The sequence below is a fragment of the Tiliqua scincoides genome, chromosome 5, assembly GCF_035046505.1.
Source record: "Tiliqua scincoides isolate rTilSci1 chromosome 5, rTilSci1.hap2, whole genome shotgun sequence".
Classification (NCBI taxonomy): domain Eukaryota; kingdom Metazoa; phylum Chordata; class Lepidosauria; order Squamata; family Scincidae; genus Tiliqua; species Tiliqua scincoides.
The window spans coordinates 94,461,445-94,531,874 of NC_089825.1; the positions used below are offsets into that span (position 1 = coordinate 94,461,445).

Sequence of the window (70,430 nt, forward strand, 5' to 3'; positions counted from 1 at the left end):
TGCCCTCCAAGTTCATCCTTTCTGCCCCCAAGCACTATGAAAGTTCTTTAGGTGGGACGCTAACAAGAACAGAACTCCTCCTCAATGCACTATTCTTAGCCCTTTCTTATGTTTTTGAAGTGATGTGGATGAGGCCGGGAGGAACAAATGCAGGACACTCTAAAACAGGTTGGTGATTAGATCATGATAACAGTTTTGCCTGAGGTTTAAATCCGGTCCTTATCCATGCTTCCTGCATCACCAGATAGGTTCTACACCCAGGAAAAAGAACTGCAACTCAGAGACCACAATGTGCTCAGAGACATTTTATATTATTTATTTTAGATATGAAAGCTCTGCAAAGTTTGCTAATTTATTTTGGGGACTTCCAACCTGCCTTCAAGGTTCCTTTCACCAATCAGAATAATACAAAAGGAATAAAAGGTTGTATATAGCATGTAGGGGTCCTCCTTATGCTTCGACAATCTTGGTAACAGGACTGCCTGTTCTTTACTGGACAGTTGGATTGTGGTCATTTGGGTTTCATTAACTGGTGGTTTGTTCTCTTGCAGTTTTCCCACCATAGATAGTTAAGTCTGTGTCATCTCTACCACTTCCTCCCAGGGTGGTAGATTTACACCTAATATGCTTGATTAGGTAATTGGGCTGGACTTGAGGTATACAGGCATGCCCCGATACTTGCAGGGGTTCCGTTCTGGAACCCCACATGTTTTGTTTTGTTTTTTTTTTTTCATGGGCGAACATGTGTGACCTGTGCTGGGCTCAGATCCTCTGGAGGGAGATCCTCTGGCAGGGGCGCACTGGGGGTGTGTGGACCCAATCCACAGATAAGGGGGACCCTCCTGTATGGTAGAGCGGAAAAGTTAAGGATTACAAACAAAAAGGGTTTCAAAACAGGCCTCCCCATTCTGGGTTACAGCCAGGGCCGGTGCTATCATTAGGCCAACTAGGCAGATGCCTACGGTATAGACCTCAAGGGGCACAGCTATCTACAGATTAGTTTTTTTCCAACCAATGCAAAAAAAAAAAAAATGCACCTAACTATTTTTTATTTATTTTAAGATAAATACCACAATAGTGCTATGAAATATAATTATAAAGTCTTATGGGAAAAAAATTGGATAGCAGGGTGTAAGTAGTTAACCTTGCCTAGGGCACAAAATAGCCTGGTTACTGCACACTGTTACCTGTATAGTTCCCACTTGGTCCTCTTCCTTCTCTGTGTTCTTTCTTCCTTTTTTTTTTTCAAATGGAGACCCTCTCCTCTCTTTTGGCTGGAAGATAAGGCAACTTAGTAACAAGGTTGTGACCAAGTCTGAGTAGGTCCTCCGGATCTAATGGCCCAGGGACCTCTCTCCTTGCCTATGGTCTTGCTTTCCTCCGCAAGCCTTTCACAGCCTTTTTTTTGATTGGGGAGGCTGTTGCCCAAACTTGCCTTCTGTCACTCTTTTCCTCTTCTCCTGTTCCCTGGCCACCTTCTCACTCATCCTCTCTTCAGTCCTGTTTTTTTATGCCACTAGATGAAACCCAAGCAGAAACTGGAGTGGAAAAATGAAACCATCATCACAGAATTCCTCCTCCTTGGATTTGGAGACCTTAGAGAGTTACAGATTCTTCTCTTCATGGTATTTCTCATGATCTACATCACGACCATGGCTGGGAACCTCCTCATTGTTTTCCTTGTTGTAACAGATCAGCATCTACACACCCCCATGTATTTCTTCCTGGGCAATCTGTCCTGCTTGGAGACCTGCTACAGTTCCACTATCCTCCCCAGAATGCTGGCCAGTTTCCTAACTGGAAGCCAACGTGTTTCAGTCAATGGCTGCATTGTGCAGTTATGGCCTTTTGTTTTCTTAGCAGTAACCGAATGCTACCTCCTTGCAGCAATGTCTTACGACCGTTACATTGCAATATGTAGGCCTTTACATTACTTGGTCCTTATGAACTTCAAGGTTTGCCTCCAACTGGTGGCTGGATCTTGGATTGGCAGTTTTTTGATAGACACAATCTTGCTACTATTTATATTGCAAGTCTCCTACTGTGGCCACAATGTGATCGATCATTTCTTTTGTGATTTTCTTCCAATGATGGACTTGGCCTGCGGTGACGTAGATCAGGTAAAGCTTGTATCATCTGTTCTGACCTCCATCTCCACCCTACCTCCATTCCTATTAACTATAGCATCGTATGTGTATATCATTGCAGCTATTCTTGGAATCCCATCCACCACAGGGAGGCAGAAGGCCTTCTCCACCTGCTCTTCTCACCTCATTGTGGTGACCATTTTCTATGGCACCCTCATCATTGTGTACCTTTTGCCAGACACCAAAGAATTGCAAGACCTGAACAAAATTTTCTCTCTCTTTTACACCATTTTGACACCTCTGGTCAACCCCCTCATCTACAGCCTGAGGAACAAAGAGGTGAAGGAGGCTCTGAGGAGAGCAGTCACCAAATGTGCCAACTGCATAAGAATTCCTTGAAATAATGTTTTCAAAGCGAACAAAGGAACTGGTTTACCTTCTATAGCTGAAAAGGCATTGAAGTGGATGTGGTAAGGTAGATGGGAACATAGCAAATAAATTGATTAGCAAACTTCACCTTAATTGGAAATGGTTTCTGTGCAGCTACAATATTTGCATACATTGCTTACTTTAATTCTCTGCCATTATCCCTTCCTGCTCCATTATATGACAGCACAGGGGGAGCACCAAGGGTTGGCCAGCTTGGGCATTGGCTAAGGGTTTGTTGTCATCAGAGGGTTCACATGACCAAGCTAATAGTAACAGTGACAGCAATAGAACCCATTGCATCTTCAGGGGGGGCACCAAGGGAGGCTTTCCCCCCTGGATCTGGTGCAGCCTGGTGCTTACACAGATTCAATTAATATTTCATAAAAGTGTGCTTATACAAGTTTTGATTGTTAGTCCAAGTAGTCCAGAGCTGTATGAGAGTGACATTCATGAGCCTCTCTCTCTCTCTCTCCAGTTACATAACAGTCATCCATTCACTGGCAATCACTGCCCCCTTCTTTCTTGCCACACCTGTTCAATGGGCCCATCTATCCTTCAGTTTCTACGGTATCATCACAAACTGTATGTCACATCAAAGAAGAAAGCATCCAAAGGTAACTGAGAGTCTGGGCTATTACTACTGACTGAAACCTCTATTATAAATAGTCAGCAAGAGCTTTGTCACACAGGGGCAACACTAATGGGAAAATGGTCTCGGTGACCAGGTTCAAGTAGCCACTTGCCCATCTAATAGTATCATTATCAAAGGTGCACACCTCAGAAGACACCAGGCAGCCTTTTACAATCACATCAGAAACTTTCAGTTCTTCATTTGTCACAGTTAGGCACACTGGCAAAATTATCCCAAGCTAACTGGACATGAATTGCCTAGGAGAGGCATCCTTAGAAAGGCAAACTTCAAAAGCCCCCACCCACCCCCAATCCCGGACTCTTTGCAATAAGCATCAAAAGCCAAGCACAAAAAGAACTGGTGATTCTTTGTTCTTTATTTACAGCACAATCCCATACATGTCTATTCAGAAGTAAGTCCTATTATGTCCAATGGGGCTTACTTGCAGGAAAGAGTGAATAGGACGACAGCCTTAATGCAATGAAGCTCCTAATAATTGGCCTGTCCTATTTCAACATCAGAGTGGCCAGAGTTTGCAGGGATGCTTGTTAGCCTTAGGCAAATGTCCGCCTGCACTTCTTTTTGTTCTAAGGCAACCATCGGGAATGCCTTGTACTTTGCAGATTTTGTGCCTGGAACAGGGAGTTAAGATAAGAAGAAGGCCACCATGCACTTGTACCACCCTGTCTCAATCATTCCCAGAACATACCAAAATCTTTTTTTTCTTTGGGTTTCTGCTTGGTTAGAGCTGTAGCTAGGGAGGACTGCTCATTCAATATAACCAAGGAGTATAAATACTAGAGGAATTGCATGAGATTGCAGGAAGAAGCTACGGGAGTCAGGAATAGAATCCAAGAAGTGTCAACACTCCGGTCAGGGTGATTTGTCTTCTGGGAGACTTGACAATTGGTATTGTATGGTGTAACTATTATTTGCATTTGAATTCGATTCAGTAAATAAGTTCAGGAAGTCCATCAGTGTGTATAGTTTCCATGCTTGCTCAATGATACAACTCATCTCCAAACTCCTGGTACCAGAAAACAGGAGGGACGAATGCCTTTTGGGATATAGTTTGTAAAATGTCAAAACATTTGAGCTTAGAAAATGCAATCCCCTTTCTTCATCCTTCAGGGGAGAATGATACAGAACCAACATTATATCTTTCAAAACTCTGTAGCAAAACTATTTTAGAGCGCAGTTCTAACCAACTTTCCAGCACTGCGGTAAAGGCAATGCAGCTCTGAGGTAAGGGAACAAACATTCCCATACCTTGGTTATTGATAGTATTAATACGGCTGGAGAGAATTTGGAACTGGGCGGTCCATCTTTTACTGCTAAGGGGGCCACAGTATGTGGCAGTATGCGGAGAAGGCAGTGGGTATGGCAGGGCTTTTCAATCTCTCCAGCACATGGTTCTGGTTTCTCCTTCTCCAAAGGAGAAGCCAGAAAGGTGTGGCGGGGAGATTGAAAAGCTGCTGAAGCAGGAGGAAAGGGTGGGTGTGGCAGGGTTCTCAAGGGCTGCCAAAAGAGGCCTCACAGGACCATCCTGATCAAGAACCACCTGCCAAAGCAGGACCTCCATTGTTCTCAGCACTGGTAGTCAAAATGCCCTTTCTCCCCAAAACATCCAGACTAACGTAATTGTCACCTTTTTTATTTATCTTAAAGGAAGCGTTTGATTTCCTTGTCTTTGTCTTGACCCTGTTGTCAAACAGTTTCAGTGGATGACTCAAGCTTGAAAGCTTTGGAATGTTCCATGCCAGTAATCATCTTATGTTTGCTATCAAGGAACGAAAGGCTTTTCCTTCATAACTATCCTTGCAGCTGTAGAGCTGAAGTTTGAGGGAAACTGGTTAAAATTCATGTGCAGCTGTTTTAAGATAAAGAAGAGGCCAATAATCTGGATGAAATGGTGATTTGGCGTCCCTTTCCAGGTCAAAATTGGGAACTGTCCATAGAAAGCAATGGATAAATCTGGACTATCTGGTATACCAGCAACCAAACAAAAGGAGTTCATGCTTCTTTCAAAGATTTAATAATTGTTGTGCCAATGGTAACATCACTATGATCCCTTATACCATATTGCTGGTGGTGGTGGTGGGAGAGGTGTGACTGACAAAGAATTGCTTACACTGCTCTGCAATGTAATTCATTTTTAACACCAAAGCTTTGAGATGGGAATGGTGGGGAGGGTGCTTAGATTCCCAGGCAAGCCTCCTTCTCCATACCAAACAGCTCTCAAGTTAAAGCAAAGGTCAGTCTCTTTCAATTGCCCCTCCCAACTCCCTCTCAGCCCATGTGTAGCCCTTAGTTGCACGCAGATGTCTTGTCAGCGATTGACTAACATTAACTCACTTCCCTGCCAATGTGTTGGTCAGATTTCCACCTTACGGCAGGACCAGGAACACCATTAACTCAAGAGTAAGGAAAGGTGTCCAGGTAAGGAACCCTTACAGTACAATCCTCTGAATCCTTACTCAAAAAGTAATTCCCATCATTCAATGGTGCTTACTCCCAATTAAGTACGCATAGGATTGTAACTTTAGAATTGAGAAGTGATCCATATAAAGCATGGAGCTCTAAACTCCAGCTCGTGGGCCAGATCCAGTGTAATGGTGAAGTGTTCTTGGGCACAGAGTGGTGGTGACGAACACTTACCATTTTGCCCTGCTGGCTCCCATTTTCATTCCTGATCTATAAAGAAACTCATACCAGGCAGCCACTTCTCCCACGAAATCAGGGCACAGCGCCTTCTGGGGTAATCGGTGGCAGATGCGGCTGCCTGGTGCAAGTTCCTGCACAGATTGGGCATGAAAATGGGAGGTGGAAGGGCAGAATAGTAAGCCTTTGCCACTGCCGTGCCACAGGTTATTTTTGCAGTGCATAGCAGGTTGTAGTTTTGAGGCCCCTGATATAAAGCATTGCATTAGCCAGTTATTCAACTCAACCAATCTTGCTATTCCACCCTTCCAAAAACATCAGCAAGGTCTTGATCTGGAGTACACATTACTGTGAACGTTTTCTCCTGGCTGGGGTTCAGGGATGGAAAGCTTCATGGTGTTAGATGGATTCTTCACCACTGTCTCTGCTCCTGGTGTGCCAGGAGGTGTCTTTGGAGTTAAGAGCCCAGGGCCAGTCTGGGTGGTATGCTGTCAGCAGGTAGAGCACATCTTCTCAGCTGAGCTTGGTTTTGTCCCCACTGCCTCAACTTCCTCAGCTGAGTTCAGAGGTGCCTGGAATTGGCAGCTGTGATCAATTCGACTCTAACTGATCCCAACCTCCAATTCCAGGCCCTCCAAACTGTTAGAGTATGCAAGACCCCCACATCTTCAACGTGCCTATGTGGGGCACGTTCTTGGGTGGTGGACTCGAAGGGGTTCTCAATATCTCCCTCTGACTCCCCTTGACTGCATTCATGATGGGAACAGTGATGGTGTCCTCCTCCAAGGAAGAGGTCTCATCCACTTCTGGTCTTGCCCTTGCTTTTTTTGTCAGGGCACCTGATCCAGCCTCAACTCACCCCCTATCCACCCTGAAATGTGAGTTCTGGTGGGACAGTGGGCCTATAGGATTGGGCTGTGAATTTACTAAAAATATAAATACACAAGGAATAGGTATCAGATCTTGTGTGGTAATGCAAGAAGTGACAGTCATTTGCTAGAGTGGCAGATTAAAATACTTATATTTATTATTTGATACTTAATAACAAAAGGGTAGGAAAGTCCTGCTGTTTTGTTTCTATTTAATGTGGTTAAAATATGAGCTGATGTGAAACTCTTAGGCCCTTCCTTGTCTTTCAAGGGTAAAGAGAAGAAAAAAGAGCTATGTGGTCAGGAATGTTGCTGCTGCTTTTCATTCTGCCACACTTCACTCGAGCTAATTTCCCCGAAGACCCTCAGCCAATCAATATTGTGCCAGATGATGGTGAGTATACATGAAAGACAAGGAAATGCCCTCTCCCCATGTGCAAATCAGGGGTGGCTCTACAGGTGAGATCTTGTAGGACATGTGCTGGAGACACCTATTCTTGCAAGGGCCCACATTCAAACCTAGCTGACACCTGAGGCATTGAGGGTTTGCAGCTGTGGTCGCTGGTCCCCACCAAGTTCCAATGAGTTCTTTGGAACTTCTGAGTGGACATGCCTGGGATTGGGCTGTTAGAGCCCCTACCATGTACCCACACATGTTCGCCTACCCATGGAACGTCCCCTGAACCCATAAGCCAGTCCAGGAAGGAAATAAAGAGTAGTTCTTTGGTTAGAACCAATGTTCAATTAATGCCTGGTGTGATAGAGAATTGTAGTGTGACCTTAGTAACTACAGCAACTTTCAGAGGTGCCTGTTTTATATTCTTGTTTAACCCTAGACAATATGGCCACTGCCTTCCATATTGACCATCTCATACAACATCCGTGTTCTGACTGACTGATCAGCAGAATCTGTCTATTTAAAACCTCAAAGCTAAATGCAAAATGAGTGCCTAAGGGCACAATCCTATCCAACATTCCTGTGCCAGTGCAGCCGCAAAGTAGCCTTGAGGTAAGGGAACAAATGTTCCCATACCTTGAGAAGGCTTCTGTAACAGCCTTGTCACCACAGGATACAGTGCATGCCTCACTAGCACAGCTGCACCGGCACTGGAAAATTGGATAGGGTTGGACTCTAAAGCAGTGATTATCAATCAGTGTGCTGCAAAAGGTCTGCAGGTGTGTGGCAGATTGGTGTACCACAGGAGTTTGGAGCATTGAAAATTGCTGAAAACTCTTCCAGGTTCTGCAGCACTGTTTCTCGGGCAACCATATGTAGGAAGAAGGTCAGACAATTTGTTATTACAGACAGTTGCCCTAGAAACAGAGCCACAGAACTCAGAAGAGTTTTCAGGAAGCCGGAAGCGACACCATGTTCTGCCTGATTCCTACTCCACTGGGCCTCGTGCCCGCTTAAGGCTGATTAGTTTCCCTTGTGAAACTCACCAGTGCAGCAAACAAAAGTCAGAGTCTGGTTCCACAGATTCCAAGTAAACCAATCCAATCAATGAGAGCTGCCAAATCAGAGTCCAGAGCCAATAAGCCAAGTTACAGTCCGAGGTCAGATTTCAAAGTCAATAAGCCAAGTCAGTCTCCTCTCCAACCTGTACTCCTTCTACAACCCACACACCCTTCCTGCCTCAGGTGCTCCTTATATCCCTGAGGGCCCTATTGCCTTCAAGTGGCTGCAGCTGTGCAGCACACTCTGCTGGATGCCCAGGCCTTACCCTTAAAGGGGCCACTGCTGACACCACATCTACCTCCTTGCCAGGTCTTCCACAATTCCAATACATATCACAAGAGGTGAAGACTATGGAGAAGACCATAGAGGTCGGTGTATTGTGAGAAGTGTTGAAAATTGCTGGACTAGAGCTTCCAGAGGCTTCACATTCTTGAAGAAAAATCACTTTTTATACTGTAAAGAAAATAGTAACCTCAGGGCAAAAAGAAACTTGAGAGAAAAATCTTAATGAGCTCTATAAGCCATTGTCTGAGAGCCTGAGCCTCTGGCCCCTTAAGGGGCAAGGGAACAGGGAAGGCAGTGACATGATCTCCAGGATCGCACCACTTCCAGGGACCAAGGGTTTTTGTGTGTGTATGTGTGTGTGTTTGTTTGTTTTTTACTTACAGGGGGACACAGTGGGCTCCAGGAGGTGTGGGGAGCCCTGCAGAGCCCTCTGCAGGGCTACCCAAGTCTTTGAATACTAACAATAAACGATCAGAAACCACTTCCGATTTTGCAATTGCAAACTGGAAATGGTTGCTTATTTTTAGTATTCTAAGACTTGGGGATCCCTGCAAAGGGCTCTGCAGGGCTCCCCACACCTCCAGGAGTGTCCTCCTGTAAGTAAAAAAATTCCCTTGGCCTCTGGCAGCAGCGCAATCCTGGGGATTGCAGTGCTACCTTCACCCCTTCCCTGCCAAGACTTACATTGGGAGCTTTACTCCCAAGAACCCCTGCTGTAGTCTACAGAGCCGGGGAGAGAAAGCCAAAGAAGAAGCTACCAATCCCAACAATGTCTATGCGATATTAATACGATCTCTTTTTTTTTAGTGTTTCTAGTTCGTGTTTTTTTTCCTCCAACTCTTCTCCTATTTCCACAGTTACACAAATGTATTCAGCGTTTGTGGGTCAGGAGTCAGCAGACAGCAGTGCAGAAAGGCAGGATGTGTCCATCAAGCTGCTCACGGTCATGGATAAAACCCTTTATGTTGGGGCAAGGTCTGTTGCCAATTCTTGACTCCCATTTTCCTCCACTTAACAACATGTGGTTATGTTAACCTAGTTTTTTGTTTGTTTTAGTTTTTTGTTTGTTTTTTTTTTTAACTTAAAAAACCTGTTCTTTTGTTTAAAGGGACAACATTTATGCTATTGACCTGGATAGCCCCCATACAGAAGGCGTTTATTTTAGCAAGGTGAGTATAGTTCTAAAATTCTTAAGCTAAAGGCAATAGAAAAAGTGGGCAAAGAAAGGGGGAAAAATCTTCCTTCCATGCAGCTTTCCAAGATTCCTCTTTCCGTGAAGAAAGTACATATTAATCATACTGGAGAAAGCTGGAAGAATTTTCAAATTGGCTTTGAATTTCTGTGCAGTGACTTTGATAATGACAAATCTACTTTAAAATGTGACAAATAGTCCATCGTGATGTGATTCATTTGTATTCTGTAGCTTTTTACCATGGCTCTTATAACAAAGGCCTACACACATTTTGTTGTTGTAGAAGTTAGGCCAATTCTTGGGTGTATTTGGGAGTGCTAAATCCAAAGTTGGCATCTGTTTTGCCTGATTGGCTCTAGTTTTGGAGGGTCAAACTAGTGGGTCACAAACCACGATGGGAACCAGAAAAGGGCATGCTGTTGCCCGGGAGTGGAGGGTTTTTTAAACTTATCTGGGTGCCACTATGGCTCTTTGAGGGTCTGGGGAGCCTGCCACCCCCTCTGCAGCCCTCCTGGCAGCTCCAAACTACTGGGGAAAAAACTTCCTGTTTTGCAGCGAAAAAGGAAGTAGTTTTTTTCCCCTTATTACAAGAATTTGAAGCTGCTGTGAAGGCTGCAGTGTGGGTCGCAGGCTCCCCAGACCCTCCAGAGAGCCATAGCGACCCCTAGGTAAGTTTTGAAAAATGCTTCCCTCCCAGGCAGCAGCACAATCGTCCCTATTGTGTTGCTGCCCCTTTCGCTCCCTGCAAATACTTACAGGTTTCCCATTGTATGGGGACATATATGGGGATATATGAATCCTCACATGGTGATGGATGATGCAGAGGTGATGTCATTATGGCAATGTCATCATATTACTGCCAAAATTTTGGGGTTGCTGAGCTCCTTGCTGAAGGTGGGTTGTGGGAAAGTCTGAGAGTAGGACTTTGGGAACCACTGGTGGATAGAATTGCAGCCAAAGTGAGATAAGTTTCTAGTTTAGCAAATGGCAGTGAAAGAATTATACTGGATGCCCCACAGTCCCTATATGATAAAAGATATGGTCAGTAATATACTTCTCAGTGTATCCAATCGTATACCCAGTTGCATCCATACCACTCCTATATGTGTTCACCTAACTGTATTTTAAAAGCAGATTCAGGATCATATGTATTAGAGTAGTTCAGATGAACCCCATCCCAAAGAGATTAAGAAAACCGACCCAGACTGTGTAGGAAGTGAGAGGAGGCACTATAATTTGTGAGTACACATCTTTAAACACATGGGGCCAGTCTGATGATGCAAGTATTGTCCCGATCGACCCAGGTTATTATAAATTAATCATGATCAAATATGGAAAGCTTTCAACAAGTTTAGATTCAGCAGCCAGTTTTAACCTGTGCATTCTTACTATTGAAAATAAATACAAACTGCCTTGAGCCTCTAATAGAGTTATTTTTTGTTCCCTGCAGAAATTGTTGTGGGAAAGCTCAGAATCCTCTGTAGAGCATTGCAAGTTAATGGAACAACAGGAGGTAGGCAGTTTTTATTTCTCCTACCACTCTGGTTTAGTTTACAAGTGGGTCAAAAATTCCCTCCGATTCAAAACTGGGGGAAGCGAACAAGATGTAGAGAAGAAACCAGCAGACAAATCCTGACCACTTATATGTGCTGTGATGCAGTGGGGTCGGGACTACCTCTGCTGCATCCTGTGGACTTTGTCCCTTGCCCCTAGCAAGCCACCATGGGGCTACTTGAATCTGAACCAGGAAAATCGCTGATGCAAGTCTGAGCAGCCCTGTGTTGGTGGACCAGGCCCAGGAAGGGGGATAGGATCTGGCAAGAGCCTCTGCCACAGTTCCTGACCTTCCCAGGCCCAGTCCACCCTCCTCTTGCCCTATTACACTTCCTAACTGACCTCCCCCTGCCCTGGTCTGCCTTTGCGCTTCTCGGCATGGAACCCACCTGTCTTGGCACCCAGTGTCTCTTCGGTGGGCATGAGAGGCTCAAGTGCACCCATGGAGATTTTCACTCCAGTGCCTGTTTCCACTCAGCCATCGCGAAATGCTTTCCAGCGCTTTTTCAGTGGTTGTCACCAGAGCAGCACGCACTAGACCAGCTCAGCAGCTGGGGAGGATTGCACCATAAGGGAAACTGAAGACAACATTTGACGAAATGGCCATCACCACCAGTCTGCCTCTAAAATAATGCTTCGTTGCTGCCACTGCTGCTAACGAATTGGTGGTAGTAAGTTAAAGAATAAAGGGGAAAAGGCAGCTACTAACTGACAGCTCTCTGGACAGATCCACCACTGCCAGTAATCTTCCCTGAATCTTTTGCCAAACTTACCCACCAAAATCACAGAACACCCCCCCCCCATTTTTGCTACCTTGAAAGTGTAGCAAAAATGGGGAGCCATTTTGACTCAGTTCTAATAGAGGGTCCTGTTGATTATCTCAGAAGGTCCTCATGAAGTGAAATGGATTGTTCAATTTTCTTATTCAATATTTTCATTCTATTTTGTTTCATTTTCACAATGCTATTGCAGCGCTTCCCAAAATGTGGGCCACTGGTGGGTCACGAGCCCAAGTACAGTGGGTCGCAATCTGGGCTCACTCACCCTTCCCCCAAGTAGAAGCCATTCCAGAAGCCCATTACTTGCAGGAGTTTCTCCTGGCCTGGTGACCCACTCTACAGAAGTTACTTGGAGAGCTGTTAGGAGGTCTTCAGAGAGCTGTAGAGGAGCAGCCCAATCCTGAGCTGTCCAGGCTTGGTGGCTACTGCAGGAGGTGCCTCGGGAGAAGGGGAAGTTTGTTCCCTTCTCCCAAGTAAGGTAAGCAGTCCCGTAATGGGGCTACTCACTTTACCACCAACCAAAAGGTCGATGGTAAGGAAAAGGCACTCGTGTACGGTGCGCACCCCTACACAAGCATCCTGGATCCTGCAGAGCAGAGCTCCACGGATCCTCCTCCCTCCCTTCTCCCGGCACGCCTCCCTCCGCCCTCTCTCTCTGCCCCCCACTGGTCTCCCCCTTTGCTGGAACGCCTCCTGCCCGCCCCATCCCTGCCCCCACCTACCATGCCGCTGGTCGGCAGTCTGGGAGACCGCCAAGCCACAGGAACTGGATGACCGGCCGGTGCTAGCCCAGCACTGGCTGGCACTGGGCTAGCACGGGCGGGAGCCCAGCGGTGAACCCCGTGAACATGCTTTACGGCACTTTTGCGACTGGAGTCGTGCCGCTGAGCACAGGATTGGGCTCTGAGTAGCTAGGTTGGAGAGGCCTCCAGCACCACTGAAAGTGTTGTGACCCACCGCAGGGGATGAAGTGTGTCATGGTGCTGCAAGGCTTGGGAACCCCTGTCCTAGTGTTGCTTGTCCGTGTAATGAAGAGGAGTACCAAGATTGCAATCTGAGCAAGTTCTGTCTCCTTGCAAAAGTTTAAAACAAAAATATAGGTAGTATATTTGCCGAAATGACATTTTCTTTTTTTAATTTTTCCCCTCCAGGAAAAATGCCATAACTATATTAAGATTCTCCTTAAAAGGAATGACGACACGTTATTTGTTTGTGGGACACATGCCTATAACCCCACCTGCAGGAATTATAAGGTATTTATTAATTTATTTAGATGTATCGTACCTCACCCTTGTGCCCCAATAATGAGGCACCCAAGTGGCTTACAATATAGAATACAAAAGTAAAAAGGAAAGACATTGCACTTTAAAACAAAAAAAAAGCATACCTACTCTGAAAATGTTTCCCATAAATGTTGATAGAAGCTCTGTTTGCTTTATTGGTTAACCAAAAAGATCTTCACACTTTACAAACACTTTAAAATAGCAGGCACAAAGTCAACAAAAAGTTGTCAATAAATCTTAATATAGGTGATGCTAGTCCCTTGCAATCACACCAGGATCTAGGGTTGCCCAGCCTCCTCGTGCCTGCAAGACCCCTCCCTGCGTGAATGATTGGAAGCTGTGTGTATGTGGGGGGGGGATATGGTAGCATTTAATTGGTCCCCCACCTTGTACGGCATCCTCTCATAGGCAGAACATGATTATTCTCCAGATCTTATATACTACTAAACCTGAATACAGTTCAACAGGATAATTTTTTTTAACATGCATATCTAAAATATTAGTTGAGGGTTTACTGGAGAAATGCTTGTGTTGCAACCATCTTAAGAAAAGCCCAGTTGCATCAGGCCAAAGGCCCATCTAGTGTACCATTCTGTTCCCAAAGTAACCCATCAGCAGCTTCTGGGAATGCAGCAGAATGCAACTGGAACCCTGCAACTGGTATTCAGAGGCATACTACCGTTGGGTCTGGAGGTAGAGGCAGTGCCATCATGACTAGTAGCCATTGATAGACCTGCCCTCCATGAATTTATCTAATTCCCATTTAAACCCCTCTAAGCCGGTGCCCATTACCATATCTTGTAGCAATGAGTTCCGTAGCCAGGAACAAAAGAAGGGGCTTTTTTTTCTTTTTTCCTATCCAGTGTAAGTTTTCAATTTTGCAATTCTTTTAATTGAGAACTGTTAAAAGGGACTTTGGTAGTTGCTTTGAAGAGAATGGCATCAGGGTTTTATTTGGGGTAGTCATGAGAAGAGAAGTCACCCTCAGAAGAACTCCACTGGATAATACAAGAGTCAATTTCTTTCAACATCCTCTTTCCACAGTTATCAATCACTTGTTGGTCTCCAGTTTTCTAAAGAGATTCTACTTTGTTGCTTCCAGATAGGTACTTTGGAGCAAGAGGGTGATGATATCAAAGGACAAGGCAGGTGCCCTTATCATCCAGATGCAGACAATTTTGCATTGTTCTCAGGTAATAAGGAAAAGGGGGGGGGGAAATGCACTCTTTTGTAATGGTGTACTTACCACAGGCAGTTTAGAAATGACCTGGTGAAATCTGAAGCTGGTGAAGAGTTTGGGATGAAATTGGGTGATTTGCCATGGAGCAGGGAGGAATCAAGTTTGGAAGGAGACAACCAGGGCCACCCCATCTAGGAAGCCAACTGAAGCAGTCACTTTAGGCTGCCGATTGGTCACAATGGTGATGGAGGGGGTATCTGTCTCTATCCATGTACTTGCCTCCACTGCTCATCTTTCTCTTTCCACTCCCTGGATTTGAAAAAGAAGAGGGGGACAGAGAAGAGGAGGGCATGTGAAGGGGCAAAGAATTCTGAGCTAGAACACTGGAGAGCAGGGAGGAGCAGAAGCTGTTGCATCATCTGATAAGTGAGGCAGCACTTGGCATTTCTGTTGCTGGTAGACTACGAGCAGGGCCTATGAGACAAATTTTATCAGGGGGTACAAAGTTTCTTCTGGGCCCCTTCCCAAAGTGGGAGGGGTGCAATGGGGGCAGCAGAATGGGGGACGAAATAGGATAGGGGGAGGGTGATGACAGCCACAACAGTCTTTGAAGTCCAGGTCTACTAGCCTTCTTGATGAAGAGCAAGTTCAGGTGAGATAGGAAAATGTCAGATCCCTGGAACTTTCTGGGCCTCCTCCTTTGGCTCCTGGGCCCCCTTTCTGACCCTGGGCCCGGGTACAAATTACCCCCTTTACCCCCCTCTCCTAGCCCCTGACTACAAGTCCCAAAGGACTTTGTAAATGTCCCTTGAGTTCCGGCATGCTAAGAGTAACATGCTGGGATGAAGTGGGGGAAGAGGAAGAAAAAACCTTCCAAACTTGTGTCACTCCTGCACATTTTTCTGGTGCAAAACATTTGCAGCATATAGGGAAAATAAAGTAGGGAAAGAAGGAGAAACATCCCCCCCATCTGTTGCTGCCACTGACATCCATTCCACGGCTGCCATGGATTGATAAGCAAAAGGAAGAGGAAAAGTCCAGCTCTGACTCCTGACTTCTTTCTTACTCTTTGTCTGTCCATCCTGCTTCCTGGTTTGCTTCCCAACTCTGACTCCTGGCTTTTTTCTGAATCAGTTTGCTTCCTGATCCCTTCCATGTTTGTTGCCCACGGCCCAGCCCTGACACCTACACACATCCCAACACATCATGTCTAGGGGTGCAGGCAGCACTCTGCATGATTGGGAACCCATGAGAAAACACAGTTGTACCATGCATGCACATTCCACTATATACATGTGTGTTTCTGTTGTATGCATGGAGGACTAGCCTTGTGGTCTGATGGTGCAATCTCTTTGACATCCTGACAAAATTTTCCTTCCAAGAATTGTCTTGAATGATTTTTGATGCGCTGTCTCAGTTATCAATGAGGGAATGAAATTGGACTTTTCCCTTTCTCCTTGTCTCTCTTTCAACTCCCAACCCAAAGGTGGGAATCTGTATACAGGCACGATATCAGATTTCACAGGAATAGATGCAGTCATTTACCGGAGCCTTGGAGACAGCCCATTTTTGAGGACAGCCAAACAAAATTCAAAATGGCTGAAAGGTGAGTGAGCAAAATGGGGAAGGTACAGTGGCATCGCTAGGAGTGTGTGGGGGGTATGGGCTGCACCGGGTGACATGTGCAGGGGGGTGACATTGGCCAAAAAATTTTAAATCTTGGTATTTATGAATAATACCATCATGTTACATATCATTCAATGTGTAATTTTATGTAGAATGCAATGAAAAAAAGATAACTATCATCTCGTATCAAATGTTATAGCAAAAAATAAAAAAAATGAGCGGGGCAGGGTGATGGTATGTCACTGCACCCACTGCCTGGGTGTTGCCCCATGCACTGCATAAGAGTAGGTCTATCATAGGGGTGACCCACTGGCCTCCCACACTGGGTGACACAAACCCTAGTGTCGCCACTGGGAGGGAAAGAATGATGCTCTTGATTAGATGTGTGGATTCAATACTCATCTAAAACCTTTTCCAGTCATCTTTTATTTATCTCTACTGGTCTCTTTATAGTTCAGTGCACCCCTATTGACTTTTTAGAGATCTTTACAAAGAAAAGATGTTTGAAACACATGACAGGCACACTTAGTTTCAGCCTTGCCTTCTGTCAAGCAGAGGGAAATAAATTACCTTCTTGGGAAAAAAGAATATATATATTTGTATCTTACCCTTCTCCAAAGGAGGCACTCAAGGCCACTCACAACATTTTTAGTGACATCCACTAAAATTGACTGGCGGGAGAGTCCGAACAAACAAAGGGAATTTCTTTTTTACCCAGTGTACCATTCAACTGTGGCTCTACTTGCGCAGCACATTGTGATGGTATCTGGCCTGGGTGCCTTAGAAAGAGGATTGGACAGCTTTGTGGAAGAAAAGACCATCACAGGTTATAAGTCATGATGACTGTATGCAACCTTCGAGTTTCAGAGGCAGCCTATCTGTGAGTGGCAACAGGATACAGGACATCATAACATCATTGGCAAACTTTCACATTACTGAACTCCACACTGCCTCTCTACCTGAGAGGCAACAGTCCTAGCAAGTGAGGTATGAGATTCAGATAGTCTTAGGGATAAGATGAAGAGCCGTGGACATCAGTCACTTGAACCCATTATTTTTACCATCCTTATTCCTGCAGTTAACTCCTCAGTTGCATAGGTGTTTGAGGCCTTTGCATCCTACAGATATTTCTCACTCTGTTGATGCTCAATTTATCCCAAATTTGTGTTGTGCTGTGGTCAGATTTGTTGCCCTCAGTGGTTTCCTTGTTTCTGTATATGTGATAGGTATATTTTGTCTTGTTTGCAGAACCTCATTTTGTCCATGCGTTTGAGCACAGCGATTATGTCTATTTCTTCTTTAGAGAAATATCAGTGGAGTACCACGGCGTGGAAACGGTAAGGGGCAGAGCTGGTTCACCCGTGATGCTAATTTTGTCATGAGCCATTTTACCCACCTTGCTTCTCCCCCATGTAGTCCTTAAAGTTCCCTTTAAACTTAAAGGGGCTGCACAAAGCAAGAGATTACAATTGTGAAGTAGTTGGGAAACAAGCAGCTACTTCCCTTGTTTGTTACTTTTATGGTCCCATTAAATAAAACAGAATGTGTGGAACACTCTGGAATTCCAACTTGACCCTCACTTCCTGTTGAATAGGATGGGAAGTAGTAAGTGGCTGCAGTGTTTTTGCTTGTTTCTTGTGTTTTCTTGGGAGGGGGCCATGTGTGTGGCAAGGGTGGCATCGGGCAACAGATTCAGTTGAGCTATCCCTGATAAAGGGTCATACTAAAAACTCCTTGTAGAGTAGAGCAATTTAGGAGGGAGTGTTTTTGGAAGCCATAAATCATAATGAGATCATTATTTTGAGAGAATCCAACTGTTTGTGTCAGAGCCAGCTGTTTGTGTCAAAGACTGGTTGGAATGTGGCAACACTCAGTTGTCACATCAAACATTCCACCTTGTGATAAGTGATCAGGTGTGAACATTCTTCTTTTTCACCCCCCCCCCCGTCTCCCCTGTAAGTTGAAATGCATGTGGCAAGTTGATTTTCAGAACACTGAATGCTCCTTACAAGTTCTGACCTTAAAGCAAAGAAACAGTTGTGTTTGGAAGACTTTCTCCCAAGCTGCAAAAGGAATTAGAGGACCCTTCACTTGGAACATCTCATAAAGAACGCCTTCTGAAAAATAGGTTGGGAAATAGAATAAAAATATTTTAAAAGCTTACATGGTTAAGGAGTCAGATAGCAATAAAAGCTTCATTTAAAAAAAAATGCTGATGATAAAAAAAATACTGAAGCAGGCAGTGTAGGCTACATGAATCACGACTTCAAACTACAAAGTACAGATTCCAGGCAGACACCTGACTCCAAACCTGAAGAGCCATTGCTGGGCAACATTGACCCATTGAGCTAAATGAACCAATTACTTGCTTCAGTATAAAGCAGTTTCAAATATTCCAGTATAGCACCATTCATGTGCATGGTTACACATATGGTGCATGCATGTGCATGGTCTTTACAAAGAGTGAGAAACAGGGCTCTGCCCCAAGGGGCTCCCAATGTTGAGGAGGAAGTGGAAGGAAGTGGATGTAAGGAAATGTTTGGGAAGAATAAGCAACAATTTATCATATGCCCTCCCTTAGGCTTTGTTACAGCATTTTTTATTTAGATGTGTATCCCACTGCATCTCATGGGCTCTGGGGGGCCTGCAGCAGTATGGAGCTACATATGACATGACCCAGGCTTGTCTTTCCTATCACACAGTCCCAAAGCTGAACTTTCTTCTGGCTGTTGTTTGTCAAAATGAAGAAAAAGAAGATAAATCAGATCTTCATTGAAGCCTTTTTTGTTTTTAATAAACAGCCATTTCTCTCTTTTTATCCCCCCCCCCCACCTGTTTTACTCACTGTAGGTAATTTTACCCAGAGTTGGTCGAGTGTGCAAGAATGATAAGGGTGGAACTATGGCCGTACTTGATAAACAGTGGACTTCCTTCGTGAAGGCACGATTAGACTGTTCAATTCGTGGGGACAGCCACTTCTACTTCAACCTACTCCAGTCAGTTACAGATATTATTGTAATTGATGGTATGGATATTGTTTTAGCAGTCTTCACCACACCTAAAAACAGGTAACTCCTGCAGGATCCCCTCATAATTTGCCTGTTGAAGAGATGTTTTTGCTGCCAGTATCACAAGATGACTGAAAGAAAAGATATAATGGTTGAGTCTCTAAAAAGGTGTCCAAGTACAACGCAGAACTTTCCATTCCCCTGTAGCCCCCTGTTTTTCTGCTGTCTCAGAACCTCACGCTGGGCAGCCGTTTCCACTGCCAATTGCCCTAGCAGGCTCTGCACCCCGATTTCTGGGCAGAAGCATCTGCCTGGCACGAGATTCTGAGACTCAGAACGTCTAAAAATACCAATTGCGGCCCACTCTGGTTGTGTGATCTGGGTTGCTATTTTTAGACATTCTGAGGTGTGGGGAGCCCTGCAGAGGTCTCTGAGAGGCTCCTTGCACCCCCTGGAGGTCAGTGCTGGTGGATATGAGTTTAAAAAAAAAAATTAATCCCCCTTTGTCCCCAGTGGCAGCATTATCCTGGAGGTCGCATCGCCAACTTCTCGCTGCCCTGGCCCTTAAAGGGGCAGAGAAAAGGGCTTCCCAGGATGGAGGGTCATGACCCACCAGTTTGAGAACCCTTGATTTAAGGTTTTGTATATTTTCCTTCAAGAGACAAGGCTCCCAGAGTAGCTTAAATAAAATCAAGCACTGGAAAATTATTAGAAAAGAAAAAGGTTTTACACATATGGGAAACTATGCATTGCTTACTCCTTTCCCTCCCCTTCTCCTTCTTATCGGTTCACATCAGGTATACTAGGGAATGTTCACAGGGTGTTTCTGTAATCACTGAGAGAAGGGAGGGGTATAGCCCAAGCTGCTCTCATCAAAGGACCTCTATGTTTCTCAGATCTAAAAAAAAAAAATTTCATGCCACACTTCAGAATGAGTAACCTCTTTTGGTAACCTGACATTGCAGTATCCCTGGCTCTGCAGTCTGTGCTTACAAAATGGAGGATATCGAGAAAGCATTTGCTGGGAAATTCAAAGAACAGAAGTCTTCGCATTCAATATGGACAGCAGTTCCGGATGGTGAAGTGCCAATGCCCAGGTACTTTCGGATTACCTGAGATGCAAAGAGCTTAACAATCTTCATAGCAATGGTAGCTTAATGCTGCAATATCGATGTGTTTATGACAGAAAACTCAATGGAGGCCAGGTGAATGTATCACTCCCCTGTAACCAGAAGGGTTCATAACCCTTCACAACAAAGGGTGGTGGCTCAGACGTGTGTGAAGAATTGCGCTAGATGGACAGTTGGTCTGCACCATATTCCCCCCCCCCCAGGGAATTTTTCAGTATTCTTTTTCACTATTCACTCCTTTTTCACTATTCTATGTAGTGGTACAAGGCAGCCATACAAGGCAATATACAGGGGTAATCTCTTGGCCTTCACATATGCACAAATGAGTTTAGGAGAAAGGAGAGTTAAACCATGGTAATAATAATTTCCTCAGGGGAAAAAAAAAAGCCTATATAACTAGGACACATACTGGGCTGTAAAAGAGGCAATTTCAAAATACAGGTGTCCCGCGCCCTGTTTCCACAGATCCGGTATTCGTGGATTTAGATATCTGCTGAAGGGGGCAGCGGGACTGTGCCCATTACAGTACTAGTGGAGCCTGTTTATCCACAGATTTTATATCTGCGGATCAGGATCAACGTGGGTACCTTTGGAAACTGGAAGTAGCATTTTTCTTGGCCTTTTCGGCCATTTTGAAGCCTGCAGGCAGATGCTGCGCAGCTCCGGTCACCTTTGGAGGGTTTAAAGGGGCTGAAACCATGGATTTTATTATCTGACAATGGAACCCTTGCAGATACCAAGGCCCTACCTGTACCTTCTTGCCTAACAAGGAACATTCTTGCTTAATTGAATGTACAGGCAAACGGCCTGCATGCTAGAGGAAGACTTAACAGGAACTTTAACAGGAAGCAGGACAGTTCCTCTGGCATGCAGGCTGGTTGCCTGTGCATTCAGTTAAGCAAGAATGTTCCTTGTTAAGCATGAAACACCAGTGCTTCCAGTAATGGGTGCCTGGGGATGGGCAAGGGTGCTGCTATAGAGTATCCATGGTTTCCATATCTCTGAGAGTGGTGGTGGTGGAACAGAACACCTGTAGATATGGGGGGGGGGGGATGCTGTATCTGATATACTTGTTTACATGATAGAAGATGAGGTTGCAACAGATATCCTGCTCTCCAACTAAAGAGACACCACATGATAAGAAGAAGATCTGATCTTCTTATCTTCTTATCTTATTCAGATCTGATCTGATCTTCTTATCAGATCTCCTACCTGTTGGAGGAGTTGGTCCGCTATTTTTACTTTCTCCTGATGGCTATATAGAAGGGAACCTAAGAGTAAACCTTTTCTGTTATGTGATAACGCAACCTCTTATTAGGATGGACTGGATCAAGACTCCACCCTGACTTTTCCTTTGCATTCACTTCAGCTGCTGACTAGTTTTATTTGAGTCATAAACAACATGCTTGTTGGTCTGCCTGGAAAGTTAGAGGTTTTATTTGTACACAACAAGCATTCATGTACAAAAGCAAGAAGAATGAGGCATGGTTAAGGACAACTCAAACTTAGATTTCAAGTTAAAAGAAAAAAAAAGTTTTATCCATGACCTTCCTCACAGGTGCATTTCCAGCTTCTACCTCTCCTTTGGCTTCTTACCTTACAGCATGATGTGATGCATGTTAACTCTGAAGTAAGCCTCCCAGAATTCAGTAAGACTAACTCCTCAGGGTGTACAGTATAGAATTATAGCCTCAGGGTGTGTCCAGAGCAGCATTCTTGTCACATATTTTCCGTTTTAGTTTTGGCCTTTCCTGTCCCAATTTTCACTCCGCTGTCACTATTTAATATCATCAGTTCCTGCGCAGTTACTGGCCCAAGTAGACCTGTCAAAAACCAAGACTTGTCAAGACTTGTCCTGATGCAAATAACATTTTAGCAGGATTCACATTTTATACTCTTTGCAAGCAGTTTTATTTCACAATTTCTGGAGGGGAAAATGCAGTCTTGACTCTAGTACATTAAAAAAAAAAAAGGCTCTCAAGTCCAAGAACAAAAGTCTTACAGAAATTAATCTGAAATTAATCTGGAAGAGCATGATGAAGGAACAGTTGTGTAACGAGCAGGGGCTGGTGGGGACAAGCTGCCCGGATGCCACCCCAGAGCATCACATGAGGGGGTGCCTACATGAGGCTAGCCAAGATGGTGGTCTTTTGGCTTCTGCCAGTGCTGTGCTTGGAGGTAAACATCAGCTCTGCAGTAGAAAAGTCTCTTTCCTGGTCAACTTTTGGATACTGCAGAGCCAGTGCAAACCTCCAAGCCAAGTGGCAGGAGGCCTGGTAGGGGACTTAGATGAATGGTGAACTTACCTTTTTCGAACAACATCATCTGTGTATGAAATATATGTGCCATAATGGCTGTAGATCAGTGGTTTTCAACCTTTTCTGTGCCATGACTCAAATTCAGTATGATACTGGGGACCCACTGCTGGTTCCACCATCCTCCTAGGACCCGATCCGCCGACCCTCATTGCTGCCTGCTCTGTTTCCCTCTACCTCTTGTGTCTTCACAACAACCCTGTGAGGTAGCAACCTGAGCAGGGCTGGCTTTAGGAGCTGCAGGGCAAGACAGCAAGAACATTCTGTGCAGGATTTTATCTAGGACTCTGTTTTACTAAGGCAGTACTATTATTGGACTGGATCCAAGCCCTCTCTTGCACAGGCTTTGAAAGGTTGCCTTGACCCCCCAAATAAGGCTTTGCTACCCCACTGGGGTCATGACCCACAGGTTGAAGACACAGTCATAGATCATCATAGACCTTCAAAGACTCAGGTCTTCCTGAGGTCAACTGAGTCTTGAACATATGCTGTGGAATACTGTGTCCAGGGGACATCAAAGAGTGCTTCAGTTGGTGGCAGTTTTCAGCTTATTCTGCAAGTCCTCTGGCATACTCTCACCTAATAACAGATGCTTGGGGAAAAAAAAAAGTTCATGCAGAGTGTTCATAGAAGTGCAAGTGATAATCACATCCTCTTCCCACTCTACATTTTCTTTAGGCCAGGTGGCTGTGCTGGCTCTGGACCACTTGAAGGGTATGCATCGTCCAATGTCCTTCCTGATGACACTCTAAACTTTATCAGCAAACATTCTCTCATGCATGAATCCGTGACAACCCTTAACCACAAGCCGTGGTTTCAGCAAACAACGATCAGGTAGTATCTAAGGCGCCTTAAATGCACTTTATGAGTTTTTCCCCTCAGGTTTGCTTGTGTACCCTGTTGTGGATGCTCTGAAGCTCTATAAATATGTTTGCCATGAATATAGCTATGAACTAGATTGGAAATTGTTGGAAAACTGGAAGTGTATAAGTTGGAATAAACGGGAAATGAGTAGGATGGAAGTAACTAAGAAGAGCCCTGCTGGATCAGGTCAACGGTCCATATGGTCCAACTTCCTGTATCTCACAGTGGTCCACCAGATGCCTCAGGGAGCACACAAGACAACAAGAGACCTGCATCTTGTTGCCACTCTTTTACATCTGGCATTCAGAAATAGGCTACCTCTAAAACCTGAAAGTTGCATATACAGTAGTCACCATGGCTTGTAACCTGTGATGGGCTTTTCCTCTATAAATGTGTTCAATCCCCTTTTAAAGGAATCTAGGCCACATTCCATCACAGTGTCCTGTGGCAAGGAATTCCAAACACTACTTATGTGCTGGAGAAAGAAAGTAATCCTTTTGTCTGCACTAACTCTGCTGCCAGTCAGTTTTAGTGGGTGTCCTTCTGGTGTTTTGCAAGAGGTACAAGAACATCCCTCCATCCAATCCACTCTATCCATCCCATGCATAATATGTGGTGAGACTGCCGATCATGCACTGTAAGCAGCAGGATCGGAGCAGGATCGGACCAGGAGTGCAAGAGACTCCTCCCCTGAAAGGGGATTGGACGGGGGCTGGGAACTGGGCGGGCCCAGAGGGTTCTTAGGGCACCAGCGCCCAGCCCTCTTCCGCTTTGTACGTGGGCACGGTGCTGACACCTACCCGCCTGTCCCTAGAGCAGTCTGAGTTTTATTGGTCGCCGTTTGGGGCCGGGTAGGAATTTTTTGCTGTCTGCCAAGATTGGCTGGTGGCAGGCAGTTTTTTTGCCTACCCCAGACTGCCAGGGGTTAAGGGGTTCCCTTTTTCCTACTATCCTTGGTCACTTTATGGCAGGTGGTGTGGGGTAGAAGTCATGAGCTGGACTTTGGGGTGCACCTTCAGGCAACATAGGCAGGGCAGAACCCACTTTCAGTCCTCAGGAGGCCAGCGGCATGAGGGCAGGGACGGGGCCCTGGCCGGGACTGCAGGGCCACCTCAGAGGCTCGGAGGCTCGAGGTGGCATTACCTGTAGTCTGGCTGCCTCACCCCTTCACGGGGTGAAGACCTGGATAAGCTGCGCTGCCTGTAATGGGGCCAGGCTTGGAGTCGGGTGCATGCCCAGCATGGGGAACAGATGCGATACTGGTGCCTTCCGAGGGTCCGCACCACAGGTGCTTTGTTGCCACAGCATCTGCAGGTCTCTCTGCCTCTCCTATACTATCTTACTTGGTAATAAAGTGGCCCTTTCTCCCAGCTCAGTTGTCTCGAGTGTTTATTGGGGGGGGTGCACAAACAATCCCAATTGTCTCTGTTAGGAGTAGTGCTATTTATAGTCTCAAATAATCTTGAGTCAGGGTTAATTAGTGATGTAGCCAAGTGAAGTAGCCAAGTTTGCCAATGACTTTGCATAATCCAGAATGCGGAAATCCCAGGAAGACTCTGAAAGGCTCTAAAAATATCTTGGAAAGGGCCCAGCCACCGACAGCAGCAGAATGTGTAACGAGATGGACCTTTGATCTTGTCTAGTGAAGCAATTCATTTGAGAAATGATTTGGTCAAGATTACTGCGCCGCTTTCAAAACAGTTAGTCCCTCTTCATATGTTTGCCTCAAAATTACCATATTGATATATACGTAGAATACGCACACACAAAAGTCCGCCTTGCGACACCCCCTTGTTAATCCAGTTTCGGCATCATTTTGCATCTGTGAAGATAATTTGTGTGTATCTTTCCAGTTCAAGTGAGAAATTATATTTATGTATGGGTAAGTAGTGTTAAAAAAAATTGCTGAATGCGTATGTATGAAAGTGGAATAACAGAACCAGTGCCAAGTTAACAGCTCAATCCTGAACACCACACAGCAACGGAGTGCAGCAGCGCCAAAACGGCTACCACAAGGTCCTGCAGCCATGCGGCAGCCACTGTAGCTCTCCTCGGGGGAAGGAGGCTTTCACCCCCTTCCCCTGGGGAATGCCCCAAGCACAGCAATGAGGCTTCTCAAGTCTGTGCTGGCTGTTTTGCCGGTGCAGAGTGGGGAGTCTCCGCGTCAGGCCAGAAGGCTTGACATGGAGTTTCAGACCAGCAGAGCTGTCCTGCTCCACTTCCTCCTTCTGGAATGCCTCCACCCCATCTCAACAATCCATTCTGCCACCCGGAGCTCTTCCCTTGCTCTGGGTGGTGTGTGGCTGGATCTGGCTCAGCGCAGACTGGCACTGGGCAGGCCCCAGCTCTAACCCGACACAGAGTGTCATAGCATGTGCCTTATGGCACATTTGCCACACCCAGTGCCGGCAGTATACCAGCGCGTCTGGCTCAGGATTGGGCTCTAACACAATTGCTAAAAATGTTATTCCAGAGAACACCTGATAAAAATCACTGCAGACAGTACTGCCGGGCCAGCTAAGGATTACACAGTTGTTTTCATTGGCTCAGAGACGGGAAAGATTACCAAGTTCTTGGCCAGAACAGAAAAAAGTGAGACTCTCGATGGAAGCCTTTTTCTGGAGCAGATGAATGTTTACAATCCAGATAAGTATGCACTCTTTTTTAAATAAAGCAAAGAATAACGTTAACTCTGAATTCTTAACTTTAGTGCAGTTCTTTTTCGGGTTTTGGTTTCTGTTTAATGCTGTTCTTACTTGAACTGATTTTTTTTCCTGGTTTAGTGTTTTTTAAACGGATACAAAATCAATGATAACTAAGGGCCCAATTCTATCCCCTGCCAGTTCATAGCATGCGGCGCTGCCGATGGAGTTCATGCTGCATACTATAATGGGAGGGGGCAACCAGATAGCCCTGAGAGGTAAGTAAAAAAGTTTTTACTTACCTCTCCGTTGGCTGCCTGGCCATTTATGTGTCTTCTCAGAGCATTGCCAGCTATTTTACTGGTGTAGGTTTGAAGAGACTCCTTGGGGCAGGTCTGGGGCAGAAAAGGGGGATAGGACCCAGTGTGCACTGTTACTGCCAAGATCTGCCCCTGTCCTCCCTACCCCCTCCCTACTCTTCCCCTGAACCACCCACAGACCGCCCCCTCCGCCCCTTAACTGCTTCAGTATGTCATCCAGGAGCCACTGGCGTGCATGTGGGGCCTCTGGCTGTCTGTATGACAGCGGCACACATTTTAAGATGCCCCAGAGGCACTTATTTTATGTCGCACCTTTTATGACGCCCACAGAGGCACCCCACTTAGAACTGGAGTTCTACTACTGTAAGTGCCCCATAGAATTGAACCATAAGTCATCAAAAAACAGGTAATGCTTTAAGGTCTACATGTCTCAACAAATTATTACACATTCCAGATACACATGAGACTTGTTCCATTCCCCATTGCATTAAAAGTTAACAAAATCCAAAGGAGGAAACATGGGGAGATGTTTTTGTTTTTTTTAAGAGCCATTAGAAAGGAATATCATGTTATCAACTCAGCTGTCTCTGATAATGACATTAAATACTGCTGATTTTTGTGTCGTGGGGGCAGTGAAGTTTCTTCTCTGCTCTAAGGCACTACTGCTATTAGGTAAGGGAGGGAGATGCAGAACCAGACCCATTCCCACCCTATGCTTCATTATTCAAGCTGGGTTGCAGATGTAGGATTGAAAATCAGAGCCCATCCTTTACTCATCTCACAGCAGCAATGAGATTGTTTGGATAACAGATGGGATTGGAGAAACCGCCTTCGACTCAGTCCTATTCCATTCTCCTAATCTTCCATTTAGACTGCCATTGGGCAAGCCAAGCTTTGTCCCCAGTTGATCTATGGCATGGTTTGTAATTTGTGTGAAGAGTTGTGGGCCAGAAGAGCAGAGGTGGACTTTCTTCCATGCATGCCCAATAATATATCTTTCAAAGGACATTCCAGAGAACTTGGCAAAGCATCTTTGTGGTTTGCACGTGTCCACCTTTGCTTTGGTCATGTTTTAGGAAGCCAGGATATTGGCTTATCATATTATACAATTACTTAATGTAATAGCAAAGTTATTTATACAAGGTTATTTTTTCTGAGTTGAAAAAGTCTGTCTCCCTGATCATAGCTTCCCTTAAAAATTTTATTGTGATAATTCAAAAATTATGGAATTGTTGCTGTCATCAATTCAGGTGTGACTATGAAGGGAAGAGCGACAGGAGAATTGTAGACTTGCAGCTGGACAAGGAGCATGGTGCACTTTTTGTAGCATTCTCACACTGCATTATAAGGGTTCCTCTGGGAAACTGTCAGCGTTATGGCACCTGCAAAAAGTAAGTATTGTACATCTTTTCTTTCACTGTTACCTCCTTTCTCAAAATCATACCCAGTATTAAGACTTCTAGTGAAGATCTTTATTTATTTATTTATTTATTTATTTATTTATTTATTTATTAGTAGAATTTATATCCTGCCTTTCCACTCCAGAAAGGAGCACTCAAGGCGGCTAACAAATAAAATATGAAAACCGTGAAAAATATAAATAAGTATAAAAATCAAATATTTAAAAACAATAAACATGAACAAAACAATTGGCTCCCCCCCCCAAAAAAAAAGAAGAAGAAAAGGCCATGCCCCCTTGTGTCAGCATTAAAAGGTTTGCATAAATAAAAAGGTCTTAAGCCCCTGCTGAAAGTCCTCTAGAGAGGGAGCTGTTCTCAACTCTAGGGGAAGGGAGTTCCACAAATGGGGAGCCACCACCGAGAAGGCCCTCTTTCTTGCCGCCATCCCCTTCGCCTCCACTGGTGACGGCACATTCAGAAGAACAGTGTTTCTCAACCAATGGTACTCCTACTATCAGTGGTGCTTGAAGTGGTGTCTGGTGGTATGCACTGGACCCTCAGACTTCTGTCACCTGGCAGCAAGACCAGCAATGCAATATGACAAGCAGTGGTAGGAGGCTTGGCTGAACGGGCAGAACTCCGGCATGTGCTTTTTACATGCTCAGAAAGACCGAACTGTTTGCCCTGAGCTTTTTACCTGTGTTGGTTGCAATGCATCTGGCTCCTAATCCAGAAGTATCAGGTGATGCCATTATCACCAGTGACTTCCAATGGTACTTCCAATTGGTGGTCAACGTGAAGTGGTACGGTAGGGGACAAAGGGTGAGAAACATTGCTCTAAAATGATCCATGTTTGTCTCTTCTGTTCAGGTCCTGCATAGCTTCTCGAGACCCATATTGTGGATGGTTTGATGGCTCATGTGTTCAGGTTTTACCCAATGCTGAGTAAGTCATTACTGATATGGAGGAATACTGCAAGGTTTAGTTGTTGGGCAGATGTTGTTGCTGTAGGATAGTGCTATGGTGGAAACCAACAGAGAATCAGAATAAAAGGGAGGTGATTGTCCATCCGTCCCCCCCCCCCCATTTTCTTTCTCTCTGCTTCTACTTTTTAATGTAAATTTTCTGCTCTTTAAGACTGGGAATGCACTTGACACGCAGCATGCCCTAAAAATGGCATCCTGTATCTAGTTACCTCACTCCTCCCAGTACCATTTAGAATGATTTATCCCATGTTGTGATCTCAGCATTTCACATATTTTCCTGCACATTCTTGACATCATGGTTTGCTTCTAGTAGCAGCAACACAGGGAAATTCCAAACATGATGACCTCAGGATCTATGGTAAGCAATTCTAACAGACATGGTGCTATGTCATGGCTAGCCCAGCCGTGAAGTGACCTGATGTGGCTTCAACCAGTGGTATATGGCAGGGAGGGGCAAAGAGGCAGAGGATTCAGAGTGTGCCTCACCCCTAAACTGCCACCACCTTCCTCCAGTCTGCCGTAGATGCAAGCATCATTGATCCATTTCCTCCTCACTAAAAACAAGTGGCAGGTTAATCATCTGCTTGCTTACTGTACTCTGTTGTGCAGTTTTCACAAACCCAGAAGTGCAGGACTTCCGGTTTTATTTACAGGGATCTTGTGAACGAAGGTATTCTTTTGTTTGTGAGGTCCCTTGAAATAAAACCAGAAATCCTGTGCTTTTGTGTTTGTAAAGAACACATGATGAGACATAGTAGGGGGTGCTTTTTTTTTCAGTGTGCCATGCAGCGACATCAGGTGGTGGACCCGGAGGCCGTATCAGGCTGTGGACCCAGTCACACCACCCCTGGGTTGCACTGATTTCCAATAAGTTGAAACAATGGGATAAGGAACTTCAAAGATGCACTGGTTATTATTAAATCCAATGCTTAACAAGTGAGTATGCCTTCTTCAGGTGCATCAGTTAAACAGAACAGGCTTCTATGCTGGACTTAGAGGAACTGAGCACCTCTTCAGTACTGCTAAAGAACACTGGCTCAAAATGCATTGGGTTTAATAAAATAAATCTCCAGGGCATCTTTGAGGTGCCAACCCTTGTTGTTTCTTTACTTTCTGTTCTTGGTTCTAATAAGTCAGGGCTGCTCGAACCATGACCTGGGGCCAGATCCAGCATCCCTACAGATCCATCCACCCAGCGAGTGGACCTTTCAGTTCCACCTAGGCGATGCGTTAAGTCCCCTGTGATCGAAGGACAGGGACGCTCTGGGCAGTCGTGTCTGCCTGGATGTCCATCGTGCGACCTTCTGGGACACTGGGTAAACAACGTGACTGTCCACAGCTTCCCTGTCGTCTGAACGAGGAGGATTTCACTTAGTCAGTGCCTGGGTACAAACACTCAGATGCGGTCTGGACGAGGACCGCATTCCGAGCACACAGCAGTCGCTAGTTTGAGCACCGCTGTAATAAGTTGAACCATGATATTAAGACAATGGCATTGGGGAGGGAGTTTTGCAGTGTCCATATGAAAAAGGTTACATGAATTTCCATTTTGCGCCTGTCCAAAAATAACTGGTTTCTTTCTGTATCTCCCCTTCCCTAGCAGGCTTTGTGCCTAGTACATGTGTGGTGGAGACTGCTCATTCATAGCCTTTTGTATCTTTCTAATTTTTTGTTTGTTTTTTTAGAGGGGAATTTGAGCAAGACATAAAGCATGGCAATACAGATGGCATGGACGACTGCTAAAGTAAGCCACGTTCTTTTTCACGCTTGCTTATTTCATGCTAGAGAGTCTCTTTCCATGCTTGAATGCTGTGGTTAGAATCAGCAAAGTCAGTCATAGAGAATCATCACAAAAGATATGCTTAGAACAGTATTCTTCAATCTTGGAGTCAGGTCCCTAATGAGGTCACAAAACCTCAGTTGTGAGGTTGTGGCAACTTATGGGAATGAAGATGTTTGAAGATCACTAAACTAGAGCACCACCAGGTAAAGGGGAGGCATCTGATGTACCCCTTCAGGTACCAAGATAGTGTATTCCAGTTCTGCCCAGGTTCGTAGCAATTGTGGAAAAAATCGCTTTTTCACTAGTTCAAGGCTTCATAGTAACTTTTTTCTGTTCTCTCTAATAAGTATATTTGGTTACAGTGAACAGTGCTGGGAAGGCATTTTGAGGGTAGGGAGCAGGCAGCGATGGGGGTGGGTTTGGTGGATAGGGTCCTGGGAGGGGGTGCAGGATCAGTTGTGGGGCCCTAAGTCTCATACTCTTTCTTTCTTTCTTTGTTTGTTTGTTTGTTTGTTTGTTTGTTTGTTTGTTTGTTTGTTTGTTTGTTTGTTTGTTTGTTTGTTTGTTTGTGTTGGAAAAAAGACTGAAGACGATGGCTTAGAGCAACATACTGAAGAAGAGGGTGAGGAGGAGCATTCAAGGACATGGGTGTGAAAGAAGAAAATAAAATCTCCTATTTAAATAGCAAGAGTGTTGACATGGAAGTCTAGGTCTGAAAGAGGTTGAGTTCTCGATATCACCTAGGTTGTGAGTCAGAGCTGAATTAATAATAATAATGAGTTGCCATTAGCCATGATAACTCAATGGAATAGCCATGTTTTGAGATGTGCCACTGAATTCCAGTTGCTAAGAGAAAGGGACACCATCACAGGTGGCTGTCCCTTTTATGACCTGCTTGAGGTCTTCCCAGAGGCATCTGATTGGATGTTGGACAAGAAGGATCTTTGGTCTGAGCCACCAGGGTTCATATGAGGACATTATGATGACCAAAGATATGACTCTCCTTCATTTCAGAACTTAAGGAAGAGAGAGACAAAACTGGCTCATATTACTATTCGTTGCTGTTGTTTTCAGTACAGTACAGTAAGACCTTTATTGGCATAAAATACAGAGAAAGAAACAAAACAAAACACAAATATACAACAACATCACAAACATAAACATCATATCAGTCCTTTCCTCTCACACTGCCCAGAGTCCCAGAGTTCTGCCTGGCTACTACCCTGGATAAAAAGAAAGCGATCCTATCCAGGGACTCAGGTTCAGATGTGGAAAGGAGAAACTGGAGCATGATTGAGTCCTCCCAGCCCTGCATCCTAGCTAACAATGGGCTTAGATATTTTATGCGTGAATTATCATGTAACAGGCAGTAGAAAAAGGTATGTGTTAGAGTCTCAATACAATCCCTACCACACTTGCATTTCCTCTCCGAGTAGGGGATACCACTAAACCTGCCCGTTAACAAGTCTGATGGAAGAGCGTGACATCTTGAAATTGTGAAAGCTCTCTGAGCCTGCGGGCACTCCAGGTGATAAAAGGCTGGTTTCCCAAAGCTAACCGGAACATGGAGATAGAGTGGAGAGCATGTGGTTTTGGCAGCACTAAACAGTTCTTGTTCAATATCAAGAATTCTTTCTTTGACAATTCTGTAAGCTACATCAGGGCCCATCATGCCTAGCTCTGCGGTGCCCAGCCCTACTGACTTAAGTTTAGTTAAAAGATCAGCGATCTCCAAAGGCAGGACTGCATCCGACAATAATTGGTGCATTAGACCAGTAGAGGTAGGGTTAAATAAAATCCTAAACCAAAATTTCAATAATCTTAGCCATGCAGTGGTCTTTTAACCGAATTAACTCCACCTCGAGTCACAGAACCGGGTAGGGAACACACCTGGGTAAATCCAAAATCTTCAGCAAAAAAAGAGACTTGAATGCGTTCTAATGATTGGTTAATAGCCTTATACCAGACAGGAGAGCCATAAAGAACCTGGGAAAGAACCTTCCCCTTAAACGCCTCCAGAGTGGCTGGAACAGAGCCATTGCTGCAGGTGAAAAAGAAACTGTTATTTTTAATTTCTGGTCTGGTCTGGTCTGATCTAAGCACTAACTGGCCACTCTGTTGACTTATTGAGATTTGCCAGTATTCAACCCACTTTTGGCAATCTTGCTCCAATCTTGCCCTCCAGTGGATGAATCAGGTAGCTTTGCAACCGGCGTGGTCCATATCATCTGATGGAGACTGAGCAGTATTCTGTCCCTGGGCACACTATAGTGTATGGTATCAGGCCATTGGGGAAATATCTGATATCATAAGAACATAAGAACATAAGAACAGCCCCACTGGATCAGGCCATAGGCCCATCTAGTCCAGCTTCCTGTATCTTACAGCGGCCCACCAAATGCCCCAGGGAGCACACCAGATAACAAGAGACCTCATCCTGGTGCCCTCCCTTGCATCTGGCATTCTGACATAACCCATTTCTAAAATCAGGAGGTTGCGCATACACATCATGGCTTGTACCCCATAATGGATTTTTCCTCCAGAAACTTGTTTTCCTAATATCCCTCTATTAGGAGAGGTACCAGGTAGCCTGATGTCCTGACATGTCTCTCCCAGCAACATTCAGCTTCTGAGTGGCACTCTCCCACTCATCCAAGGAACTGCAAAATTAAGCTGGTCACCTGGTCTAGGTTTTCAATTGACATTTCATTTGGAAATAAATCAGTATATATTAACCAAAAGGTTAATATTTGTTAAGACATATTTAGAAATAGTCCCTATAAAGCTAGTGTGTTTTCTAAAGCAGTGGTTCTCAAACTTTTTAGCTCCAGGACCCACTTAATCTGTCAGGACCAACCATAATTGATGTGATTAACTTGGAAGTGATATCATGGCCAGAAGTGACTTCTTCAAGCAGGAAAATTTTTGACACCTCCATATGACAAAATCAAATCAAATCAAATCAATTAAGTAAATTAAGAGTTTACAATAAGTGTAGGTTTAAACATTTATTTAAAGTAAAGAAGACCCATCCCATCTCTTCCAAGCTGTTGCTGATCCGTTTAAAAAAAAAAATCCCCAAACATCCCAAAGGCTGCAATTCTATCCACAGTTACCCAGGAATAAGCCCTATTAAAAGCATATACATAGTATCCTGTTCAAAGTACAAATCTGTAATATTTCCCCAAATACAGTTACATACGACAGTAGCATCTAGTCTAATATATTAAAAATAAAACCCACATTGAAATGAATGGGAACCCACCCGAAATTGGCTCGTAACCGACCTAGTGGGTCCTGACCCACAGTTTGAGAACTTTCTGTTTATATTTACAAAGAAATATCATGCTTTCAGACAACTTCAAAAAACTGTTTTTTTAACAGAGGAAAAACAATAGTTTGTTTTTTTCATTACAAAAAGAAAAAATTATGCATCATTTAAAATGCCTTTTAAAAAAGATCAAGCCATTTCCCACACTCTGACCAGTCATAATTGTGTAAGACCTGGGGCAAAGATTTGATATCAACTTCCAGAAGGTCATTTTGATGTCCTTGTTCCTTATGCTATAAATCAGTGGGTTCATTACTGGTGGTACCATGCAATAGAGCATAGAAATCAAGAGATCCATGATTGATGGGGATCTTGATATTGGCCTCAGGTAAGCAAATGAGCCACTTAGGAAATATAATACTATTACAATTAGGTGTGGCAAGCAAGTTGAGAAGGCTTTTTGCTTTCCCTGGGTGGATGGGATTCTTAGAACAGCTCGAAAGATCTGAACATATGAACAAATGATTAAAAGAAGGTAAATAAAAGCCACGGAAGCACCAGCCAAGATAACCCAAAGTACAGTGCGGTATGAATCAGAGCATGCTATCTTGAATAACTGTGGTATTTCACAGAAGAACTGTTTGATGTCATTGGAACAGAATGTCATCGTGAATGCATTTCCAGTATACACGATGGAATAAGCAAGGCCACCAATCCACGCGCCTGTTACCATTTGGCAACAGGCTTTCATGTTCATCACAGTCTCATAGTGCAGTGGATTGCAGATGGCCGTGTAGCGGTCATAAGCCATGACACCAAGGAGGATGAAATGAGATACAGTGAAAAAGAGGAAGACAAAGACTTGGCAGATGCACCCGGCGTAAGAAATTGTCTTAGTGCTTGTGAGGGCATTTGCCACAGATTTGGGGACCGTGACTGATATGGAGCCAAGGTCTTGGAAGGCTAGGTTGACCAGAAAGAAGTACATAGGTTTGTGTAGTTGAGGATTATAAAGTATGAGTGTGATGATGAGAAGGTTTTCCACGGAGGCCACCAAGTAGATGGACAGAAAAACAGTAACGTGAAATGCCTTTAATCCCTGGGTATCAGAGAATCCATGTAGAAGAAATTCAGTCACTCTTGATTGGTTGGACATTGAGCAGCTTAATTGTTTGTCGGCTGTCAAAAGAAGACAATAGTTCAGGGAGGAGGTTAAGAACAGCTTTGAGTGAGATGTGTCAGTGTGGTTGTGTGGATGGAATTAAGATATTTGGTTCTTGTGGAGAATTGTCTTTGGAACATGCAAGGAAGTGTCTCTCAGGCCTATGTATTCCATCTGCAAATAGTAGTAACAGAGGGACTACTGGTTTTGTTGCCTTTCTTTCAAATTCCCTGTCAGGTGAAGTCACCTGTACTAAACCCAGGAGAGAGTCCCTTTCTCTATGTTTCTCTTGTCCACAATTATCTCAGTTGTTTTCATGCACATGACAGGGAACTAGATTAAAGTTTTTATCTTATTATCCTGTTATCAACACTGCATTCTAACATTAGAGAACTACAGGTCACAGGAAGCTGTTCTGCTTCCTCCCAGGGCTAACCATGGGAAGACCAGTTATCAGCCGTGGAGCCACAGGTGCTGGAATCTCACTTTCCTCCTTCTCTGCCAAGTCGAACTCTGCTTGCTCCAGCTGTCCATTGCTCAGAGACTACAGGAAAGGAAGGAAAATTCTCTTTGGCCACTGTCAACAGACAGAGGGTTACTGGCCCACAAAGACTTCTTCCCTGTACCTCCCAGGGCTAATAGACAAGGGGAAGATGAACTTGGCCTGGCCCATCTGCTTCTCCTGTCTCTGCTGCCAGCACCAGAAGGTAAAGAAGTGGGTCAGGGAGAACCATAAAGCCCAGTGTCAAGTTGTCTCCAGGGGAAGATCAGCATCCATTTAGAATGTTGTTCTTTGAATGTGCAGTTGATTTTGTTAGCTTTTAGCTAACAGCTTTCACACGTCTATAGAAATTAATATAGCTCAAGGTCAGAAAATGGCAAACACTATTCAGAAGTAATCTACATGGATCGGATGTTCATTCATCAATAGCCTGACCTTCAATGATCAATGTTGAATGAAGATGTGATTTACTGTGCAAAGCAAAGAGTTTGCTTCCAGCACTAAACAGGTAAACTCAATGACCCTGAATATACAAGTTCCTTGTCCATGTCAGGGCTCCTATGTGCATATGATGGATTACAGAAATACTGACTGCTGCTCCAGCCTCCATTACAATAGTCTGTAACACACAGCTTTTCAATGAAGAAATTTAAACATCTCCTGCTTATCCTGCTTAACATATCCTCTGTGAACCCTGCAGTCCTTAAGCTGTTTTGTCTATATAAAGAGAGAAAGTCTAAAATACATACCAGAAAGGAACTTAAATAAATGTCATAGTTTTGATCAATTTATTGTCAATTTATTATCAATTTATTATCAAAAGTTAGCACTTGAGAGCTCACTTACTGTGGGGCTGTTTGTCTGCAGACTCCAGATTATTATTTTTTTTGTTCCTTTTACCATGTCTATTCTTGCTTCTCTCTCTTTTTAAATTTTCCCCTTAATCATATTCCTCTGTCTCTGCTGCACTTTGAGAACGGTCTATCTTCTCGGTCTCTGCAGTGATACAGATGGGAAATAGCTACAGAAATGCATGGTTGGTTTCTCAAGGTCTATAGGGGCTTCACTCCTAGAAGCCTAATTAAGCTCAGAACCAGAGACTCAAGGGTGTAACTGCAGGTGTGCTATTGTATTGTTTGCTTTTAAAGGGATCCCATAGACTAGCAAAGGCTCAAAAGAGCATTTTCATGTTCCAGGGGATGTGAGTAGATGCTGAGCACTGATTGACAAATGCACATGTATTGCGCTGTCTGTGCAGCTAATTCTGTGACCCAATTTTATCAAAAGGCATGGTGCTTGAAGTGATGTGAGATGGTATGCAAGTTTAATTTTCCTTGTTTGCACTCAATCAGGGATGTGTTAGCCCCAACCCTACACAAGAGAAATGGATGGATACTTGGAGTTCCCCGAACTGATTTTTCACCTCTCTATTTTATGTCTTCCAAAGTGAACCAATGCCCTCCTCCAGCTGTACACACTGGAGAGCAAATAAAACCCTCAAATCTGCATTAAGAATATTTTTAAGAGGTGTGTATGCTGTTGCGCTATAAGATTTTCACTCCAGTGCCTAACTTTTCCTGATTTCTCATGGGTGTATCCAGATTACACTATTGACTGCTATTGACCACCCAGTGGTGGGTCACAAACACATATTAGGTGGGTTGTGATCTGGCCCTCACATTGACTTTGCCTCCGTTTGACTCCAAATTAGAGCCATTCTGGAAGCATGGGGGGGGTGGGGGGCCAGAAGCCTCTTTTGGGTCATGTCAGATTGGCAACCCATTCTACAGGCCTCTGCAGACCTGACAAAAGTCTGCAGAAGCTCCCAAAAGCTATGTCTGGGTTTCAGAAGGCAACTTATGGTTTACCTCTGAAAACCGGAAGTAGACTCCAGAGGCTTCTGCAAGCCATTCTGGGGTACACAGAAGTCTGTAGAGTGGGTCGCCAGCCTGGTGTGACCCAGAAGAGGCCTCCCCTGGCATCATCAGAATCATCAGTCAGATGAGGTGGGTCACAGGGTGGAAAAGATTGGGAATCACTGCCCTACATCATACTGGTTTCTTAACTCAAAGCTGTTTGTGACTGCTTTGCTTCAATCTTGCCTGTAGCATGTGACAGTATTAGGATGATTAAAAGTACACATTAAACAAGACAAAAATGTTGTACATTGAGGTTGCTCCTGATTTTCCTTATGAATTAAACCAGGGGTCTCCCAACTATGGCCCGGGAGTGACATTTGGCCCTCCACAGATTTTATCCGTCCTTCAGCAACTTAAAATATTTTTAATTGCTATTTTTTTTTTTTGCTATGACATTTTTACTCATTATATATCATTTCTCAGTTTAAGCACGGCATTTTTTCTTTGTAATTGTCACATTTCTCTTTTGTTCTGAATCATATCATGCTGATTAAAAAAAAAAATCCAAGTAAAACTTATTTATACGTTTAAAATAAATTCATTCATTTATAAAACCGATTTTGTTTTCGGTTGGTGAAAATGTGTCAAATATACATTGTGGCCCTTGTACCAAAAAGTTTGGAGACCCCTGAATTAAACAAACCCTCAAAGTAGTAAAGGGATTCTAAACGTAAGGAAATAGGGCTACATGGAGAGCTTTTCTGGCAATCCTACAGAGGGCTTCTTTCACCTCTCTGTTTCTCAGACTGTATATAAGAGGATTGACCATGGGGGTTAAGACAGTATAAAACAGAGAAAAGGTTTCCTGAAGCTCCTTCAGAGTTTGGTTTTTGGGAACTACGTAGACAATGATCAGAGACCCAAAGAAAAGAGTCACTACAATGAGATGGGAGGAGCAGGTGGAAAAGGCCTTCTGCCTCATGGCTTTGGACTGGATTCGAAGAATATTTATGATAATACACACATATGAGATCAGGGTAAGTAAAAAAGGGAATGTGGTATCCATGGAGGCCAAGATGAAAGTTACAAGTTCCACCAAGTGTGTGCTGCTACAAGAAAGCTTAAGCACTGGACCGAGATCACAAAAGAAATGCTCGATTTCATTGGGGCCACAGAATGACAGCTGCAAAACAAAAGATGTTATTATTGTGTTAGTTAGCAGACCTCTCATCCATGAGCCAATAATTAGCCAAAAAGAGACCTTGCCGTTCATGAGAGATGTGTAGCGCAGTGGTTTGCATATGGCTAAATAGCGATTGTATGACATCACAGCCAGGAGGTAGCACTCTGTCGATGCAAGGGAACCAAAGAAATACCGTATTTTTCGCTCCATAAGACGCACCTGACCATAAGACGCACCTAGTTTTTAGAGGAGAAAAACAAGGAAAAAAATATTCTGAACCAAATAGTGTAATAAAATATTTAATAAACTATAACAGAATAACATTTGAACCATGTAAAGTGAACAGCAGTCAACAGTGGCATTAAGAACCATTATCACTGTCATTAACAAATGGAGAGACTTAAAGGTTTGAGCACTCTAGTTTTCTGGAAACCCCAAGAACTCATCATCGCTAGAGTCAGAATTTATGAAGCTCACAAAAGTAGGTGCACACAAATAGGGGATCACATTATCTTTCTGCTACAATGATGTTCTGCCAAATTCCAATCCACTGGGCCTCGTGCCCGCTTAAGGCTGATCAGTCCCCCTTGTGCAATTCACCAGTGCAGCAAGCAAAAATGAGTCCAGTTCCAGTCCACAGATGCCAAGTAAATCAGTCCCATCATTCAGAGTTACCAAATCAGAGTCCAGAGCCAATAAGCCAAATTACAGTCCAAGGTCAGGTTCCAGGTAGGTCAGTTAAATCCATCAGGGTATCCAAGTCCAGTCACAATCCACAGTCAGATTCCAAATTCAATAAACCCAGTCAGTCTCCTCCCCTACCTCCAACCTGCACTCCTTCAAAACCCACAAACTCTTTCTGCCTCTGGTACTCCTTATATCCCTGAGGGCCCTATTGCCTTCCAGTGGCTGCAGCTGTGCAGCACTCTCTGCTGGATGCCCAGGCCTTACCCTTAAAGGGGCCACTGCTGACACCACATCTACCTCCTCACCAGATCTTCCTGGATTCCAATATAAGGGGGGGGGAGCAGATCTCTATACAGACCAGTGCAAAAACAGGGGAAAGGTGTGGGGGAGGTAAGATCTTTGTATAGGCATCACAGCAAGACCAGTGCAAAACCCCTTGCACACAGAACCAACAGATGGAAGGGGGGGGGTGCAGATCTCCATACACGCCAGTGCAAAAGCAGGGGAAAAGTGTGGGGCAGGTAAGATCTCTGTATAGGCATCACAGCAAGACCAGTGCAGAACCCCTTGCACACAGAACCAACAGAAGGAAGTGGGGGGGGGTGTGCAGATCTCCATACACAGCAGTGCAAAAGCAGGGGAAAAGCGTGGGGCAGGTAAGATCTCTGTATAAGCATCACAGCAAGACCAGTGCAGAACCCCTTGCACACAGAACCAACAGATGGAAGGGGGGGGGGTGTGCAGATCTCCATACATACCAGTGCAAAAGCAGGGGAAAAGCGTGGGGCAGGTAAGATCTCTGTATAGACATCACAGCAAGACCATTGCAAAACCCCTTGCACACAGAACCAACAGATGGAAGTGGGGGGGGGGCCAGCAGATCTCCATACATAGCAGTGCAAAAGCAGGGGAAAAGTGTGGGGCAGGCAAGATCTCTGTATAGGCATCACAGCAAGACCATTGCAAAACCCCTTGCACACAGAACCAACAGATGGAAGTGAGGGGGGGGGGTGCAGATCTCCATACATACCAGTGCAAAAGCAGGGGAAAAGCGTGGGGCAGGTAAGATCTCTGTATAGGCATCACAGCAAGACCATTGCAAAACCCCTTGCACACAGAACCAACAGATGGAAGTGGGGGGGGGGGGGCCAGCAGATCTCCATACATAGCAGTGCAAAAGCAGGGGAAAAGTGTGGGGCAGGTAAGATCTCTGTATAGGCATCACAGCAAGGCCATTGCAAAACCCCTTGCACACAGAACCAACAGATGGAAGTGGGGGGGGGGTGCAGATCTCCATACATAGCAGTGCAAAAGCAGGGGAAAAGTGTGGGGCAGGTAAGATCTCTGTATAGACATCACAGCAAGACCATTGCAAAACCCCTTGCACACAGAACCAACAGATGGAAGTGGAGGGGGGCCAGCAGATCTCCATACATAGCAGTGCAAAAGCAGGGGAAAAGTGTGGGGCAGGTAAGATCTCTGTATAGGCATCACAGCAAGGCCATTGCAAAACCCCTTGCACACAGAACCAACAGATGGAAGTGGAGGGGGGCCAGCAGATCTCCATACATAGCAGTGCAAAAGCAGGGGAAAAGTGTGGGGCAGGTAAGATCTCTGTATAGGCATCACAGCAAGACCATTGCAAAACCCCTTGCACACAGAACCAACAGATGGAAGTGGAGGGGGGCCAGCAGATCTCCATACATAGCAGTGCAAAAGCAGGGGAAAAGTGTGGGGCAGGTAAGATCTCTGTATAGGCATCACAGCAAGACCATTGCAAAACCCCTTGCACACAGAACCAACAGATGGAAGGGGGGGTGTGCAGATCTCCATACATACCAGTGCAAAAGCAGGGGGAAAGTGTGGGGCAGGCAAGATCTCTGTATAGACATCACAGCAAGACCATTGCAAAACCCCTTGCACACAGAACCAACAGATGGAAGGGGGGGGGGTGTGCAGATCTCCATACATACCAGTGCAAAAGCAGGGGAAAAGCGTGGGGCAGGTAAGATCTCTGTATAGACATCACAGCAAGACCATTGCAAAACCCCTTGCACACAGAACCAACAGATGGAAGTGGAGGGGGGCCAGCAGATCTCCATACATACCAGTGCAAAAGCAGGGGAAAGGTAAGTCAGCCCCAGTAGAGCCAATGGGGCTCACTCCCAGGGATGAGTGGACGGGAGAAAAGCCTGCCAGCGCCTCCTCTCCCAGGGAGGAGCCCGTCTCAGTCCCTGGGCTCCCTGGACTCACTCCCTAGGCTCGCTCCCTGGGCTCACAAGCCTGCCAGGGGCTCACTCCTAGGGATGCGTGGACAGGAGAGAAGCCCGTGATTGACTCATTTCGCCTGGAGATGGACTGGTAGCTCGAGGATCGACATAATGAGCACCCCTGCCTGCCATCCCACCCACGCTTTCCTGGGAGTGAGCCCCAGTGACTCTAAGACTTACTTCTGAGTAGACACGCAGGCTTGCTCAGCAAGACTGCCACCCCACCCACGCTTTCCTGGGAAGCGGAGCCGAGCAGAGGGGGCGGGGCCAGGGGCGGAGTTTTTTTTTTTTTTCAGTATTCGCTCCATAAGACGCACACACTTTTTCCCCCACTTTTTGGGGGGGAAAAAGTGCGTCTTATAGAGCGAAAAATACGGTAATATTGGACAACACAACCACTGACAGAAATGGTTCTATTCCCAGTCAGAAAACTGAACAGCATCCTGGGCAAGATGGTTGATGTGTAGCAGATCTCCAAGCAGGACAGATTCCCCAGGAAGAAGTACATGGGGGTGTGGAGATGCAGGTCGGCCACAACTAGCACAAGGATGAGGAGATTCCCAGCCATGGTAATGAGGTAGATGGATAGGAAGGCCAGGAAGAGAAGAGCCTGCAGTTCTGGGTGGTCACTGAATCCAAGAAGGATGAAGTTTGTGATGTTAGCTGGACTTGTTCTGTTTTGTATTTCCTGTACGAAATAAAAGGATTGTATGAAACAGAACCTCTATTTGTTTCACACACACACACACACACAGACACACACACACAGACACACACACACACACACACACAACATAAAGTGGAATAATAATTGTATCAAAAGAAAATCAGTCCTGACAAAGTACCACTGAAATCAATAAGACAATTTAGTTTAGACTAATTTAAGTTCCATGGAGATTAGCCAGGATTTGCTACTTTTGAACACATCCCATTAGGCACACACCATATGTGAGAGCAGATGCAAAGTGTGTGTAGCCTGATGTTCTGCGACTGCTGCACAAAGAGATTTGTCACCCATCTGCAGCACATTTATGCTTCTATTTGAGCAATACCATGTCAACCAAGGCAGCTGCTGTACAGACATACCCGTATGTTGGAAATCCATTTGGGGAATAAATTCTACTGCCTCCTTTAATTGATGCTACAGCAGAGTTCTGCCCACCCAGAACACCATTATATTATTCAACGAGGCAAGAGTATTATGATGATATGCTTGACCGGTTCATTATGGTTTGGAATATCTTTACTCCATCAGTTAACCATACATTACTGTTGAGCCAGTTTGGACAATACATTATCCCATCTGACTGGTTCCATGTGTTTAATTACATGGATTCTTATAGCACATAAGATGCCCTCTTATGGGAGACCTCTTATGGAAGGTCTGCTGCACATTCAGCAGCAGACCTCCTATAGGAAGAATGGGGCAAAAGCCCCAGGCACAGAGCTCATGTTTCTCCAGGACCACTTGGGAAGCCCTAATGAGGCTCCTGATGTGTTTGGCTTCTCCCGTCACTCCTGGAGTTGTGCGAGGCTCCATGGCGATCCGGGTGAGTGGGGGAGCAGCTTCACATAGGGTGGTGGCTTCACATGGGAGGGTTGACTTCATGGCACTTTGCTCCAGGGTGCCTTGAGGGGAGGTTCACCACTGTGTATATTCCCCTGCTTTTCTTCTAAATCTCCCTACTTGTATCAGAGGAGACAGTTATCCAAACTGCTCCCCTACATGCACTGCTTAAACATGCTTTCAAAGTAATTGCAGTAATTCTAAAGATGAAGGAGCTGGCTGAAGTTTGGTCTGAAATGATTAAAAAACCATCCAATGTTTATTCCCCCAAAAATCAGGAAGGAAACTGGATTGTTCACTGTTTTGATCAGTCTGCATGCAAAATGGCCAGTTTAAGGTGTGCTGCCTGATCTGTGTTTTCTCCAAGCAGGAAGAAAGGGGAAGGAGAACGATTTCTGGATTCTTGTCTTTGAGAGAGCTATTGCCATTGAAGTAACCTTCCCAAAGACAACTCCCAGCGGGGAACACATAACACCACTATTTTGCACTATCTATCCCAGTTACCAATTTGCTTTTCAGTTCAAAACCTCTTGGCCTTTGAAGTCCTCAACCATTTGGGACCAAATGATCTGAAGGACCTCATTCTCCCATGTCAGCCTGCCTAGCCCCTGAGATCTGTGCCAGAGGCCTGACTCTCTCCTCCATCATTGAGAGAGATCTGGTTGATAGGCACAAGAGATGGGTCCTTTTCAATGGTAGCTCTGTTGTTGTGGAACTCACTTCCCAGGGAGACTTGTACAGCTTCCACAATTTCCGTATTTAGGAAGAAACAAAAAACATTTCTATTTGGCAATGTCTTCTTGACTTCATAGATGTTTTAACACCCATTGTTTTGTTTTACGTCTACTGTTTGAGTGTTCATAAGTTTTATTTTAATATGTGTTCATGGTTATTGTTCTTGTCCATATCTTTTGTAAACCACTTTGATCTCTCTTGGAAAAGTGGTCTACCATTTGAGAACATACAGCTGCAGTCCTAAACACACTTTCCTGGGAGTCAGCATCATTGGAAAAAAAACATATTGGAACTTTTTTTTTTTAGTAAATATGCAAAGCATTGGGTTGCAGATATACCATCCTTCTATTCCCCCCATCTCCCAGTTCAAAATGACTGGTTTGTCTGCTTTGTGAATCCAGTGGAGGAAAGAAACCTGAAGTGAAGAAACAGACAGGGAAAAATGTTACTCTTTCATTGACATAAGAACATAAGAACATAAGAACAGCCCCACTGGATCAGGCCATAGGCCCATCTAGTCCAGCTTCCTGTATCTCACAGCGGCCCACCAAATGCCCCAGGGAGCACACCAGATAACAAGAGACCTCATCCTGGTGCTCTCCCCTACATCTGGCATTCTGACTTAACCCATTCCTAAAATCAGGAGGTTGCGCATACACATCATGGCTTGTACCCCATAATGGATTTTTCCTCCAGAAACTCGTCCAATCCCCTTTTAAAGGCGTCTAGGCTAGACGCCAGCACCACATCCTGTGGCAAGGAGTTCCACAGACCGACCACGCGCTGAGTAAAGAAATATTTTCTTTTGTCTGTCCTAACCCGCCCAACACTCAATTTTAGTGGATGTCCCCTGGTTCTGGTATTATGTGAGAGTGTAAAGAGCATCTCCCAATCCACTCTGTCCATCCCCTGCATAATTTTGTATGTCTCAATCATGTCCCCCCTCAAGCGTCTCTTTTCTAGGCTGAAGAGGCCCAAACGCCGTAGCCTTTCCTCATAAGGAAGGTGCCCCAGCCCCGTAATCATCTTAGTCGCTCTCTTTTGCACCTTTTCCATTTCCACTATGTCTTTTTTGAGATGCGGCGACCAGAACTGGACACAATACTCCAGGTGTGGCCTTACCATCGATTTGTACAACGGCATTATAATACTAACCGTTTTGTTCTCAATACCCTTCCTAATGATCCCAAGCATAGAATTGGCCTTCTTCACTGCCACCGCACATTGGGTCGACACTTTCATCGACCTGTCCACCACCACCCCAAGATCTCTCTCCTGATCTGTCACAGACAGCTCAGAACCCATCAGCCTATATGTGAAGTTTTGATTTTTTGCCCCAATGTGCATGACTTTACACTTACTGACATTGAAGCGCATCTGCCATTTTGCTGCCCATTCTGCCAGTCTGGAGAGATCCTTCTGGAGCTCCACACAATCACTTCTGGTCTTTACCACTCGGAAAAGTTTGGTGTCGTCTGCAAACTTAGCCACTTCACTGCTCAACCCTGTCTCCAGGTCATTTATGAAGAGGTCGAAAAGCACCGGTCCCAGGACAGATCCTTGGGGCACACCGCTTTTCACCTCTCTCCATTGTGAAAATTGCCCATTGACACCCACTCTCTGCTTCCTGGCCTCCAACCAGTTCTCAATCCACGAGAGGACCTGTCCTCTAATTCCCTGACTGTGGAGTTTTTTCAGTAGCCTTTGGTGAGGGACCGTGTCAAACGCCTTCTGAAAGTCCAGATATATAATGTCCACGGGTTCTCCTGCATCCACATGCCTGTTGACCTTTTCAAAGAATTCTATAAGGTTTGTGAGGCAAGACTTACCCTTACAGAAGCCATGCTGACTCTCCCTCAGCAAGGCCTGTTCTTCTATGTGTTTTGAGATCCTATCTTTGATGAGGCATTCCACCATCTTACCCGGTATGGATGTTAGGCTGACCGGCCTTCTTTAGTAAGAAGACCCAAGTCTTCTTACTAAAGGAAGATCTATTATATTAGTGAAATAAATCTTGCAAGTTTCTTAGCTCGCTTTAGGGAGACTTTACAATGTTATGATCAACAGCTATAGTTTTTATACTGGACTGAGGCCCCAGTGATTTCCCTCAGTGGAGATCTTCACGCACAAGCTGGAAAAGCACTTGCTGTAGTTGCTCTAGAACAGTGGTTCTCAAACTGTGTGTCGAGACCCACTAGATAGGTCATGAACCAATTTCAGGTGGGGCCTCATGAATGGGAACCTCGGTTGGGTTCCCATTCATTTCAATGTGTATTTTATTTTTAATATATTAGACGTTGCTACCATGGTATGTGACTGCATCTGGGGAAATGTTACAGCTCTGTACTTTTAATAGGCTACTCTGTATATGCTTTTAACAATATAGTAAATGGGACTTACTCCTGGTTAAGTGTGGGTAGGATTGCAGCCTAGGATTGTGAAAAAAGTTTCTGCTTGACATCATGACATCATGACTTCCGGTGGGTCATGACAGATTCTTATTCTAAAAAGTGGGTCCCAGTGCTAAAAGTTTGAGAACCACTGCTCTAGAAGGATTTCCTGCTACAGTAAGGGATTTGGACTAGGTGACATTGTGGGCCAGCTCTATGAAATATGAGAACTTTATATAAGGCTTTAATAGGCAAAACATTTGTGATGCCCATCCTGGACTTTGGCTTCATCGATTACAACAGTCGTTTTCAAACTTTTTCAACTGGCAGCTCCCTTTTCCTACTGGGCCATTGGCTGTGGTTCCCCAATACAATCCTTTTCATTGTATATGGTGATAGGTTTTTCAAGAGGATGCAGCTGCTCCTTGGGCTGGTATCTTTGGCTCCCTCGGGAGCCCCAGCTCACAGTTTGGGAACCACTGTATTACAGGCATATAGAGAGCAAACACAAATGAAACAAATTAAGGGTCCAATCCTATCCAACTTTCCAGCACTGATGCAGCTGGGCCTGTGGGGCATTAGGTGCATCCTTCGGTGAGGGGAGCTGTCATTGAGGCCTCCTCATGGTAAGGGCACATTCATTCCCTTACCTCAGGGTTGCTTTGAGGCCACATCAGCCCTGGAAAGTTGGATAGGCTTGGACCCTAAAACTGCTTCTTTAAATTTGGGAGGGCTGAAGAATTTTCTCTCTCTCATTCAAATCTGCTTGGTCTCATTGCTTCGACACTTTCTTTTGTCCCCATTTTCTTTCTCCTTTTCTCATCCTCAGACACAAAGAACCTCTTAACGGAAATTGATCTTGGCATTAATAGTAGGAAATAACTTCAGATTTTCAACAGCGATTTAGGTCTCTGTCATCTCATTGACATTGCCTTGTGAATTAATAACCTGGATTCTGTTTCTATATCTGCTTGTTTTTCCTCCATTTATCATTCTGACTGTTTATCTTTTACAATGTTTTTGACATGGCAGCCAGAAATAAAACACCTGTTTGATCAGTCACTTCTCAGAAGCTCATCTAATAAGATGACTTACCTTCCCATTCTTCCTCAGTGTTGTTCTTGACAGTGAGAAGGCAAGGTTGTGACTGCGCAGAGGGGATTGATCCATTCCTCTTATGGCTTGGGTTTCAAGGCTTTGTCTTACATATGGGTGGCAGGAGAGACCCAGTGGGAGAAATTAAAATATCTCCCTGAATAACAGAGCCATTGCCATAGGAGAGCCTCCCATTCCAGGTACCGCTCTAGGGTTTCACCAAGTCCCTTCCCTCGGGGTTTAGCTTTCATTTAAGGGGAAAAAATAGCCTGAAGCCCTTTGATTTATGGAAATGCAAGGAAAACTACCTTATATTCCAGATTCCTTCCTGAAATGTTCTGCTTCGATTAAAAGGAAAGTGCTGACCTGCTGCTGCTATTGTGCATGGGAGTGTTCTTTGCCCAGGCCTGCCATCTTGCAAAGCCTGACAGTGGCATCACTGGGGGTGGGGGCAAGCCACACTGGATGACCCTCCCGGGCTGTGGTGCTGACAACACTAGTGGCTGGAATTGTGGAAATCTTTTTGGAAATTATGAATAATACCATAAGATCTAGCTCCCATAATCACACACAAGTGCACCCGAGCCCATATGGAGATGCTACAGTATCTTCAGAATGAAGTGTGCACACATCAAGGCTACCCCCACCTGCTCCCCCTTTAAAGGAATTTCAGTTTTCCTTCGGGCTGGGCTTCCAACTGGCTGCTTAAGAGCCCAATCCTATCCATGTCTACTCAGATGTAAGTCTCACTATAATCAATAAGGCTCACTCGCAGGTATGTTGGATAGGACTGTAGACTAAGCCAGACTTCTCTAGTGATAATATCAAGCAGATTGATCAATAAGTCTGCACCTACGCATAAAATGTAGCTTCGTTAGATAATTCATGTACACAGCAGCCAGGAGGGAGTGAAAGAGAGTTTGGTTTTTGTTTTTTTCCTTTCTTCCTTCAGCAAAAACCAATACATTTAAGTGCCGGGAGGCATCATCAGACCTCCAAAGATCTGCATGCTCCCCTCTTTCCCCCTTGGTCCCAAATAGCTTGGATGTTTCCAGAACAAAAGCCTCCCTCATCCCTGCTGCTCCAAAGAATGGAAGGAGAGGTGAGTGCAGCAGCAGAAGGAAAAAGAGAGCACAAAGAAGCCCCAACAGTCATGCCTGCTTCCTTCTTGTGGGGGCAGCCCCTTCCCACCCCTGGCATGGGAAATATAGGCACAAAACCACACTGGAAGGAGGGGAGAGACTGCAGTGTGCAGTAAGAGAAATGCCCCTCTTGAGACAGCCTGCCCTGCATCAGAAGGCCCTCTACCACCCCATACCCCCAAATTTCCCAGACAATCAGAGCACCCCATGCACCAAGGTTGAAAAGTGAGGCTTATAAATTCATTCGGGCACTTCAAGGGGAGCTGTAGGAAAGTTTGCCTCTTAATTCCTCTCCCCACCGGCAACCCACAGCCCTCCTTCCCGCCTCGTGTTTGCACCCAGATGTGAAGGAAAAACAAGCTCCTCCAGTTCTGGAGAAAAAGAGCGCTCAGTTCACTTTCTTGTTTGTTAGCCTGCTTGAAACTGGAAGTGAGGAGAGGGCAAGAGACCTCAGCTGCAAGTCTTGGCTTGAGGAAGAGGTGCTTGCTCTAGAGGTGTTGCTGCAGAGACAAATAGCCCTCTAATGATCTCTGCATTGTCCTCTGGCTTCTCTCGGTGCTGCTCGACTTGCCTGAACTGCCCTGACTGAGTGACCTCACAGATAAGGCGAGGAGATGATAGAAGCTTGATTTATTGGCAGAAATTTCTCACCCTATAGGTGAGTATCTACAGTATTTTATGTTGCGTTCCACTGTTATAGTCATTCCTCAATGTGTGTGACGTGTCTTGCAACGATGCACAGAGCAACTTTTTGATATCCGTCATTCACGGAGGAATATCTGCCTCCAACAATCACAACATAGCCTTTAGCGAGACTTTGCTTCCACTTCAGGAAGAAACTTCCCGTTTCGGAGGAAGAATTGTGGGTACCTTTATTGACCCTGAAGTTGCCTGATCATCCTGCCTCTGATGTATCTCTCATTGCTTCAACATTAAACTTCTGTGCTCCATGTCTGTATTATATTATTAATTTTATCCATGAGTAGCTGAATATGAGATGTAACTGTTGCTTCTGACATGATTTCTACACCCCACCATGCACATTTCAAATGAGCCCAGATTAAGTGAAAAAAAATGCTGCTTTGTGCTTCAACTATGAAAACTGTATAAATGCAAATAGGGAAAAACATGCAAAACATCTATATACAATTACAATCGTATATAATTACTTCTCTCTGTTATCAGATTCTTGGAGTTGAGATCTGCTCTTAGAACAATAATGTAGCATTTGGGGAGAAAAATGCAGGCCAGGAGGCCAGTGTTGGAGGCCAAGATGGCAAAGACCTCCACTGCCATTACATATTTCCCCTTGGTGCGGAGGTAAGCAGGAATGAAGGAGATCCACACACTGCAAAAGACCAACATGCTGATGGTGATCAGTTTGGCTTCATTGAAAGTGTCAGGTGGTTTTCTAGCAAAGAAAGCCACAGAGAAGCTGGTGATGGCCAGAATACCAACATAGCCCAGTACACAGTAAAATTTCAACTCTTCATTACGTTCCACAATGATTTGCCTAGAATGGGACCGCATGTCAGTGTCTGGAAATGGAGGAGAGGTTGATAGCCACACAATGCAATTCCCCACTTGAATGAGAGAGCAGGAAAGAACAATGGAGTTGGCCATTTTTTTCCCCAGCCATTTCCTCATGTTGCTTCCTGGCTGTGTGGTTATAAAGGCCAAGACCACTGTGATGGTTTTGGACAGCACAGAAGGAATAGCTAGAGAGAAAAGAATGCCAAAAACAGATTGTCGAAGAAGGCAGGACACTTTGCCAGGTTTGCCAATGAAGAGCAGGGAAGAAAGGTAGCAAAGCAGGATGGAGCCAAGAAGAACACAAATGAGACTCTGGTTGTTGGCTTTGACAATGGGGGTATCCCAGTTCTTTAGAAAGATGAGTATCACCAAACCTGTGATCACAGACAAGGAAAAAGTCACAGAAACCAAAAAGAATTCCCAAGGGATCTGTGTAACTAAGGAAGATGATGGTCTTGGGGATACACTGATGTTGGTTCTTGTTTGGATATTGATCTTCTGGACATTTGATACAATGAACTGCATCTAAAAAAGCCAAACACAGAGTCAACGTGTGTCTTCTCCATAGCATGCACCCCCACCAACAGAGTAGAAATGGTGAGTAACTTTGCCTGCCTTCACTTCCCCACTATGTAGCTGATAAACTCATTCTCTGCAGCCTCACAGTTCTTTCCTACCTAGCTTCATGTCCTTTTCATATCTCAGCTCCAATTCTGTTGCACAGCATCTTGGGAAGAACATAGAAGCTAGGAGTACTATTACAGATGGGGCCTCGGTATCCGCAGGGGATCTGCTCTCTGAGCCCCCACCCCATGCATGATGAAATTCATAGATAACAGCTGTTAGCGCCAATCAGGCGCTAGCAGCCAATTGCCCCCTCCCCGCCTCATGCACTGAGGCTGAGGTTTGAGCCGCGATTGGTTCTCGCGGCTGGGGAGGCGGGACCAGAGCTCTGGTGCGGAGCGCACGCTCCATCCAGGCTCAGTGCATTCCCGAGCGGCAATGAGGACGGTCACGTCCTCAGTGGGAGTGCCTGAGCCTGCCTCTCTCCTCCTCCCGTGAGCTGGGCTGTTGGTGCCGAGGGCGAGGAGCAGCAGAGGGGCAGCAGAGGGCAGCGTTCTTGCGCCCCCCCAGCGAGCGGCTGTGTGGGCTTGGAGGTGCTTGGCGCAGCGTGGCAGCGGAGAGCAGTGGGCGGTGGACCTGCGAGGGAGGCGCCAGCGCAGCGAGCGACCGGGCAGCTGAGGAGTCGCTTCAGAGGGGGGCCAGCTCTTCGCCTGTGGGGCTTGCCTGTGGCGCCTGCCGGCTTCTGAGGGCTTGGGGAGCCCAGGATTGCACCTCCTTCCCTTTGTGCTGGCTAGCACTGTATCCTACTGTAAATATTAGCACACGGGGGGGGGGCATTTTCACCGGGTTTCACACCATGGGGAAGAAGAGTCAAAAGCAGGGGGGAAAGCCCCCAAGTGACCTGCACCCCTCCTCCTTCCCCTCCCACCTCCTCATCTGAAGGGGAGGATGAGTTTGATGAGCTTCGAGCTGTGCTTGCCCATTTTGATGCTCAGGAAAAGGAAAAGGCCCTGAGGAGGGCGGGGAAGGGTGATGGTGGTGGGGTCTTGGGTGTGGTTACCCCGCTGCGTAGATCAACTCGGAAAGGGCGTGGTGCCAGACTGAGTGAGATTTTATCTTCCAGGAGGCGTGTGCAGGAGCCAGGTGGGGCAAGCGGCTCAGAGCCTCCCGCCCTGGTTGCCCAGATGCCAGAGGTAGAGATTACGGGTGCCTCGCAGGCTGTTCCCAGTGGTGGGCAGCTGGCTGTAGGTCCTTCAGATGAGGCAGTGCAGGATGTGGGCAACAATGTCAGCACTGTCTGGGATGAAAGGGAGGGCTTTGCTTTCCCTTCAGCGGCCCTTGCTTCACAATGGTTTCCTTGGTTTCAGTGGGGGACTGCTAACCCTTATTACCCGTGGGGTCCTTACCAACAAGGGGCGCTGGGTGGAGGGGCGCAGGCCCCAGCAGCTGCTGCTGGGGTCAGCGCCCCCTCACCTTCAGCCTGGGTGCCTGGTGCGCAGGGCATGCCGGGCTTGCCCCTATGGGCCAATTGATGGGTCCTTTGGCTGCCCCTGGGATGCAGATGGGGGGCTGCTTTGATGCAGGTGAGCACCCCCAGGTGTCTTATGGGGACATTGCTCTTCCTCTCGGGGGGGCATTTGGCTCTGTCTGTTAAAGAGAAAATCTGGCGAGGTGAGTATGTGGATGTATTCAGCCTTTTACAGATGGAGCCTGAGCCCGTGCCAAAGGTAGGGGAACCAGTTAGGGATTAGGAGTCCATTTGGAGGCGTAAAATAGACAAGAACTGGGCCAATTGGCTAAATGGATATGTCATCTATGCCTCGGTCTTACTCCAGATGTATCCCAATCATGCCCAGGCTCTGTTCAAATACTTGGACATAGTACACAGGGCTTTCGGGGACTACACGGGTAGTGCTTGGGTGGCATATGACCACCATTTTCACATACACGCATCACACGATCCTGCGCTGGACTGGCGCGTCCCACAATGGGAATTGTGGACGCGGCTAGTCCTGCCATCCAGGCCGGCATGGGGTGACCGCTCCGATAGTGGGCATCATATCGCCAGGAATAAGGCTGAACCCAGCAAGGCACCTAGCGGTGCTCAGTGGGTTCAGAACCCACGAACCTGCTTCGAATATAATGCGTCAGGAAAGTGCGGAAGAAACAACTGCACTTTCTTGCACGCCTGTGGCTTGTGCGGAGCAAAGCATCCCGTGTCCTCGTGCCCAAAATTGGGTGGGCCAAGACAGGCCCCTGGGCGGCAGGCAGGCCGAGGCCACGGGGGCGGGGCGCCCCCCTTCAATCCTTCAGATGGAAAGGGGGCCAACACCGATTAAGTTGCCACAGCTGTGTTCTTGGTTAAGAGTTTATCAGGACAGAGTCGCTGCTGGTCGTTTGGTGAAGGGGTTTTCAAAGGGTTTTCAAATTCCGGCGGTGCAGCCCATTGCGCCTGTGCTAGCCGAGAATTTGCGTTCCGTTAAAGGGTTAGAGCACGTTGTTAGAAAGAAGATTTGTAAGGAGTTGGACCTGGGCAGGGTGGTTGGTCCTTTTTCAACCCCGCCTATTCCCAACCTGCACATCTCCCCTCTCAGGGTAGTTCCCAAAAAGGCCCCGGGGGAATTTCGATTGATCCATCACCTGTCTTTCCCGGAGGGTTCATCCGTGAACGATGGCATCCCTGGCGAACTGTGTTCGGTCAGGTACACCTCTCTGGACCAGGCTGTGGGGAGGTTGCGGTCATGTGGCGTGGGGGCTTTGATGGCAAAGGCAGACATTGAGTCAGCGTTTCGCCTGTTGCCTGTCCACCCGGATGATTTTTGCCACCTGGGGTTTTGCTTCAAGGGTGCCTACTACGTTGATAGGGCTTTGCCGATGGGTTGTGCGATATCCTGTGCCCATTTCGAATGTTTCAGTACCTTTCTGGAGTGGGCGGTCCAATTTCGGACTGGTCACGTGACCACCGCGCATTATTTTGATGACTTTTTATTTATGGAACCGGCAGGTACTGGAACATGCGAACTGTTGCTTGCGTCATTTGTGACGCTGTGTGAGCAACTGGTTGTTCCCCTGGCACATGACAAGACCAAGGGCCCTGTAGCCAGGTTGATCTACCTCGGCATAGAGTTGGACACCGTTAATCAGTGTAGTAGGCTCCCAGAGGCAAAGCTGGTCAAGCTGTCGGGCTTGCTTTGGCAGGCTTTTGCAGCCAAAAAACTGACCCTCAGGGAGTTGCAGGTGCTCGTGGGGCACCTCAACTTCACTTGCTGGGTGCTGGCTCCAGGTAGGGCCTTCCTGAGGCGTATGTGTGAAGCAATGGCAGGGTTACGTAGGCCATCTCACCGCGTGCGGGTCTCGCAGTCCCTTCGGGAAGACATAGCAGTATGGCTCGCTTTCCTCGACCAGTTTAATGGGGTGTCTTTTTGGAGGTCAGGATATTTGGTTGAGGCCAAGCTCCAGGTGCAATCTGATGCGGCCGGGGGCCATGGGTTCGGGATTTATTTTAGGGGCAGATGGTGCGCTGCCCACTGGCCTGGTGAATGGGTGCAGGACGGCATCACTCGGGACCTCATGTTCCTTGAGTTTTTTCCCATCTTAGTTGCAGTGCATGTGTGGGCCAAGGAGTTTGCTGATTCTTCTGTCCGCTTCTGGTGTGACAACCAGGCGGTGGTCAGAATTATTAACAGTCAGACTTCTAAGTCACCTAGGATCATGCGCTTGGTGAGAGCATTTGTTCTCCAGTGCCTATCAATTAATGTCCTTTTTTCAGCTAGGCACGTGCCCGGTGTGCGGAACAGCATTGCCGATGCTCTCTCTCGTTTTCAGGGGGAGCGTTTTCGGCAGCTGGCACCGGAGGCGTGGCCGGACCCAGACCCAATGCCCCTATGACTGTGGAGCCTTGGTTCAGAACCACCCAGGACATGATCTGGGCTTCTCTAGCGACAGCCACCAGGGTTAGTTATGCCAGGAAGATTCAAGAGTTTTTGGTTTTCCGTGAGCAGCAGCGTCTTGAGGACGGGTGGTCTCTGCCGGTGGATCACCTGATGAGGTTCTTCATCACCCTCAGGGATAGGGACCTGTCAGCACGTTCGATCGCTGTCTATTTAGCCGCCTTCTCGTTTCAGGCTAGGGCTTTGGGTTGGGTTGATAGCACTTCTGATTTTCAGATCAGGAGAATGTTGGAAGGGTTGAGAAGGAGTTGCCCCAGACCCCTTGATGTCCATCAACCAGTCACTCCTGGTATGTTGCAGGCCCTTTGTGCCGATTTTGAATTGCTCTGTACGTCTCGTTTGAATTGCTCTGTACATCTCGATTGAATTGCTCTGTACGTCTCGTTACAGGTGTTGCAGGCGCTGTTGTTTAGGGCTTGTTGCCTGGTTTTATTTTTTGGGGCTTTTCGTCCCAGTGAGGTTTTGTCCATTTCCAAGTTTAAGCCTGGGGATAGAGCCCTGCAGTTGGGTGATTGTGTGTTGGGAGCTAATCATGTTTCTTTATTTTTAAGGCATTCTAAGACAGATCAACGAGGTAAAGGACAGTGGGTCCATTTGAAGAGGGCAGCTACTGTTGAGATCTGCCCTGTACAGGCCATTGTCGCTTACCGCAGGGTGGCGCTGCAGGGTGTGGGCCCCCTTTTTCATCATGAAAATGCCTCTCCGTTGACCATTTATCAGTTTAGAGCTGTGTTTCACGCTGTCCTGCGGGGATGCGGCGTGGCGCCCGACCTGTTCAGCCTGCACTCCTTTCGGATTGGTGTGGCTTCGACGGCAGCCAGGCTTGGCTTCCCGGCGGGGGCCATTAAAAAGATCGGCCGTTGGCGCTCCGGTGCCTTTTGGTACTATGTGCGTTAGGCCTGCGAGTTGGTGGGGCCTGGCTGGCAGTTTTTACAGGCTCCCCCAGTGCGGGGGGTGTGTTGACTGGCGTAGCCAACCTTGGTGCAGTGTGGGGGCTGTAAGGTGGGAGTCCCTGGTTGTGTTGCCTGCAGGCATCTTGTGTTTTGTTGATTCAATGGCTTATGTTACCTTTTCTGTTTCAGGTCCATTGGTTGCCTCCGGTGAGGGTCCTGATCTGCGGACATTCGATTAACTTTTGGGCCCGGAAAAGAGCAGTGTCCAGCAGCTTTGGCTCCCAGTTGGGACTGGGGGTTTTTGCCAGTGTCTCCTTGGTTGCCAGAAGGGGCATGTGTTGGTGCCAGTTTATGCCTATGCTGCTGCATTATCTGGAACGGCATCCCCTTCCTCAGGTAATCGTAGTACATCTAGGGGAAAATGATCTGGGCCAGAGGGCTTCGATGTCCTTGAGGCTCCAGGCATGTAGGGAGTTCTCGATTCTTCGTAGCTGGTTCCCGGGGATGGCTATCCTCTGGTCGAATCTCCTCCCGCGGCGCGTGTGGTGGGGGGTGCGGAGTGTGCACAGGATAGATGTTACTAGAAAAAGAGTTAATGATTACCTGGGGAGGGTAGTGGTTGAGCAGGGCGGGGCAGTTATCAGGCACCTGGCTATTGGGTTTAAGGAGCCTGCCCTGTTCCACAGCGATGGGGTGCATCTGTCGCCTGTTGGCAATGATTTGTTTTTGTCAGACCTGCAGCAGGGCTTGAAGGAGTTTCTCCTTGTGGGGAGTGGTGAGGACAAGCGCTAGGCTGTCCTCCCCTATGGCAGGGTACGTGCGGGGCTGGGTAGGTAGGGACTTGGGTTGGTGTCTATCCAAGGCAGCAGGGTTAGGGGTAGGTCTGAACCGCTCCCATGATGCCTGACTGGCTCCAGGAGGCAGGTAGGCAGACCCCTGGCCTGGACTGACAGGATGGCGCGGCTCGGCCGGCTAACCTGAAGTCCGGCTGCCTTGCCCCCTTTGGGGGTGGCAGTGAAAGGCCTAAGCTGGCAATTGACAGCTGGGGCCTCAAGCCAGGTGGTACGCCCAATGAGTATGCAGGGGGAGGCAGACGGCTAGGACCGTTTCCCCCATATTGCCCCACACGCTTGTATGTTATTGTTATTGCCCTGCTGCAGTTAAGACTTAAGTAAGTGGCCCATTTTCATTGAAGCCGAAGTCTGGTCTCTTTATTTGTGGGTATGGGGGTAAAGGGTTTATTAGAGATTTATTATTTATAAATAATAAATAAGTGGCTCAGCAATGATTTCTAATGATTTTAGAAATGAGCTATGTCAGAATGCCAGATGCAAGGGAGGGCACCAGGATGAGGTCTCTTGTTATCTGGTGTGCTCCCTGGGGCATTTGGTGGGCCGCTGTGAGATACAGGAAGCTGGACTAGATGGGCCTATGGCCTGATCCACTGGGGCTGTTCTTGTTTTTATGTTATGTAGGCTGAATGTATTTTTCTTTTGTTAATTAAGAAGGGTTCAATCCTATCCCCAGGGCCGTCCCACCGCACACAGAGATGCTGAGGCAGTACAAAATGCATGCTATGGGCTAGCTGGGGATCGGGCATCTTGGGAGGCATAAGTAAAGTCCATATATACAAAGTGTCACAGGAATGGCAGGGCAAGGTTGCCAGGACCCAGTCATCTCCTGGGTTGTAGTTGGGGTGCAGAAGGAAAAAGGCCTTGAAGGTTAACTCAGAGAGAAGGCTGTAGTCATAGCTGATTTCAGGGAGGTAAGCAGGGCAAGGGAACTAGAGCTTCTTTCCTAGAAGAAAGGGGATGCTTCTTTCTTTTGAGGGGCAGTTCCCAAAAGGATAGCAGACTACTACATGCTCACAGAGTGACTTTCCATGTGCATTCATGGAAGGGGATTTGGGAAGAAGGGAAGGAGGCTGAAAAGAGGGGAGCAGCTGGTGAAGAGTCTTGGGTGCCGGTTTGGCACAGTGGTTCTTGGGTAGCAGCTGGACTGGGGGTCGGTGGTATCATTAGGGTTTGCATCAGCCAGTGCAGTAGGCCAGCACTTCTCCCCCATAATGGACTTCCTCCCATACAGTAGATGGGTTAATGTTCCACGTAGTGGGCATGATAATGCACCATTGCCCCACCCCGCAGGTTTTCTGGCTATAACGTTTCCTAGAATAATTTTAGTGCAGGTTGTTTCATTGCATTCTGCAAGAAATTATACATCAAATGATATATAACATGATATTATTCGAAAATACCATGATCTTGAAAATTTTGGCCAGTAGTGGGTCACCCCCCTGTGCAGGACTCCCAGTTTAGCCTGCACCCCCCTGGTGATGCCACTGATGGGGTGCTTCATGTAGCACAGTTTGGCCAATGAACCGCAAAGCCATCAGCAAGGGAACAAAATGTGGAATGAATAACAAAGATCAGAAACAATGAAAGGCAGGAAGCGTCCTGTGATTCACAATGCTATCAACGTTTTTTCCCTAGAAAACTGTGGGGTCCTCTGTAGGTTGAACTCATCAAGCAACCTTTTTTGTGGCTTCATGGCACTTGATTGCTCATCCTTGGCCCTGAAGGAGTACAAAAACCTGTGTAGAAGACTGTTGTATTCCACAAAAAGTAATATCCACAATTCAAAAGAGAATGAGACTTTGGGATTGTTCAAAGAGCAAGTATTGAGTTGCTATTCATCAAGCACGGGGGGGGGGCAAACCCCAGCCTTGGGGCCATTTCCAGCACTCAGGGTCCCTCAATTTGGGCCGCAGGGAGCCCCCAGTCTCCAATGAGCCTCTGACCCATCAGAGACTATTGGAGCCCATGCTGGCCCATGACTTTTGGTTATGACTGCCAGACACAAGCTGCGGTCCAAGTTAGAGCATGGCCTTTTCTAGTCTCATGTCTAGTCTCTGGTCTGATTTTCTGCTTTTCCCTGGGCACTATTTTAACACCCCCCCCCCATCGCCTTATGTCTCCAAGTGTTTCTGGCTTGGTCTGTATATTTTCACTGTGCAAAAGGTGTGCAGCAAACAGTTCATATTTCTCATGTGGTTCTACATACCTGCATTATAGTTCTCATGTGTATTATAAAGAAGCTCAGTAAAATTCATTCATGTCAGTTCCGTCTCTAATGTATTCATTTATGTAGATGTATGTAAATTTATTCAAATTTGAAATGTAAATGAAATGTATGAGAGATAGAACGCCACCAATCATGATGTCTCCTGGCCTGTATACCTTGCGCCCAAGGGCTCTTCTGTCATCACATGTAATGTATGTTTCTTCCCAACACAGAGAACAAGGGAGAAGAAGCAGTAACAGAAGTAACAACCACCTGATGACATCCATGCTTCCCAAGGTCATGGCAACATGTTTACACTCTGTCCGTCCCTGCTAGAGTTGCCTCTGTGACAAGGATCTTGCTCAAACCTAATGCATTTCACTAAGGAATCACAAAGAAGCAGAATCGGTGGTCAGAGGTTTTCCACTAAAACACTGTTGACTAAATTACTGATTAAACGTACTGCGCTGTGGAGCGATACCCCAGCTCTGAGTGGCCATTCAGCACAGGAGCGAGTTCAAAATAAAAACCACTTATGCTTTTAATCTGGATTTTATTATTGGTTACTGACTGCACAAGGAGGAAAATAACAGCGATTTGGATAATTGCCGAGTAGAGAAAAATCTCCCAGATGTCATAGGTAGTCTGCACAACTGAGAAAAATAACATGAGTAACAGTCAATCAAGCCTCTGTTTCCTTTAATTGGTTTTTAATGGAAATGTTTGGTTCATAGTTTACCAGTGCGACTAGGTGTACATCCATCTTGTGTGTTAATTGTTCTGCCTTCTGGAATAAAAATACACTATCAATTGGACATGGGGGGGGATCATTCACCATTCACAATGTACAAGGAGAGCCATCCATCTGATTGCAGGATGGAAGAGAAGCAGAGGGATGCCCAATTTGATTTAGCATATTTGATTAGCCAGATCAGCTAATTGCAGTCATGAACAGTGGTGATATCAATGAGAACACATAGAAAGAAAAAAGTCCAATATCTATACACTCAGAAACCGATTTAAAATTCACTTTACTTTATTCTCCATTTCTTGAGGTTATGATCTGTTCTAAAAACAATAATGTAACATTTGGGAAGAAAGATACAGACCAACAGTGAAGTGTTGGAGGCTAGGATGGCAAAGACCTCCATGGCCTTTACATACTTCCCTTTGGTACTCAGGTAAGCAGGAACAAAGGAAATCCAAACACTGCAAAAGACCAACATGCTGAAGGTGATCAGTTTGGCTTCATTGAAAGTGTCAGGCAGTTTTCGGGCTAAGAAAGCAACAGTGAAGCTGATAATGGCCAGAAGGCCAATGTAGCCCAGTACAGAGTAGAACAAAGTGACAGAGCCTTCATTACATTCCAGTATGATTTCCCAAGTCTGGGAGTTCATGTCAGTGTCTGGAAATGGAGGTGATGTTGACAGCCATGAAACACAAATCCCCACTTGAATGAAAGAGCAGGACAGAACAATGGAGTTGGCCACTTTTTTCCCCAGCCATTTCCTCATGTTGTTGCCTGGTTGAGTGGCCATGAAGGCTAAGACCACAGTGATGGTTTTTGCCAACACACAGGAAACAGCCACAGATAAAACAATGCCAAAAGCTGATTGCCGGAGAAGGCAGGATACTTTGCCAGGTTTGCCAATGAAGAGCAGGGATGAAAGGTAACAAAGTAGGATGGAGCTAAGAAGAATGCAGCTGAGACTTTGGTTGTTTGCTTTGACAATATTCCAGTTCTTCATAAAGATTAGTATCACTAGACCTGTCATCATAGTAAAGGAGAAAGCCATGGAAACCAAAGTGATCCCCAAGGGCTCTCCATAGCTTAGGAAGGTGATGACCTTGAGGATACACTGTTCTTGGTTCTTGTCTGGATATTGCTTTTCTGGGCATTTGAGACAATGAACTGCATCTGAAAGAACAGAACCGATTATTTCTTGTATTTTTAATCTACTTTGTCATGAAACTCCAGTCCCGTGTGAAACACTGTGCAATAATCCAAACTTTGGTAAATAAAAAGCACAACCAGGTCTGGACAAGCATAACCAGGTCTGACTGAGTCAGAAAACCTGGCGAATCAGCTGAGCTCCCTGGGCTGCAGTCAACCCCTGGACATTTATTTATTTTACGCAGTACATTTTATACCCTGCCTTTCCTCCACTATATGGTTGTCCAAGGCAGCTTATGTAAAATCAAGAATAACTTCATCACATTATCCAGGTGTAAGATTGGGGCATCCCCAACCTTTAAGGGGTGTGCTCAGTATAGGCAGTATAGGCAAACACATCACCTCAATGTATCTCTTGATGAGGAAGGCCTCTGTTTGGTCTGGATTTAATTTCAACTTTCAGATTTCAGATGAAATTCAGATTCATCGACCTAGCCCAGTCATCTAGATCTGATCGGGCTGGCTAGCAAAGGGCTGCATCCTAGGGTGGCTGATGCACTCCACCTTCCCATGTGTTATTTTTGTCACTAAAATGGGCAGGTTCTCTTCCGGTGATTTCCTCTACTGTCCATGTTTTTGTATGCTGGCACCTTCTGCAATAGAGCCTGATTTGTTCCATAAAACAGCATCTTAACAGCATCTTACTCTGTGTGTGTATGTAATCACATATTTTGTTCTCACTGTTGAATGATTAACAAAGATGAGGATCAACTACTGACCATATAACAAACATACATCACTGTAGTTCAGGGTTCAATTACACCTTGATTATTTTTGCAAATTAAATAGTACATAATAATCATTTCTCGGAGCATTACCTTAATCATTGAATTGAAGCAACAAACCTCAGGTTATATATATCCTAAGAACTTCTTATCCTAGCCCTAACTTTGCATTTAAAAATAAAATAAAAAGTACATCTAATTTAAACATGCATATATTGGGATTCAAATGTCTTTCGATGCACAAATGTCTGGGATGCAAAAATAATGGATACAAATGTCCAATATCAGGGCACATTTGTCCAGGATGCAGTGGTCCTTTCAGTCTGAAATTCTGCTACCATTCAGTACAGTTGTTGAGATTGTCAGTTCAGTATCTGGCTCTGCAAAAAGCAACTTTATAAGCTCGGCTAATTACTGATTTTTCAGCCGGTAAGGTATCACAGGTAACATTATACCCTGGCAAATTGAGGGCAGGCCTGAGGAGAGCGGCAGGGACAAAATCCCTAGGACTAGGGCTTCCATGGGGCCATGACAAAACAATCCATATGGTACAAAACAAATGTATTACAAAATAAATTTGGGTACCTCAATCCCAGCCTATCCAGGCCTGTGTTTGCACTTTAGTTTTAATCCACTTTCAACACCCTTCTATTCCCCCAATGCATTCTAATACATAAAGGGTAACTCTAACAGCGCTCAGATTCCTTAACAGAACTCAATTCCCCCCCATCCCCAAGAATGCATTAAGGGAATAGAAGTGCAGTGAAAGTGGATTAAAGCTGTAGTGTAGTGCTTCTCAAACTGTGGGTCCGTACCTACTAGGTGGGTAGTGAGCCAATTTCAGGTGCGCCCCCATTCATTTTGATGTATATTTTATTTTTACTATCTTAGACTTGATGCCACCATGGAATTTGACTGCATTTGGGGACATGTTACAGATCAGTGCTTTTAACAGGCTACAACGTATATACTTTTAATAATGATAGTCAATGGGGCTTACCTTGGTGTAACTAAAGATAGGATTGCATCCTTTGCATTTTTTAAAATGGATCAGCAACTGCTTGGAAGGGTTAGAAGGGTTCTTTTAATTTTAAATAGATTTTACTATTAGACATAGTGTGAAATTTTAACTTACTTACCTAACTGATCTTATTTGGTTGTATGGGGGTGTTAAAAATTTTCCTGCTTGATGATGCTGCTTCTGGCCATGACATCACATCCAGGTTAATGGCATAACTTCTGGTGGGTCCCAACAGATTGTCATTCTGAAAAAGTGTGTCCTGGTGCTACAACGTTTGACAACTACTGCTGTAGTGGAAATGCAGCCCACATCTTTTTCATAAATACCAACATATATTAATACAATTCAAATATGGGGAAGTGGTTGGCAACCTTCAGTCTCGAAAGACTATGGTATAAGCCTGCAGCACCCGGTATTCCTAGGTGGTCTCCCATCCAAGTACTAACCAGGCCTGACCCTGCTTAGCTTCCAAGGTCAGACAAGATCGGGCATGTGTGAAACTTAGACCTTCAGACCAGAACTATGAGACCTTAGAAGTAGGTCACCCAGTTCAGTTCACAGAATTCCCAGGCCCGAATAGCAAGCTCCACCCCTTCCTCTGATTCAGTGTGTGTCTAGAACACATGGCCTTTGGTCAAGTCTATATGTGCTTTGGCAATGTTTGAAGGTGAAATTAACAGTATGGACTACAGATATAAATCTGAAGTGCAGAAAAGAGTAGAAAAAATAAAAAAGGGCCAGGCAAGTTTATTTCACCTTGGCTTTGTTTCAAAATCATCATATGGTAATGCAGAAAACAGTGAGAGTCACTCCTTCGATGCCCATGCATTATTAGAAGAAGAAAAAGTAAATGAGGAGGACTTGAGGACCTCTCTGAGGTAAAAGAAAAGACACACGGTAGCACTACTCAAAATAAGGAAATTGTCCCATTCTGATAAATGTTTTCATTCAGTTTCAATCTTGCTCTTGATAAGTTTAAAAAAAAAACTTATTCAAAAAAAAAAAAAAACATCTGGTAGTAACATCTGGTTTAGGAAAATTTAGGAAGGACTTCCCAATCATGCATCTTGCCCTGGCCCAATGCTGGCTCTCAGCGGCCCTGATTGAGCATACTTCACATGTGCGAAGGCAGCAAATAAGGAAAGCAGAATTTATGCTGTTTCAAGTGGATGGTATTGAATGTCACTGTTGGTTTGCCTGCACCAATTTCTAACAAACCAAATCTTTGAGGGACTGAAAAGCAGCTAGCAAAGCATGTAATAAGCAACTGATTTTAAAAGAAAGAAGCACATGAAATGTGTATAGCCCCCAGTCTGCTTCTGAGCTGTGAATGTTTGGTCTTGTTCAGCTGTTATAGGAGAGTTCCCTCAGGGATTCTGATGAGGTTCCAGGACAGAGATTTGAGTACAAAAAGTTGCAATGTGGAAAGCGTTAGTTATAGGTAACCGATGAGTTTGGAGCCTGAATGTTCCCTTACCCAGAGGAGACATTCATGACTGCCCCCACCTCCCAGCAGGATGCCTTTTGGTAGCCTTTTTGGCACTGGTACATCAGCAGGGGGAGAACGGATAGAACTGGTGGGCTCTTAATCAAATAAAAGAGTATAATTCATTCCTCTTTCCTGTGGGACTTCTTGGACATGCCCTGATGAAAGGAACTCACTGGTGCCTGTGATTTTTGTGAGATGGCAGATTCCATTCAAAGCTGAAACAGAAACACAGTGATTTCTTTTGCTCCCTCTTTGCAGAAACCTGAGTCTCGTCATCCATCTTGGAGTAACTGTTACAAGCATAAGCAAGAAGACAAAGCAATCCCTGTCTTATGGAACAAATCAGCATACACCCTTCCCCCTGTATCTAATCCACAAGTGACAACAGCCCTTATGTGGAAATCTGGATAACGAGTACTATACATTTATTTCATTAATTTCAATGGGAAAAATGTGGACTCATTCCAAAGCCATTCCAGGTTCACCCCAAAATTATCCTAAAGGCCTAATTCCACAAAGCAGCATTTCTCAAATTGTAGGTTGTGGGCCCCTTGAGCAGGAAGCCAACCTAAAAATGGTGCATGACTCACTTCATTGGCCGTGGCACACCATTTCCTGGACCAAAAATTGGTTGCAATCCAGTGGGTCATGACACACCATTTAAGAACCACAGTGCACCATGGCCACTCAAACAGGTTGCATGCAGAAACAACTTCCAGTTTGCGTGGCATTTTAGGTTGCAGCTTCCTGGCCTCGGCAGACCCTGAATTTGCCATGGACAACACAAGGTAAGTAGTTTGAGAACCCCTGCCATAAAGAATCACTGAAGATGTTGATAAACCTAAAGCAAGAGATGCATATTTTTGTCTTGCACCACATTCAGTGTGCTTTAATACATCAAGCTTTAGTTCCAAATTGCAAGAATCTCTCTTGCATTTCACCATTTTTCCCCCCACATTTCCCATTCTGTCAGGGGAGGGCGGGCAGTGGGCAGCCCCAGGGGCGGGTGGGGAGTGGGGAGCAGTTATGCCGTATCCCTACCCCCATTCTCGGGGAGTTCGGAGCAACTTTAAGCCACTTCGCTCTCCTCGGACTTGTGCCACCTCCTGAGGTCTGTGGAGACCCATAGGGGCCAGCATGTTTTACCCGGAGGTAATAATAATAATAATAATAATAATAATAATAATAATAATAATAAACTTTATTTATATCCCGCCCTTCTCCCCAGAGGGACCCAGGGCGGCTTACAACAGATTAAAACAGATTAAAACCATAATTTAACCACAAATAAAAACATATTAAAAACACATTAACATATACCCATAAAAACCGTAGTCAGATAAAAAGTCAGATAAAAAGAGCAAAACGCAGCAAATCATAGAGGAATCAGGCCTGTAAAAATACTAAAAGATACTGAAAAGATGTTTAAAAAGGCCATGAACTCAGAAGCCTTCTTTAAACAAAAAGGTCTTTAGGCCTCGCTGAAAAGTCTCAAGAGAGGGAGCCATTCTCAAATCAAGGGGAAGGGAGTTCCATAATGTTGGTGCCACTACTGAGAAGGCCCTATTTCTTGCCGCTGCCGCACGTACCTCCTTAGGCGGCGGCACTTGTAAAAAGGCCTTCACTGATGACCTAAGAGGATGAGCCGGATTGTACAGAAGTAGGCGATCTCTGAGATACCCTGGCCCAGAGCAGTATAGGGCTTTAAAGGTCAAAACCAGCACCTTGAATTGGGCCCGGAAACGAATGGGCAGCCAATGCAGCCCCCGGAGAAGCGGGCTGACAGAGTCAAACCCTTGCCTCTGGCTGAGTTACTTTGGGCCCCTATCCTGCACTAGACACAGCGCAAGCCTCTTGGCTTGCCTGTCCCAACATATGGTAGGATTGCACCCTTTGTTGTGTAAACAGACACTCTGCTGCAGGCTATGGGAGTCCTGACTGCCTGATTAAGAGCCTCTTTGTTGTGCTTTGACCACTGTCATATATGTGATTTGCCATCATTAGGCAGAAGGTAGTTAAGCAACTCAGGCCTGCATATGTGCTGGACAACAAAAAGCGAAAGACAATGGTTTAAACAGTGAACGTGATTCTACCCACCATGCCGCTGGTAACATTAGTTTTTAAAGAAACAGTACATATGGGAGGGGGTTAAGGTAGTTCCGACTATATGTGATGTTCCCCTTACGCACTGTCTTTCGAACCTAACTCTTGCATAAGATGGCATCCAATTGTATTACATTTTCCATCCAATATTTTCAGCCTTCTGCCCTCACACTGAGTGGTCTGGTGCCTGCAGTGAAGGAGGCTTTAAATGCAGGTAGCAGGAAGATCTTTGGGAAGCTTGCATGCATAAGTGAGTGCCCAGATTTGTACCCCTTCTACAACGGGAGACTATGGAATTCTTGCAGAGTCGCCATTTTCTTTGTAGGACTGGCATTAAACAAGCTGATACTGCAGAAATTCTTGAGGAATGGTTAATGCATTGAGTTATGAAAGAGTTGTGGAGTTGAGCCAGTTGAGTGAAAGTCTAGGAATCCAGCCTGCAAGTTCATACCTGGCCTTTTTACCTATTACCTGCAGTTCCCTTACCTTGGGGCTGCTTTGTGGCTGCATTGGTGCTAGAAAATTTGATGGGATTGGGCCCTGAGTCTACGGAAATTTTTGGATCTTCCTGGTACCAGACACATTGCTGCACATTTTTGGTATCCAGTTTCCTGACAGCAAAACTTCTATGTTTTCCTTGACATGCTTGTGATCTTAATGCCTGTTGGCATAATCAATTGAATTCAGCCACGCTTGCTGGTTTTCAAGTACGAAACCTTCTGTGTAACCAAGACGATGACAAGAGCAAAAGATAATGGTCCTTCTCTAATGGCCACTAAGTCTTCCATTCTAGGACTGGATTTTGCAGAAATAAATAAGACACAACTACATGTGGATTATAAACATGGTCACAACCTTATTAATAAAACGGCAAGCATACCTAAAGACCAGTGTGGAGGGTAGAGTTAAATCCCTGATTATACGCTTCAAAAAGTAGGGAAGAGGGATGTTGGTCTGGCATCCCAGCCATAATTGTTCCCTTCTCCCTCTTTCCCCAAGAACCACAACAGGTGGGAGGATTTACTGGTGAAACCACGTGACTAGGTTGGACTTATTTGTCACAGTCTCTTCACCTGTCTGCGGTCAGGACCTTGCCATCCAGCCATGTAGTCACTGAAATCCTGGATTCTTTCCAGCCTTTCAATTTCCTCACCATTCTCGTTCTTCCCCTAGAAGACAGAAGAATCCTATCAACCTGTTGAAGGAATCTGGGTGATGGCTGTATTTCCTAGTTCAACTGCCTTCCAAGACCACCTCCCTCTGCAGCCGTGTACCTCCTGGGCCTTCTCTTCTTGGGTGAAAGAGATTTTTCGCCTTCTTTGGCAGAGGGAGAGATTGGTTGATTGCTTGAGCCTACAGCATGATTGCTGGAGCCTAGAACAGAACCACGGGAAGAAGGAAAGTTTTGGGCTTAGTCATCTCTTCCTGCCCTGTGTTGCCATCATGGCAAGACCATGAGAAGACCTCATCCATCAACCAGGGAGGGAGCAGATACTGGGAGTTTGCTTCTCCCTTCCTCCTGCAAAAGAACACTCTGCTGCAACTGTCAGTTCCCCAGGAACCACTGAAATAAATGAAAACCGTTTTGCAGTGATGGGGTAGTTGCAAGCTGGGATTACTTGATGATACTAAGGGGTGTTTCTGGGATACTAAGGGGTGTTACATGGGCAGCCTTCTGCCTCCAGTGTGTTCTTCTCAGTTTTGGATCACTGCCATAAATGCTTTCCAGAATGGTCCATATATCGGTCCTACCCACCTGTTTGTTTAATAAATCCATGGGACCAGGGCTGGGGGTGGGGGCAGGCCATGACAAAACAAATTATACCGTACAAAGCACATTTATTAAAAAATAAATTTGAGTACTTTAATCTCAGACTATCCAGGGGTGTGTTTCCACTAGAGCTTTAATCCACTTTCAATGCACTTTTATTACCACAATGCATTCTGTAGGCTGTAGTCTGTTAGGGGTAGCTCTAACAGCTCTCAGTAAAGTGACTTTAGAACAACATTAATGAACTGGACTATAGGTCTCAGATCCCTTTAGACTGAGAAGAATACCACACTTTTAACTTGTCAGAGCAATCCCCACTTCACTCTAGCGGGCTGACTTGAGAGCAGCTTTGCGTTGCTGTCATTTTTTGAAAGCAATCTCCTGAGTGGCTGGAACTTGCTTGCACAGCTCATTTGACCCTGTGAACAAAGTCATATCCTTGAAGCTTCCTGACCTTCTTGGTGCCTTGCTGTTGGTTTTGTTCTATGTTGACCCATCAGTGCTGCATGAAGTGTCCGTGTTCTAGCCAGTACCCAAGAATCAATGTTCCAACCCAAAACTGTAGCCAACCACTCCATTCTTTGTTTGGGACCTTTCATCTTTCTCCCCTGCTTCCCTTCCCCAAGCACAAAGTGACAGTGCTAGCATGGGCCAGAGAGCTGTTCCTTGTGGTCTGCCTTGCAACATGCCCCTTCTCCCTGGAAAGCAACTTGCAAGGTTCTCTTGTCCTACTTCCCTCCTTAAAATTAACTTGCTTTCAAATCCTTCCCACCTGTTGCACTCTGCCTTCCATTCAGGAGCTTATGTGGTCTTAGCAACCTAGCCCACAATCCCTACAATGTTTGGTATGTAAAACAGAAGAAGAAATAGGTAAGACTGGTTGCTGGTGCAGACTCGTTTTGATTCCCCTTCCTTGTATTTGTGCTATCATCGCCACAATAAAAGTTTGGTTACTGAATCTTCATTCTCTCCCCTCCCACTTCTCTTGGCCACTGCACATAGTCCCAGCACATGAAATGAATTTCCCCTGCATGCACATGTTACATGTGTTCTGAAAATCACACCCAGTAACTATGTTATTGTTTCAGCATTGTGACTTCTGTGCTATGATTTTATATTCAGTTATTAAAATTATCTCTGGATAGCTGTCTGAGATATAGCTGTTGATTCTGAAATGATTATTTATTTATTTGTTTGTTTGTTTGTTTGTTTGTTTGTTTGTTTGTTTGTTTGTTTGTTAACTATGTTTCTGGTACTCAGAGCAGCATATAACATTTATCTACTCTGTCCCTGCAACTTGCAAAACATTCAGCAAAGGACGTGCTGTTTTATGCATAATTTCTTTCTGGGTATAGAGAAAAAAATACATGCAAACACCTACAATTCCACAATTAGATTTAATGATTTCTTTTCTCTATTAGCAATTTCTTGGAGTTCAGATCTACTCTTAGGATTATAACGTAACATTTGGGGAAAAACATGCAAGCTAGAAGCCCAGTGTTGGACGCCAGGATGGCAAAGACCTCCACGGCCACTACATATTTCCCTTTGCTGCTCATGTAAGCAGGAATGAAGGAGATCCAAACAGTACAAAAGACCAACATGCTGAAGGTGATCAGTTTGGCTTCATTGAAGGTGTCAGGCAGTTTTCTAGCAAAGAAAGCCACAGAGAAACTGATGATGGCCAGAATACCAACATAGCCCAGCACACAGTAGAACATGATGATTAACCCTTCATTGCATTCCAGGATGATTTGCCCAGAAAGTGAGTGCATGTCAGTGTCTGGAAATGGAGGTGAGGTTGACAGCCAGACAGTGCAAATCCCCACTTGAATGAGGGAACAGGAAAGGACAATGGAGTTGGCCACTTTTTTCCCCAGCCATTTCCTCATGTTGTTGCCTGGCTGAGTGGCCATGAAGGCCAGGACCACTGTGATGGTTTTTGCCAACACACAAGAAACAGCCACAGAGAAAATGATGCCAAACATTATTTGCCGAACAAGGCAGGGGACTTTCTGAGGTTTACCAATGAAGAGCAGGGAAGAAAGGTAGCAAAGCAGGATGGAGCTGAGAAGAACACAGGTGAGACTCTGGTTGTTGGCTTTGACAATGGGAGTATTCCAGTTCTTTATAAAGGTTAATATCACTAAACCTGTGATCACAGCAAAGAAAACAGCCAAGGAAACAAAAATGATCCCTAAAGGCTCTTGGTAGGAAAGGAAGGTGATGACCTTAGGGATACACTGGTCTTGGTTCTTGTTTGGATGCTGGTCTTGTGGGCATTTGATACATTGAGCTGCATCTGAAAGGGACAAACAGAGTATCAGGTGTTCACACAGCGATGCTTGCTGTAAGGTAGTGGTTCCCAAACTGTGGGTCCATGTCCTGCTAGTGGGGTCATGATCCAGCTTTGGGTGGGTCATACAACCTGCAAGGAAGATTAGGCTATGTCAGTGGTTCCTAAATTTTTTCTCTCCAGGACCCAGTTTTTACAATGACACTCTATCAGGACCCACCTAGCTTTACTAGACTAAAAAGAAAGTTTCACTTTACCAGCTGCCTCTGTTTTTATCTTTTTTACTATGGTGAGGGGCGATCGCCTTTTGGAGCATTTGTTGAGCTCCTTGTTCATCAGATCAGGACCTTTCTGGTGGCCTTGGGTTTCCCTTCACCTGGCTTTCGATCAGAGCAGAGGCATGTTTGCCCACTTGTGAGTAAACATGTACATGCTACTGCATTTCGGTTTCCATAGAGCTCAATGCATTTTCCATGTCAGAGATCAGCTTGTTAGTTTCGCGACCCACCAAAAATCAGTTCATGACCCATTGGTGGGTCCTGACCCACAGTTTGGGAAGCACTGGGAAATGTGCATCAAGAGTTAAATAACCTGCTACTTGGAGGGGACGACGACAACAACTGCTGCTCAATCACCATTATAGCCAAAGAGGCTTGAGTAGCTGGTAAAATGAAACTTTGTTTGAGGTGGGTCCTGATGTTAAAACATTTGGGAACCACTGCTCT

General features: G+C 45.5%; 4 protein-coding genes across 4 annotated transcripts; 2 read left to right on the forward strand and 2 right to left on the reverse strand.

Annotated features, from left to right (window-relative positions):
* Positions 1-1,520: 1,520 nt before the first annotated feature.
* Positions 1,521-2,486, forward strand: LOC136652371 (olfactory receptor 10C1-like). Its single transcript, XM_066629308.1, has one exon. The coding sequence runs from the start codon at positions 1,521-1,523 to the stop codon at positions 2,484-2,486; it is 966 nt and encodes a 321-aa protein (XP_066485405.1).
* Positions 2,487-6,983: 4,497 nt separating this feature from the next.
* LOC136652372 (semaphorin-6A-like) lies at positions 6,984-30,443 on the forward strand. Its single transcript, XM_066629309.1, has 14 exons — positions 6,984-7,071; positions 9,279-9,396; positions 9,530-9,590; positions 13,098-13,199; positions 14,332-14,422; positions 15,896-16,015; positions 17,284-17,372; positions 18,886-19,103; positions 20,009-20,140; positions 23,167-23,322; positions 25,826-26,002; positions 27,565-27,705; positions 28,585-28,659; positions 30,386-30,443. Exons 1-14 carry the CDS (start codon positions 6,984-6,986, stop codon positions 30,441-30,443), a joined length of 1,626 nt encoding a protein of 541 aa, XP_066485406.1.
* Positions 30,444-33,917: 3,474 nt separating this feature from the next.
* On the reverse strand, positions 33,918-34,910 carry LOC136652373 (olfactory receptor 14A16-like). Its single transcript, XM_066629310.1, has one exon. The coding sequence runs from the start codon at positions 34,908-34,910 to the stop codon at positions 33,918-33,920; it is 993 nt and encodes a 330-aa protein (XP_066485407.1).
* Positions 34,911-38,001: 3,091 nt separating this feature from the next.
* On the reverse strand, positions 38,002-51,947 carry LOC136652374 (olfactory receptor 10A7-like). Its single transcript, XM_066629311.1, has 5 exons — positions 51,850-51,947; positions 50,765-51,079; positions 49,646-49,757; positions 41,799-42,105; positions 38,002-38,654 (listed from the first exon to the last, which is right to left on the reverse strand). The coding sequence occupies exons 1-5, from the start codon at positions 51,945-51,947 to the stop codon at positions 38,002-38,004; spliced, it is 1,485 nt and encodes a 494-aa protein (XP_066485408.1).
* Between the last annotated feature and the right edge of the window lie 18,483 nt (positions 51,948-70,430).

What these genes read in the sequence shown, in the direction of transcription:
- LOC136652374 (XM_066629311.1), bottom strand. Translation starts at nt 51,947, where the DNA reads ATGCCCTGCGCACCAGGCACCCAGGCTGAAGGTGAGGGGGCGCTGACC. An exon ending in CCACCCAGCGCCCCTTGTTG is followed by an intron (nt 51,080 to 51,849) that starts GTAAGGACCCCA and finishes CCTCCCTCGCAG; the next exon opens with GTCCACCGCCCACTGCTCTC. An exon ending in CCTCAGCCTCAGTGCATGAG is followed by an intron (nt 49,758 to 50,764) that starts GCGGGGAGGGGG and finishes TTTCTTTGCTAG; the next exon opens with AAAACCACCTGACACTTTCA.
- LOC136652371 (XM_066629308.1), top strand. Translation starts at nt 1,521, where the DNA reads ATGAAACCCAAGCAGAAACTGGAGTGGAAAAATGAAACCATCATCACA.
- LOC136652372 (XM_066629309.1), top strand. Translation starts at nt 6,984, where the DNA reads ATGTTGCTGCTGCTTTTCATTCTGCCACACTTCACTCGAGCTAATTTC. An exon ending in CCACCTGCAGGAATTATAAG is followed by an intron (nt 13,200 to 14,331) that starts GTATTTATTAAT and finishes TGTTGCTTCCAG; the next exon opens with ATAGGTACTTTGGAGCAAGA. An exon ending in AATGTTTACAATCCAGATAA is followed by an intron (nt 26,003 to 27,564) that starts GTATGCACTCTT and finishes TCATCAATTCAG; the next exon opens with GTGTGACTATGAAGGGAAGA.
- LOC136652373 (XM_066629310.1), bottom strand. Translation starts at nt 34,910, where the DNA reads ATGTCCAACCAATCAAGAGTGACTGAATTTCTTCTACATGGATTCTCT.